The sequence below is a fragment of the Paramisgurnus dabryanus genome, chromosome 1 (assembly GCF_030506205.2).
Source record: "Paramisgurnus dabryanus chromosome 1, PD_genome_1.1, whole genome shotgun sequence".
Classification (NCBI taxonomy): Eukaryota; Metazoa; Chordata; class Actinopteri; order Cypriniformes; family Cobitidae; genus Paramisgurnus; species Paramisgurnus dabryanus.
Genome location: NC_133337.1, coordinates 41,641,778 through 41,713,866, shown reverse-complemented (window position 1 = coordinate 41,713,866; position 72,089 = coordinate 41,641,778). Strand labels below are relative to the sequence as shown.

The 72,089-nt window shown below is 38.0% G+C and overlaps 3 protein-coding genes across 5 annotated transcripts; 1 reads left to right on the top strand and 2 right to left on the bottom strand.

Annotated features, from left to right (window-relative positions):
* Positions 1-30,184: 30,184 nt before the first annotated feature.
* LOC135744614 (uncharacterized) lies at positions 30,185-37,038 on the bottom strand. Of its 2 annotated transcripts, XM_073815021.1 has the most exons (4): positions 36,965-37,038; positions 36,828-36,883; positions 31,251-36,752; positions 30,185-30,512 (listed from the first exon to the last, which is right to left on the bottom strand). In XM_073815021.1, exons 1-4 carry the CDS (start codon positions 36,982-36,984, stop codon positions 30,253-30,255), a joined length of 5,838 nt encoding a protein of 1,945 aa, XP_073671122.1. In that variant the 5' UTR covers positions 36,985-37,038; the 3' UTR covers positions 30,185-30,252. The 2 variants fall into 2 exon arrangements, with proteins under 2 accessions (XP_073671122.1, XP_065118914.2); XM_065262842.2 differs by having other exon boundaries at positions 30,185-36,752.
* Positions 37,039-42,576: 5,538 nt separating this feature from the next.
* On the bottom strand, positions 42,577-69,283 carry glrx3 (glutaredoxin 3). The gene is made up of 11 exons (XM_065262690.2): positions 69,184-69,283; positions 68,145-68,253; positions 57,837-57,911; positions 56,533-56,734; positions 51,358-51,530; positions 49,267-49,328; positions 48,183-48,240; positions 45,271-45,323; positions 44,735-44,774; positions 43,885-43,977; positions 42,577-42,837 (listed from the first exon to the last, which is right to left on the bottom strand). The coding sequence occupies exons 1-11, from the start codon at positions 69,258-69,260 to the stop codon at positions 42,787-42,789; spliced, it is 993 nt and encodes a 330-aa protein (XP_065118762.1). The 5' UTR covers positions 69,261-69,283; the 3' UTR covers positions 42,577-42,786.
* A 417-nt stretch (positions 69,284-69,700) lies between these two features.
* On the top strand, positions 69,701-71,796 carry LOC135744434 (uncharacterized). 2 transcript variants are annotated; one of them, XM_065262564.2, is made up of 4 exons: positions 69,701-70,098; positions 70,387-70,524; positions 70,748-70,813; positions 71,203-71,796. In XM_065262564.2, the coding sequence occupies exons 1-4, from the start codon at positions 70,027-70,029 to the stop codon at positions 71,230-71,232; spliced, it is 306 nt and encodes a 101-aa protein (XP_065118636.1). In that variant the 5' UTR covers positions 69,701-70,026; the 3' UTR covers positions 71,233-71,796. The 2 variants fall into 2 exon arrangements, with proteins under 2 accessions (XP_065118636.1, XP_065118637.1); XM_065262565.2 differs by having other exon boundaries at positions 69,702-70,098; positions 70,751-70,813.
* The last annotated feature ends 293 nt before the right edge of the window (positions 71,797-72,089 follow it).

The window sequence follows — 72,089 nt, the reverse complement described above, 5'->3', positions numbered from 1 at the left end:
CCCCCCTCCACATAATGGCCATGGATTTTCTGACGCTGGGCCGCCCTCAGGACCGTTATCAAAACATCCTGGTCATCACCGATCTGTTTACTAAATACGCCTGGGCAGTTCCAACGCTTGATCAGACAGCCAATACCACCGCCACAGCCTTATGGCGCCATGTTTTTCAGACGTTTGGATGCCCCGAGTTCCTGCACTCCGACCAAGGGGCGAATTTTGAGTCCAAGGTGATCCGTGAGTTGTGCCAGTTGTATGGATGCACGAAGACCCACACAACGTCGTATCACCCCCAGGGAAATGGAGCCTGCGAGAGGTTTAATCAGACCCTATTGGGGTTACTGGGGACCTTGGACCAACAGCAGCAGAGAGATTGGGTGAGTGCTCTACCGAACCTTTTGCAAGCATATAATAACAGTGTTCATAGCACGACGGGGTATGCCCCTACTTACCTGATGTTCGGCAGGCACGTGCGAATGCCCACTGACCTGGTCTTGGGGGTGGCAGCGGACCAGGAAGAAGTGAGTGTAACGGAGTGGGTGGGGCGCCATCACCAGCGCTTACACTTCGCATATGAACAGGTGTCGAGGAGAATACAGACGGCAGGAGAAAGGAACAAACGGCTGTATGATCGGACTGCCCGAGATGCCCCCCTGTTACCAGGTGAGAGAGTCCTGGCGAGAGATAACCGGCGGCAGGGAAAGGGGAAGCTGAGCGACCGCTGGGAGGCGATCCCGTATGTGGTCTGCAAGCAGCAGAGGCCGGGACAACCGGTGTATACCATCCGACCCGAGGGAAAACCTGGCCCCGAACGTGTGGTACACCGTAATATGCTTCGCCCTTGTCCGAACTACCCCGAGGCCGTGACAGAAGGGCCCGCCGAGCCAGTACCGGAGGCCCCCTGGTTGGAAGGATGGGCTGTGGTACCAGGGAGACCCATGGTAGCGCTACCCCCGGCCGCCCAGAGACAGCCAGAGGTGGCACCAGAGCCAGTTGAACCCCCAGTGGCCCAGAGGCAACCAGAGGTGGCACCAGAGCCCGTCGAGCCCCCAGCGGCCCAGATGCAGCCTGAGCTGGCACCTGAGCCGGTTGAGCCCCCGGCGGCCCGGATACAACCAGAGGCAGTACCTGGGCTAGCCGAGCCCGATTCACCCGTAAGGCGCTCCCAACGAGAGAGTCGAGGACGCCCCCCTGCCCGGTACGGGGAGTGGACAACGCCGAGGCATTCTAGGGACTAGAATGTATTGGTGGGGGAGGATGTCACAGGAGTGACGATCTTTGAGGCGGAACCAAAAATTGGGAAGTTTTGGTTCCGCCCGGATGTTTCCGCCCGGACCGGAAAGAGCAAACACCGGACATCCGGTGGCGTCGCGAACGCGGAAATCAGCTAAACTACACACAGCTGGGAGCGATTAAGGAGAGCGCCGGGTGATTGGAGGAGAACAGCACCCAGGGAGTATAAAAGGACAAGGCAAAACACAGTCTGGGCTGATGTTATCCACCGATGTGTTGGTGTGTGTTGTAGTGCCGAGTTGAGCTCGCCTAAATACGCTATATTCGGATTATTGTACTGCTCTCTCTCCCCGTATGGATTATAGATCGATGGAAAGGAGGACATCGAAGACCTTAAAGGTGAAGTACTAGTCGGACTCTGACATTGTTTGAGGGAAACGGAAGGAGAGGAAAACTTACCACTGTGAGTACATATCTGTGGGAAAAGTGGTGTTTGTGGCTGGAGAGCGCCCTGTCTAGCTGCCTGAGTTACTGTTGACAGGAAAACAACCTAGGACGAAGAAAGATAGAGATTGTGAGTAAACAAAACCTTGAAGTGAATGTTGATATACATATCGGATTGATTCATTGTTTGAGTGTTCTTAAGAGAGCGATCGAGTGGCCCTACCCCTGGACCAGCGTGGTGGGTGAGCCGAAGGTTTCTGTGGGAAAGCAGCTACAGCAATAACCGCAAACAAACGCTAGGCCATCTACCATCTCCCTATTTCTCGCCCAGAGCGACGTGGAAGAGGACGGGTGTCTATTGTGTGCACTGAGCGTGGTGGGGTGAGTCTTTGGAACTTTTCACTTGAAGTGGTGCTGTGTAATGCCGTGTATTGCAGTGTGAGTGCTGTGTCTTGTGTGACGAAATCCCGTTCCCAGTCACTCGTCCCGGGACGGTGAAGAGGAAAGAACGGCGCTAGAGAAACCTGTATAATACTGCTGTAGTGTGTTTTCAGTTCCACAGAATTACAGAGTGGCGGCGAAGAACTGGGCGAGTAGCAGTGTGTGTGAGTACTGTACCTATTATTGTCAACTTACCTGTGTTTTGTTATCATCACAGAGTAGAGGCAGGAGAGATCCGCCGGCCCGAGGTCTCGACGAAAGGGCGCCCCGGTCCAGTTTCGATTGACCAACGGGTCTCGAGGAACGGGCAGCGTTCGACCCGGTGTGCCGGCGTGGTTCTCGCCCCTCTGTTCATCAACGAGTTCGCCGAGAGGGTCCTGGCCCCCGGCGTCCCAGTACAAACCATTGCTTCACCGCCGCATTGCAGAAACTAGCCAGCGTAAGCCGCGACCCCTGTAAATCTCTATGTATCTTGTTACGTCTGCTGATTGACAGGAAAGCGAGTGAGTTGTGAGAACTGTGGAGAGAAAGAGAGAGCCAACGTGAACACAGAGAGATTGAGCTTTGGAGAGAGCCATACCTACCTGGAAGCTGTAATCAGCGCAGAGGTGAGCGACGTCTTTGAGAACGATTCATTGTGTCCTTGTATCCTAGCAGCCATCTGTGGAGAGAAAGAGAGCCAACGTGAACACAGCGAGATTGAGCTTTGGAGAGAGCCATACCTACCTGAAAGCTGTAATCAGCGCAGAGGTGAGCGACGTCTTTGAGAACGATTCATTGTGTCCTTGTATCCTAGCAGCCATCTGTGGAGAGAAAGAGAGCCAACGTGAACACTGAGAGATTGAGCTTTGGAGAGAGCCATACCTACCTGACAGCTGTAATCAGCACAGAGGTGAGCGACGTCTTGAGAACGATTCATTGTGTCCTTGTATCCTAGCAGCCATCTGTGGAGAGAAAGAGAGCCAACGTGAACACTGAGAGATTGAGCTTTGGAGAGAGCCATACCTACCTGACAGCTGTAATCAGCACAGAGCCATCTGTGGAGAGAAAGAGAGCCAACGTGAACACTGAGAGATTGAGCTTTGGAGAGAGCCATACCTACCTGACAGCTGTAATCAGCACAGAGGTGAGCGACGTCTTGAGAACGATTCATTGTGTCCTTGTATCCTAGCAGCTATCTGTGGAGAGAAAGAGAGAGCCAACGTGAACACTGAGAGATTGAGCTTTGGAGAGAGCCATACCTACCTGCCAGCTGTAATCAGCGCAGAGGTGAGCGACGCCTTGAGAACGATTCATTGTGTCCCTGTATTCTAGCAGCCACCTGTGGAGAGAAAGAGAGAACCAACGTGAGCATCGAGATATTGAACTGTGGAAGGAGAATAGGGAAGGCGAGTGAATCAACGAGCAAGGACCTGTGGAAAGTAGGGGTGCACCGCAGTGCCCCGAGTCAAGGTACGACAACAGAGAAAGACCCATACCAGCACTCATCGTGTTTTTATTCTGCCTCCAGGAAGGAAGAGGAGCGCGCCACGAGTAGAGGGAAACCGAGGCAGAAGCCCGTTCCCCCCACGTACGACCCCCCAATTTTAGTCCTTCATCTGGCCGTGGCCCCCTGGAGGGCAGAACTGGAATTAGTTTTAACTTTCCCTTTCCCCAGTCCCCCCCCCTATATTTTAATTATTTAATTCAATAAAAAGAACATTTTATATTTACTTGTGCTCGTTGTTGTCTGGTCATTGGGTTGGTTTTGGGGACCTCCTCGAGGTGGAAGTTTAGAAGGGGCGTGGTTTTTACAACTAGTAGCCAGCCCCTGGCCGGTGACACTTGCAAAAATTGCGGGAACTTGCAAAAATTTTGCAGCTTTTCAGTGATGTTCACGTCACATAATCACTTCATAACTTTCCCATGGCGCTTGTGTGAAGTTAATGCAACATTTTTCAACTTTCTTCTAAGATAGTTGTGATTTGTGCTACGAAAATGCAGGGGTTATGAAGTCATGCAAGCCCCGCACAGTGTTTCCCAAAGGATTTTACGAGACGCGATGATGAGGTCACACTCTAATTAGCATATATGTTGGATCAAGTGTTGGCATCTGAAATGTGTTTTACTTCTACTTTTTGATCTGTCACATTATATTGCATTTTAAGACAACTAAATGGCACTTTTGATCTGTTCTGATGTCAGACATAAAACGAGTAAACTTTAAAATAGTGACTAAACACGACCCAGTAACACATCGTGTTTAATCCAACTGTTGCTAAAATCCTAAACGTGACATCATCTGACAAAATCACCATACATTTAGATTGAAGCCTTACTGCTGTTGCTCTTCTCATCAATGTCTTGTTGTGTTATGAGCATATTTTGCGCACGGAAATTAGCATTTTTTTCTGCAAAAGTGCGGCGTATTTGAAAAAATGCAGCCCCCGTATAAATATGTGAACTTTGTCGGATTATGCGTTTTTCTGGAGGGACTGACTAATACACACTTAAGGGGATCGCACACCAGCCGCGCCTAGGAGAACCTCGGAGGTATTGTAAACCGGAAGTGCACATTAAATAGCGCGAGCTTCGTTAGATAGCGTCTACTTCAAAATGTAAAATATACGTTAGCAGCCACTGTTAATCATTAATGATGTGGGACAAATATGATGTTATTTAATGTTAAACTATGTGATTGGCGCTGTGTGGCGCGACAGGGATTTCAGCAACTTCCTGAGTCACAGCTGGGCAGCGCGGACAGGCGCCACCTGGTGGCGCCGGTGTGCATATAATCATAGAAAACAATGTGTTAGATTTTTTTTAGAACGGCCCTGCACGGCGCTGAGCTGTGCGGCCGGTGTGCGATCCCCTTTACAGACCAAAGGAAATGTAAAAACGTGAACCGGACAATGGGTGCTCTTTAAAATCTATTCGGTAAATTATTTTTACTGTATGTAGTACGTTAACAACATGTGACTCTTTATCTAAAACAATTATTTGAATATATTTGTAATGTAAGCATAATAACGAAGTATGTATGGTCCTCCGGTCTATCCATTAAGGGGTCCTTGGCCTGCAAAAGGTTAAAGACCTCTGCTCTAGACCCATGCATTGGACCTTGTGTTCATGGTCACCTGGGCAGAAAATTGTGACATGGGTTAATTTTGTTACCTAAATCGGAGAGAGAGAGAGAGAGAGAGAGAGAGAGAGAGAGAGAGAGAGAGAGGAAGAGTGTGGAGGGAGAGGAAGAGAGAGAGAAACAGAAAAGTACTTCCTTTGTGTTTCTGAAAAATTTGACGTGCACACAACAATATTGTCGAAAATTTCCACATTTCCACGGATCCACAAAATCGACTCCAACCCTTTATTAAGTGTGACAGGCCAGTAGTTTGCGATGTAACTTTGTATAGAAACACTAGACATCTGTGCACACTGTATACAAATGCTCCACTGTGCAATAAACAAAAATAATCAAGACAGCGAAAGCATCAAGCAGTTTTGTTTCGATGGATGATGAGGTAGAGTTATCGGACTATAAAGCAATATTATGTTATAAACTTTGTTGGGGAATTGACGTCAACGTCAGTTCAGATTTGTGTTTTTTTTTTTGTTACATGGGGAAAAAAATGCGTAGTTTTCAAAAACTGAACTTTCTTCAAATGTTTGCTTTTTTACCATTGTTGTGTAAATGAACCCATAAATCAACCCTTAAATAGCGGAACCCATAAATCAATGTTTCAATGTTGCTGGATGAAAACTTTTAAGACACTGATGTTAAAAATGGTTATTCTATACAGTGGGTACATCTGATCTCACAAGAATTCATACGTATTTTTCAAGTTGGTTAATTGTGAATTTGCACAAGGTTAATTGTACAAAAACATACAATTATCACAAAAAACAATAACGAAACCCACCCATAACTTAAATAAAAAACATCGCAGGGATAAAAACAAACTGGTCGTTCAAATGTGGTCTTACGAACTAATACGCCACCATGTGAAATATTTACAAATTGCCATGTGATAGCGTTGGTATGTAAGGCAGGAAGTCATTTCTTTCTTTCTATGATTTTAATGTTCCACGTGGCCAGGACAAAAGAGCATTTGATCTACGAGGCTCAAACATACATGCAAATAAATGACAGATACTGTTTGCAACATTTAACCAAGTAACTGTGATGAGCTATAACCATAGTTGACCAGAAAAGGTGTATACTGTAAAAAGAGAAGCTGAGAAATGTCATAAAAATGTTGCTGTCAGCCCAAGGTCGCCTACAGAAATGGCAGAGTGCTGTTGACAGTATATGTTATTAGCCATAAAGGCCAGTCCTGATAAAAAAATATATATAGTTTGTAATGGATTTTCAAAGGGAGGTGTTAGTCAGAAGCTCTTCTATCTGCTAACCCAAATGCATTTTCAAGAAAGAGCATAAAAAAGAAAGACACACATAAAAGTTATGTTCTTCAGCCTCCTCTTAACTTTAAAACTCATGTTTTCCATCTTAAGGTTTTGGATTTGATCTCTCATCAGTTTTAAATTGAATGCCACCAAACAGAAGAAGCCCCAGGAGGAATCTTTTCATACATTCTTAAAAATGCTGGGTTGTTTTAATCCATGATATGGATGTTTTCTAGGTTAACTTAACCTTATGGTTGGGGTTGTCCATATAACCATGGGCCAAATCCACCCAGCATTCTCTAAAAGTGTATAAAAACAGAAAATGTAACATGAATTCTGAATCCTCCCTATTTATCTTTAGAAACATTCCTGCTCTTAATTCAGCAAGAATTGCAGTTTACTTCTGTAATGTGACAAACTCTCTATTGTGAAACTGGATTGTCAAAAAAAAAAAAAAAAAGGACAGGAATCGACTCAATTCATATTCCATAAAGCCAAGTTTTCACAAAAAGTCAACACATGTTGAGTGAATTGTTTTGCTGGGAGATATTCACTAAGCATGACAACTTGCCCCAGTCTCTCCTTTAAAGACATGTTTGGTAACTAAATTGAACTAAATATAAATATTGCTTTCGTATTAAGGTCAGTTGTGACATCTCTCCAATGTATTTCTTGTCAAAGAGCTGAGCATCAGAATATATTAAAAAGAAAGTCAAGACTGTAGTCTTTCAAAAGACTTCCTGTCTGCTGCAGAGAGAGAGAGAATAAAAGACTTTACATAACCCTACATGCTGTGTACTTCTCCTGCATGAAATAACTAATCCGAATAATATGTAAGGAATAATTGCCGTCAAGCCTTGAATTATTCGAAAATAAGAAATGTGCATTATTTTAAAATAATTCAAAAGACCAGAGGCAATTATTTCGCTTATACCACGGTTACCACAGACATTGCTCCGGTGGTTATTTTAAGACATTTGACAGGTTATAGGTGTGCGGTTTAAAAAAATAACGCTTACCCGTGGAACATTTCTCAACCTATCAGAATAGAGCATTTAAGCCCTGTGGTATAACATGAAATAACCCCCTTCAGGGTGATAACAGCTGGCTGCCTACTGTATACATAATCCCTTACATAAAAACCGGCTGCCGGTGCATTATCCCGCTTATTACATGGCTATTGACCTCATAATAAGGTAAGGAGAATTAAATATTCATTTTAAATATTTTATTTGCTTATTTTTACAAATACAAAAATGTGAAGACAAATATCACAAACACATAATTTGGTTTAATCATTTGTAAATATATTTTCATATGTTATTAACTCTTTCACCACCATTGATAAATTAACCTGTCAATTAAAAGAAATCGCTTTCCTGCCAATGACGAGTTTTTCCGGCAAACCATGTTTCCGCTATTGTCCACCAGGTGGTGCTCTTACAAAACTTATAAAACCCAATAAGTCAAAATTAGGTATTTTTGAATAAACCTACACATATTTGAGATGTAATAAAAAGAGAACAAGTGAAGGTAGGATGTTATTTAATTTTATATATTGTATGTATATATATTTAAAGAAGAACATTTTCTGAAAGGCATTAAACTTATGCATGACCTGGCTGGCAATTTTTTTTATAAAAAATGCTGGTGGGGAAATAGTTAAAAGACATACTTATATTTTTTGTGTATTATAAAACTGTACTTGTCAAAATTATTTGCGGCATCCAGGTTACATGTGTTATTACTTTTAAAAATCGATGATGAGCTGAATTATTTGTATGGACACCCAAGGTGGTAATGCATTACTACAGGCAGGTGTGTATTATTTTCAAATAATTCAAAGGACCCAAGTCAATTACATTTGACAGGTTAGGTTTTGGGTTTTACAGAAAAATAATCAACAACCGTGGAACATTTCTCAACCAATCAGAACAAAGCATTCAACAGACCCGTAGTATAACTGTGAATAACAAACCTGCAATGTCACAACTGGCCAATCAGAATAAAGCATTTTAGAGTGCCGTAAAATAAAGAGTTTTATCATTACCCTTTCAGTGAGTTAAGTTTGTTTTACAGTAAAACAGATGTAATTCAGTCTTACATGAGTATTTACCTCCCTCTCTCTCTCTCTTGGAAATAAACCGGATTTCTCCGCTCACACAAAACTGTAGGCTTTTCTAAAGCTTTACATTTATTCGTTTAAAAGATCCTTTTATCAAAGCCACTTGTAAATGAGAAAACATTTAACAATCTGTCAAAGGCAAGCTTTGTGGTATTATATTTGCTATCTTTAACCTAATAAAAAGTCTTATTACCACATATCTTGATGTTTGACTCACAATGGTAATGCACAATATATTAGTGGAAATAGTAGAAGACTTTTAACTTTTCCCAATATTTAATTTAAATAATTTATGTTTAAGTTTTAAATTAACTACTTTTTTACATAAAATAACCTAAAAATAACCAAACTCTCTTATAAACACTGTCCAGACCGTGCAGTATGCATACTCTGGATATGTTATATACCATGTTATTATTGTACTGTATCATGTAATGATAATGTCATTACGTTTGTTTACCTATAACATTACACCTAACAACAACTGTGAGAATAATTTACTTAAGTGTTGTTAACCAAGTACAATTGAGGCATGAGTAATACATTTCTTGGTATTTATTTTGAAGTTTCTGAATTTGGTCATTTCTTTGCTCTTGTAGCTTCGTGGCCTAGAAAAGTGAGTAGTAAGACTTAATGAGTAGTAAGACCATCAGGGCATTTTTATCAATCTGTTGTTTTGCATCATACATACTAATTTATGCCTACTAAGCAGTATGGCAGTGTGTTTTTTAGATGCAGGCTAAGTTCTTTGATGGATTTATCACATAACTGAGCAGACAATTAACAATTAAATAACAATTTAAGACAAAGTGCACTCAAAAAATAATTCAGGGGATCAGAATTTAAGACTTTTTTTAAAGATGCCAAATACATTTTTGGTGTCCTCAGAGTACATATGTGAAATTCTAGCTCAAAATACCATAGATAATTTATTATAGCATGTTAAAATTGCCACTTTGTAGGTGTGAGCAAAAATGTGTTGTTTTGGGCGTGTCCTTTTAAATGCAAATGACTTCATCTCTGTACTAAATAGCAGTGTCAAGGTTGGATAATGCAAATTAAGGGGCAGTATTATTCTCTTCTGACATCACAAGGGGTGCCAAACTTCAATCACCTATTTTTTCACATGCTTGCAGAGAATGTTTTGCCAAAACCAAGTTACATTTTCTAGGTTGATAAAGCACTGGGACCCAGTTATAGTACTTAACATGGAAAAAGTAAGATTTGCATGATGTGTTTTCTTTAAAACATTATTTAAGTTGTAGTAACTCAATATCTTTTTAAGTTAAAGTTACAGCCTGCTTTGTATGGGAGAGTAAATGTAGAAATATGGAGTTATTTTATGAATTTTTAATCAAGAAGAAAACCCAAGAAGAGTTTTTAATATTTAATGTTCTGTACTTTTGGTATTTAAAAGAGTTTCTGTTATCCTGTTGATTTTTAGGAGGTTACCATTGTGCTGAGAATAGAGAATTTGCTTAAGTTGATAACAGACTCACTGAGCATTATCTTACATGCTGTTTCAAACTTCAATCAGAATGCATTCTGCAAAAAATAATAAGATGGGTGTTGTTAAATAAAAACAAGTTAGAATATTTTAAGTAGTTTTGTGAAAATCAGTGTCCACAAATTTAAAATAATGTGGAAAAAACTATTATATAACTATTATATAACTATTTTTATGAGTATTTCGCTCACTTGTTTCAGTACATCCAACTCAATATAGTTTGTTGATTAAACTTTTTTCAGAAGTAGTTCTCTAAACTTAAGTAGTTCTTGTAATTCTTAAAAATATATTTTTGTATCTGAGTTCAAGCAATATTTTTAAAGTGACAATAAAATAACATCTGTCTCTGTGCTGTTGCCAAAGATTTGAACAGGGTCCGCTAATCCAGATTCCTGCCTTCATTATCACAAAAGTTCATCACCGTTCAGTCACACCTCCATCTGGACTGACAATCACAAAAAGCCACTCAAGTTATTATCACACAAAATGTTTCATTTCTCACTTTTATGATCTTCTCCAATGAGACATCTGCTCTACTCTACAGAACACATGGTCAAATATGAAAGAATATCAAATATGAGATTAAATACTGTGTAAAGCAATAATTGATTTAACAGCGACACCAGCAAGCTTCAGACAAAGGACGCGTCTCTCCCCCCAAATGTTTGTTAAAAGTTATAAATCAGATCTCAGCTCAACCAACCCCCTTTTGGATAAAATCTTTAATAAACTTTAATTAATTAACATCATTGTTCAAATGCATATTTTTTATTAAAATAACATGAATTAAATATTCAAGGACATAAATAAATGAAACAAAAGACCTTAGCAAGAAAAGTTTCAAGGTAAGAATCTTTGCAATGTAAAAGGAAAATTAATAAACTTTTTTATTAAATTTTTTTAAAAGGGGTGCAACATCCAATTAAACTTTAAAACGCACACATAACTTTACAAACCTTTTTTTCTAAACCAAACCCTCACATGCAGGAAATGATCTGCAATAATAGATTTTTAAATAAACATGGGACCCAAAAATGTCCCCACAAGGTCATAAATTACTGGTTTATTATATTTTTGGGGACATTATGGGTTTATCCGGTACACACACATATATGCCCCAATTCATGAAACAACATCACAGCAATGTCATAGAAGAACCTTTATTGGTTCCACAAGAACCATTTAGTCAAAACTTTTTCTTTATACATTTTAATAATCTGAGGAACTTTTTTCACTTTAAAGAACCTTCTGTGAAGCAGAAAGGTTCTTCAGATGTTAAATGTGCTTTGAAGAACCATTTAGACAGAAAAGATTCTTCAATGGCATCGTGAAGCACCTTTATTAAGGGTGTATCTCATTCATACAGCAAATCAAACCCAGGAGAGTTTTTACTAAAGTTTACTGTCCAGTTCTTTACATGACTGCATTTGACCATGTATTCGCAAAAAAACCTTCTTTGTATAAAATATGTACATCTAAAATAACCCAAGTTTACGATTTTAATGAAGCATTTACTGCGTGTGTTTTACTTTTAGGCCAATCAAACAAAATGATTGGATTGAATTGAAAATTAAATCAAATCTCTGTTTCTGTTGTACTGTTCAAGACTATAAGGGCAGAATTCTCATTACCTGAAGAAATGAAATAAATATTTTCATTGATTTCTTCCTGCTCTGTGTGCATGAGGTTTACAAAATGTTCTTGTGATTCCCGTAGAGATTTAATGGAACGGTGGAATTAATAAATAACTGGTTATTTTTCCTTTCTTTTCTTTTCGCTGTTCTCTCGATAGGAAAATCCAATATATTAAATCATGTGTCGCATAACTCAAGATGAACTTTTGCTAGGGCTTGAGTTTTAATCAGAAATGAGTTGAAAACTTTAGATTAATCCCTTTTAAAAAGTTTGAAAACGTTTGTGAGTACGCTCTAAATAGTTACGATTTCTTTTTTTAATTAAAAAAGCAATTAGAATGGAAGATTACAAAATTTTTGATGTTTAGCTTTCTTGAAGGTTCGGCATAATTGCTGATTTACCTAAAGGATCAAATATTTTTACGATCACGAAGAAACACTTTGTTCTTGTTTGTTCAGCATTCAGTTTTCAGAGAAAGAAAAGTTTATGTAGTGAAAATTTCACATACGCATGACAACGCTGTCAAAAAGACAACCTGATCTCACACATTTCCGTGGTATAGTTACTGAATATTTTTCTAATTTATTTTTCATGTCATTGTCACAGATCTCTGCATTTTTCCGTGTCCATACCACAGACTTTATTTTCCGTGTCAGTTTCATGTATTGGTCACTCAATTGTTTTTCCTATTTTTAAACCATTGTTGCTTGGATTTGAGGTTAGATTTGGGGTTTGGGTTAGGATGTCACTTTAACTACTGGTTTATACTTTTTTCCCGGATTTTTAAACAATTGTCGCCTGACGTAAGGGTTAGAGTTGGGTTTGGATGTCATTTTATGTAACATAAAGTCGTTCTTACCCCAAACCCAAGCAACAAATGGTAAGAAAGTAGGAAAAACAATTACACAATTTACAAAGAGCAACATGATCTCACGGCAAGTCATGTTAAAGTCTATAGTTTATTGGTGTCCATGGCACGAAATTCAGCTTTTTGAGTCTTTTTCATGACACTCGCACAAATTTCTATAAATAGTTTCTTGTGTTCGTGGCACAACTTTTTTGGTGTTATTTTATGTATTGTTTTCTCTTTTTTTTCCCCTATTTTTAAATCATTGTACCTTGGGATTGGGGTTAGATTTGGGGTTTGGGTTAGGATGTACTTTTATGTATTGGTTTCTACGTGTTTTATTTTTTCGCTTTAAAACTATTCTCACATTAGGGGTTTGGGTTAGGATGTCTTAAAATGTAACAAGAAAGTGATTCTAACCCCAAAGAAAATAGGCAAAAACTATGAGAAAACAATACATAAAATGAAATGAAAAAGAAAGTCGTGCAACGCACACGAAAAACTATTTATAGAAATGTGTGTCACAAAAAAGATATTCATGCTCAAGGCACGAAAAAACTGAATTTCATGCCTTGGACACAAATAAATTGATCAAATTTTGCATGACTATAGCACGACTTTCCGTGAGATCAGTCTGACACGGAGACAACAAGACACCATTTTCAAAAACCTGAAAAATTGGGCCGCTGTCATGTAAACGCACAGACAAACCGCATAAAAATGTTACTGAAATACTGCACTTATGTGTACATTTGGATCTACTACATTTGCCATGTTTTCATTGTCATGTGACCAATGACCTACTGTGTGTCTCACTTACAACAACCATGAAAATAATTGACTTAGGTGTTGTTAAACAAGTATAACTTAAACAAGTGAGCAAGCAGTCTTTTGAAGAATTACATTAGCTACATTGGCTTTGTTTGATGTTATTTATATGAGCACATCAATCATTGCTGGAAGATGTTCAGAAGAGCGTTTATGGTTTCTGGGTTAATTGCGAGCCAGCACCCTAAATCACTGATGTTCATCTCTTGCCTGCTTTTCCAAACAGCAGGTTTGTTTTGTTTCACGTCAGTGAGGCCCTGTGTTGAATCAATGACAGTGATTTTCCTCTCTCTTTATCAGTCTCTCCGCTTGTTTGACTCCCAGCCTTTGGTCTGATTTTGTGTGCTGCATACTGAGTTCCTTCCATAATGAGAGGCTAATGGATGCCAAAGAGGGTCCAAAACTTTTCCCAGGAGGTGAATAGAAAATTTAACAAGTCTTATTCAGCGTTATTATAATTCTACTGCTATCGCAGAAAATGTCGAAACATGGTAACATCTGACATTTTTCATTACTTAATAAAAAAAACTTTATGTTGCATTGCATATATAATAAAACATTGTTTGGCAGTTGTATTCTTATACATTTTTGACCAATAACACATGACATTGTGTCCCACATCCGTATATACAGTATGAGATGAGTCACCTGTGAAGCAGAGCTATCTTTTCTTTCTGCATTTTGGCAGCTTCATGCGAGCAATGTTCCACATGCATGTTGTCATATAGTGGTCTGGAGAAACTTTAGATTGACTTTAAATGCTGAATTTTTCACTGATCTAAACCAATGTTTCCCAATCCTGGTCCTTGAGTACCCTATCCCAGAAAGTGTATTCTTATCTAACACACCTGATTTTACTCATCAGCTTGTTAGTGAGACATGGACTGTGATGTGTCCAAAATGGCTCCCTATCTCCCAAAAAGTGCACTATATTTGTGAACAACTTTATTCCCTACATTCACTCACTACTTTTTACCCACAATGCACTCTGACTTTGAGGGTACATTCGATAAAGGCCCTGTCTCAAATGGTACACTCCCTGGTACACACTTCCTCAGAGTCCACAATTTGATCATGCATCATGTAGTGCAAACCTTAGAGACCCCTGCTGCGAGTCCACAGGGGCACACCAGAGTCATATTTTGGGACAACGGTCCTGTCCCAAATGGCGCACTTTATGTGGCTTTCTGGTCTCATGGCCTTAAATGGCACATGCTCGCTTAGTTTACGAGTTTGCAATGCAGCAGGCTTCACACACTTTACCAACCCAGAAGAGAAATCAGACGAAGGAAGGGAGAAGTTCACACTGATGGGTCCCAAAATATGACTATGGTGCGTCTTAGTGGACTCGCGTCAAGGGTCCCTAAGGTCTGCACTACATGATGTCATCAGAATTTAGACTTTGAGGAAGTCCGACAATCCAGAGTGTGCCATTTGGGATAGGGCCAGAGAGCGTCATGCCGGAAATAGGAAAAAAGTAGTGTGAACTACTCCCATGCATCATCTGGTTGCTCTTTCACAAGACTTCGCCGAAGACTGCATCAAGGGTGCAAAGGGGGTGCTGATGAGCACATTTCAGAGTGTAAAAATTACAGATGGGACACCATATGGACTCGTAGACTAAGCAAGCACCACGCAAATTAAGGCCAAAACATACAAAAAATACAAAAAAACTAATGAACAACAAATGTAAACCTTTTAATTAAAATATAATACATTATTTATTTTATTTAATAAAAATAACATAATAGTAAATAAATATGACAATCAGTTGTTTTGTACTCTTTATTTTTAACTAATACAATAAACATGACACATGTGACAAACAGTAAGAGAGTAAACTTTACCGTTTCACAGTACAATCCCTAAAGCCACAAAGGGATAAGGGTTTATGACGAATCTTTGTGACAGCTCTCTTGCTCACTTATTACTTCTTCACCAAATAGTGGACTCAAATGTCCTTCTCTATTTAGGGAATAGTGAACGAGTGAACGGTTTCAGACACGGCCAAGTTAACCATTCTGGAAGGAGGCAGATGACTTAAATCAGGTATTTTAAATAAGGAGACATCTAAAACTTTCTGGGAGGGGGTACTGGGGACCAGGATTGGGAAACACTGATCTAAACAATGTGCCGTTTGATCAATAATCATTTTTGGTTTTGGGCCATCTTGTGCACCACATGTGGACTTCCAGGCATAAAAATCCATTTATTTTAGCACATTAAATAAAATATTAAAGAAAGTGCAGACAAATAATGTTAGACCTTTTAAAGAATGATGAAAGAAATTATTTTAACCAGCTGGCCTTAATGTCAAATGATTTGCTTGAAAAGTGTTTTTATTCATCATTTATGCTACTTGGTTTTATTATGTTGTTATCTAGCGCAATGACATTCACACATTTTAAGTGTGGTTTAAGTGTGAACACACTTTAGAGTTGCTGTTATATATTTACAAAAATATATTTCATGTCATTATGAATCTGGAAGGTTTAAGATCAGATCATTACTAATCATGTTTCTAACTTGACAACGTAACATCATGATCAGCACCATCTGGATGTATGGATATTACAATCCTTACTTTCCAGTTATCCAATCCAGTAGATGCAGTCCATGTTGAAACAGTTAGTCAGTTAGTTATGCATTGCTGACACAATCTGCATGACCTCTGATATTTTAATGACAAGGTGCAAAAATACCTCCAGCTGCTTAGACACGGTGCAGCCCATAAGCCGAACACCTTACAGCCAAGAGGTCGAAAAATCATTGCGCTCCTGTGTTCTCATGTCAAAGACAAAATCTATAAAAGACGCCTTATCCCTACAGCAGCATCGTCCTCGTTTTTCATAATCGAAACTAGATTTAAAGAATTATTGTAAGAAAGCTTTGTGTCAGATATTAAACCATTAATCCACAGTGATGTGTCACATTGCACCATGCTAAGTATTTTACAAGGTGGCTAATTCATATAAAGAGGTTGTACATTTTGGGACGATTTGCCTTGCTGTGACGTTGGGGTGGGCTTTCGTTATTGTTTTTTATAATAATCATATGTTTTTGCACGATTAACTTGGTATGAGTTTATACGAATTAGTCAATTCTTATGAGATCAGGGTGGCTAATCTTAATGGACTTATGTCAGGTGCCCACCCCATTCACATAATGGATACATAAGAGCAAGAGGATACATTCAATGTGCACAGTTCTCAAATTTAGTACAGTAAATCTGTTCCAAAACCTAGTAAGCTTTCTACCTAGACAGTATTTTAAGACACACTAAATAGTTCAAATGTAAATTTAAAGTGTTATGGATAATTCATTATGTTTGTAACTAGTTAACATTATGCTACATACACACCAAACGCGGGGCATCGCGTTACTCGCTCTAAATTACTCGCGGGATTAAATTTTGTGTCATGCGAATTTGTCGCTCGAGTTGAATATTTATAACTTGGGTGAAGTTGAAGTGAAGTTTGAGCCGAATAGCGCATGTTTTCGTGGCAAATGCGCCGCCCATATCGCGTCATTCGCATCGCCCCATGCCAGAACGCGTCTGATCGTGTCTTTGCATTGACTTTCTATGTAATCTACTCGTGCAAATCGTTGAACTCGCCTCTGGTGTGAACCCACAGTAAGTCACATGCTTACGTCAAATCCTATAGCAGAAGCAGCTGAGAGTCTCCACACCTTATTCACATCCAAATGAGTCACTTCTGAGGTTTCAGATCTGCTAGGGTGCTGCCAATGTAGGCGTCAGACATCAGAGCAGCTCAGTATATTTTGGAAGCGGGTTAGCGAGCAACTAATTATGATTTTCAAATCTCTGGTTCTCAAATAATGGAACTGATAACAAGCCCCTGAAATCATGCAAGCAGCAGAAACAGCAGGGGTACCAGCGGGGACGCTAAAAAGATGCCACAAAAAAACACTTGCTTCTTCTAATATACAAGCCGTGATTAAATCATAATCATGATTTACTGTATGAATAAAAATGTAAAAAGGCCGAAGGCTGCAGCACAATAAGTCTAAAAAAAAAAAAAAAAACCATTATAACCAAAACACGGTGTGTAATTAGATTTCATTGTGTTTGAAAACGATTATTTTTAAAACATGCCAATGACAATGGTCTTTTGAAAGCCAAATTTAATTTCATTCTTTAAACACAATCAGTACTAATGAGCTGCAATCAATGGTTTTCCATTTCTTCCAAATACTCTGATTCATTCAGATTCTTATTGGATTGAGCACTAGGATAAGGAATATTTCATCTAAAAATTAGAAACACTCACAGCACAAATAATTTATATTACAATGCCATCATGTTATCTTTTTATATGGGGTTAACATGACAAAGCTTCTATAGCACATACTGGATGGGGCGGTTTCCCAGACAGGGATTAGACTAGTCCTAGACTACACTGCAAAAAAAAAAGATTTTCAAGAAAAAGAATTCTTAGTATTTTTGTCTTGTTTTCTGTAAAAATATCAAAAAATTATTTAATTAAGATGCTTTTTCTTGAAAAAAAGCAAAATGATCCAAGAAAAGAAGTCTAGATTTTAGACCGAAAATATCAAATTTAAGTGATTTTGTGCATAAAACAAGCAAAAAAATCTGCCAATGGGGTAAGCAAAAAATCTTGAACATTTTTCTTAAACACTAAATTCAAGAAAAAAATTCAAGAAAAATTAGCTTACCCCATTGGCAGATTTTTTTGCTTGTTTTATGCACAAAATCACTTAAATTTGATATTTTTGGTCTAAAAACTAGACTTATTTTCTTGGGTCGTTTTGCTCATCAAAAAAAGCATCTTAATTTAAGAATTTTTAGATATTTTTACTGAAAACAAGACAAAAATACTAAGAATTTTTTTCTTGAAAATCATTTTTTGCAGTGTGGATTTACATTTTCATGTTATTATAACCTAAAGATGCTATGTGAAAGTTTGTAACAGAAAATAATGGTTTTCATCTTGTCACTTTCTTGGTATAGAAAACATATTTTTACCAAAATTAGTCCAAATGGATTTACTGCGTTTTGAAACCAAACTCTTCAAATACAAACCTTATGGTAAAGTGTTACCAGTACGGTTATAATGCTCCTAAATTATTCACACAAAATACTAAGATCAATACATATCCAAAAAAAACTCTATTTTAAATCAATAACCGCCTAATTTCCATAAATGACAATACCTAATATAAGTCAATAATAAATCCCATATACATAGAAAGAGATGTATGTGTTCTAATGAGAATGTCAGGTGAATGAAATAAGTCTGTCACAGCATTACACCAGCTGCAAATAATGCATAAGTGTTTTATTGTTAATATAAAAAGAACATTACTTTGAAGTAAATCCTCCCTAGAGTATGTGTGCAAATATAGCTGCTTTTTATAACTAGGGCTGTCAAAATCACTAACAATAACCTCTATCCCTCAATACCTGACACCTTCAGGGTCTCTTCTCAATCACGTCTCTTTCTCCTCTCCTCCTCGGAGTGAATATTGAACCCTATCTGTTAAGGAAGTCTCTTTCAAACACATAGGCGCTCCTGTCTGCGGTCTCACGTGCCTCAAATCTCCACTCTGAATTCTGAACAACAGCATCCTTTTTGAAGCATCAGGTCCGTTGCACCTGATGCCCATGCAGATAACCTGCTGTCCAACACGCAAGCTCGATAAGACGTCTCAAAAGGAGGGCGTGCATGGGAGCGTAACATGAATTGATTTGTACGGAGGAAAATATTGTGATGACATCACTGTCCCATCAATCAACACTTGGCCTGCACCAAACCCCATCACGTGAGGCCAGACGGGAAACCGTAGGGCAAAGGGGGATTTGGGACTCTCAGCGATGGTTTGCATTCTCAGTTGGGGTCTATACACTGAAGCACAGATGTGTGATGAAATCCTACAGGGAATGAAAGAGTGCAAGCCACAGTTATTTTCTATTCATTGACATGCCGCTGTTGAACCAGCATGCAACCCTGAGAGCGTGCCGTGCACTGGAACGACAATGTGGAGTAAATCTCTCCGGAAATGCTCTGAAAATTCAACCCATACAGATGTAAAAATACATAAAACAGCACATATTGGCTGTAAAATAAATTAGCGGATAAATACTGTTTGAAATGCAGTGGGAAATTGATCACCCGCAAATTAAAAACTCGCTTTCTGTCTACAGCAGCCGGCAAACCATGCAATTAAATTTCTTTTGTGAAACACAAAGAATCCAAAAAAGAGACAAAAAAGTCATACTTCCACAGTCCATATGATTACTGTGTTATATTCAGTCTTTATACAAGTCATGTTTTCGAGTGTGCTGAAAATCTTTCCCATGAGATTTGAAAATTGCATATGTTCCAGAGATCACCAGACAACACGAATACATTTTGACAACTTTTATTTTTGGGTCAACCATCACTTAAACTATTACACTGTCAGCTTCTTATTCAGTATTACCATCAAAGCTACTAAAAAATACTGAATAAACAATTTTAAATCTTCAGATGGAGAAATGAAAAATGAACGCTGTCTGGAGTGAATTCAGTCTCACATATAACTTTCACTTCATATGAATGAGCAAAAAACTTTCGATTTAAAATGGGAAGAAACTTAACTTATAAATAGTTCTTCTATGGTTTTGTGAAGCAGCCTTATTTTCAAAAGTCTAGTCTCACAAGTGGACAATGTGTAAATGGAGTCTAAAACGTTTTGTGCTCATCCATTTTTGACCAGAGTCACAGTACATTCACACAGGGCGCCAGCGTTAACGCTTCTCATTTACTTTGAATGGGTGATGTCATGCGTTGCCGAATTGAATCGTGGATCCGTCTGCATCATGTCACTGCCATTGCTGGCAGCAGAAGTTGAACATTTCTCAACTTTTCAAGTGCCAACGCATGCGTCAGCCAATCAGATCACCTTATGCAAATAACCTAGTGCAGAGCCATCCAATTAAATTTATGCAAAAAACAGAGAACAGAGGAGCATGTGTTGCGGCCACTGTGATTGGCTGTTGACCATGCTTCAAACATGTCCTGCGTTAGGCTATCATTGATAAAACTACCACCTCTTTCATTGCAGTTTTATTTTGCGAGCGTGTAAAAGTTGCACAAGCTTATTTCATCAGATTGCTCTGAAATATCAGAAAAAGCTCTTACATGTACACGCACAAAATTTTCAACAACACAAGCAGCGGCCTATGACATGATTTCTTACAAATTAGCATTTTTATCAGACTCTTATGTTCAGGTTCACTTTAATGGTAACAAAAAGGTTATAAGTTAGTAATTAAAATGCCTTTACAAATGTCTCTTTAGTTATTTCATTGGTATTTAACAAATCTGACTGTCTTTGCTGCAAAAATTTACCACTTTAAAAGAGTCTCCAGTTACTCTGTATGGTCCTTTCTGAATAAATGTAAAAAGTTAAAAATTTGGTCAATATCCTAATATATATTTAAAAAATATTGCATCTCTTGTACACATGGTCTACCAATGATAAGTAAGATGTACCTGTGTTCTAAAAAACTTTCCGAAACTTGTACGACCCCTGACAAAGTGCATTCGGCATAGAAATACTCTGTAACACGTCCAACTGCTTTTTTGACACTTTGCCATCATTAATTCTTCCTCAAAGTACTGAAAAATCATCATGGCGTTTAATGGATCTGCCAACTAATCAATTTAAACCGCTCATGTTTAAACAACTCACCCACAGACATACCTGTCAACTCTCCCGTTTTTGCCGGGAGTCTCTCATATTTTACCATTCTTTTCTGCCATCATCCCGTTTAAATAATTTCTCATATTTCTCTTGTACTTTTAGTCGTTCTATAAACAAATCCTTCTGACTGTATTTGATGTTTTCTACATTCACCTTCGATAAAGCAGGCGGTAGTATATATGTAAGATATCACTCAAACCAAACCCACCAATGAAACAAGAAGAAAAAAGCTTCCCGAGGATATAGGTGTAGGATGAAGTGTCGTGCGCAAAGGTACCGCCTGCCAGCGTTCACAAACTCGCACATTTGATGTGTGGCAGGGTATGCATTGTTTTGGTAACTTTACATGAAGAGAAAAAATGCTGTTTGTGCTTTTCTGCTTAACTCAGGAGGTGTGCAACGTCTGCAACCTATGTTGTGTATAATAAGTCATTTGCTTATGCAAGAGAGTCATACAAACAATAATAAAAAGTATACACTGCAAAAAATTTCTGCTTTTCTGATTTTCTTACTTAGTATTTGTGTCTTGTTTCCAGTATAAATCTAAAAAAAAAATAAAAAAATGTTCATAATAATTGAATAAAGATGCATTTTCTTGATGAGCAAAATGACCTAAGAAAATAAGTTTTATCAAAGTTAAGTGAAGTGATTAAAACACGCAAAACAATCTCCTAAATTATACAAACATTTTTTCTTGAATTAAGTGTTTAAAAGTAAACTCATTTCAAGATTTTTTCTTACCCCATTGGCAGTTTTTTGTGCTTGTTTAAGCACAAATTCACTTACATTTGATATTAAAAATAAAGTTATTTTCTCAGGTCATTTTGGCTAATCAGAAAATACATAATAATTTAAGAATTGTTAGATGCTTATACTGAAAACAAGACCAAAATATTAAGTATGAAAGTCATTTTTTTTTCATGTGCTCACGTGAAACTTTCATGTGCTCACGCGAAACTTTTATGTGCTAACGCGAAACCTTCATGTGCAGAAAGTTTTTTTAAGTTTAGTTTCTGCGCACGCGATAACTTCACATGAGCACGCGATAACTTCACGTGAGCACGCGATAACTTCACGTGAGCACGCGAAACTAAACTTTAAAAAAATTTTGCACATGAAGGTTTTGCGTGAGCACATGAAAGTTTCACGTGAGCATATGCAACTAAACTTTAGATTTTTTTACTCCAATGTCACCTTAGGGGCTCGGTACCTACCCCATTGGCAGATTTTATTTTATTTTTTGCTTGTTTTATGCACAAAATTATTTTTATATTTTTGGTCTAAAAACTAGACTTATTTTCTTGGGTCGTTTTGCTCATCAAGAAAAAGCATCTTAATTTAAGAATTTTTAGATATTTTTACTGAAAACACGACAAAAATACTAAGAATCTTTTTTCTCAAAAATAATTTTTTGCAGTATATACCTTGTATCACTGTTTGTATGGCTCTCTTGCAGCAGTTACTTGTTATATACACAACATAGGTCGCAGGCGTTGCATTCCTTAACACCTTCTGAGTTAAGCAGTAAAGCACAAACAGCAATGTTTCCCAACACGCAAAGTTATATAAAAAAATGCACACCCCGCCACACGCATCAGCCCGCAAATCCAAATGTGTGAGTTTGTGTACGCTGGCCGGTGGACTTGCGCGTGACTGTTGTAGATTTACGCACGGCTCATAATGCTCCACCCATCCCCAGGTGAAGTGCATTCGGCACAGAAATACTCTGTAACATGCCAACTTGCTTTTTTGACACTTTGCCTATAGCATGAGGAATCTAACTCTTAAACTGTGTTAATAAATCAGAATGCATGAAATACTGATAACCCCCCCTTTCATAACAGGTGTAAACAGGGCCTTAAAAAAGAAATGCTGAAAACAAAATATAGCAATGGGAACCACCAGGCCACAAAGCTATTGTGTATAATAAATGAAATGCACTTAGATATTCAGTTACTGTCCCAAAACAGCTTTTACAAAGAATAACCTTACAAATCCCCATTGTGCCTAATAATGCCCTCATTTTTTTTCTTTTTGGGGTTTATAAAAACCTCTTTGCCATCGTGATTTAACTTCAATAGGTTTATTTAGATTGTCTATTATAAATAATAACGTGCCATAAAATCTTTTTTATGCCAGAGTACACTAAGGTAGCACACAGCGCACTTAACACTTCTAATCCATTATGAAGAGAGGTCATTCTCTTAAAAGCAAGGTACATTCATTTGCTTTTAACTGAATGATGTTCGCAGATTTCTGCAGGGAAAGATCAAGAAAATGACTTTATTTGAATCAGAACAACAGACTCAGATCAACTCATCTCATCATATAAAGAATTAAAGAAGATAACATCTGATTAGATAAGACAAAGGCTCTTGTTCGGGAATCAGAAACTATAGGAAACAAATGGGCCAAAATAATCCAATCAAAAAGAAAAAGAGAAAGGAATAAAAGAATTGTTGGCTTTTATTGGCTTGGATTTATCCGGATCCAATACAACACCTTATATAGCAAACTTGTAGATCCCTATACGAATAAATCCAAAAAACTACATGAAGACATTTACCACAATTGTTCTCTCGTGTACATATATTAAAATGTTAAATATCCAAACAACTTATCAGTGACTTTAAAAAACATATACATTAGATCAGGTGTGGGCATTTCTGGTCCTGGAGGGCCACTGTCCTGCAAAGTTTACCTCCAACCCTAATCAAAATCTTATCAAGGCTGCAGGATGACTTGGAAAAGACTTTCAGGTGAGTTTGATTAGGGTTAAAGCTCAACTTTGCAGGACAGTGGCCCTCCAGGACCAGGAATGCCCACCCCTGCATTAGTTGCCCCTTGCAGTTCAGAAATTAGCACTCACTGTGTCTCTACTGCACCCTTCAGGTCAGCTGTGGTACTGCAGATCGTTTTCAGTAAAGTCTCTGGCGCCATACAGTGGACTCACACGAGAACAGTTATTTGATTTCTACAAGAGAACAGAAATCAACAAAGCTTTATTTGCTCTTTTTCTCCAGTGGGTTTCTGTATTTCCAATTTAATATCTGCTAAACGGTTGCTTTAAAAATCCATCTCTATCCCGCTGAAAAGCAATTCCAGCGTCCTCCAAAGACAAAATATAAAAGCAGAGAAATGATTGAAATGTAAACAGCAGAGACTCCACTGAGACACTGATCACATGAATTACAAAAAGAGAGCATTAAAAACCTTGAGTATCAGCTGGAAACAAACACATTTGACTGTGCATATTAAGAAATAATCATTATTGCAAAATAAACACATGAGCACGTATGCAAAGATGAGAGGGGTGCTTCATCACTTAGCTACTTTTAGATAAGCAGATACTGATTTGAGATTAAAATATTTCATTTAAAGAGATAACACACTAAGAAATAAAGGTACAAAGCTGTTGGGACAGAAAAGGTCCTAATATGTATACTGTAAAAGTAAGGTGTTTGCCAGTAACTTACTGTAAAAATAATTTTATGTTATTTACTGGCAACAAATGAACATTTAACATTCACAAGTCTTTATATCTAAACTGAAATAACAGCCTCATGCAAAGCATTATGGGATCCAAAATCTGAATAAAAAAAAGAAAAAAGGTTGATGAGGATTTCTGGTTGCAGAATGCCTTGCATGAGGCTCTTATTTTATAGTTGTATTCTATAAAATCAAAGACAGATGTAGGTACAGATTGTATCAAGGTACTAATGTGAACTTTTGATGTATGTACTTTCTGAAATGGTACCGCCCCAATGAAAGCTTTTCTACCTTTATTTCTGAGAGTGCAGGAATTGGTCGCTACGAGGCAATTACATACATTTTAGCAATTATTATACAAATAAAAAGAGTGTAGCGATTTATTAGCAACCCATGTTGCTAATATACATAACTATATTATCAGTGGTGTAAAAAGACCTTATATAATGAACTGTATTGTTTTTATCCACATACACCGCGGGTCTCCTTACATAGAAGTCGCCGTCATGTTTCTACAGTAGCCCTAAAACAGTGGTCACCAATCCTGGTCCTGGAGGGCCGATGTCTCTGCAGAGTTTAGCTCAACCCTAATCAAACACACCTGAAACACCTTAATTAGCTGCTTCAGGTGTGTTTTTTTAGGGTTGGAGCTAAACTCTGCAGAAACACCAGCCCTCCAGGAACAGGATTGGTGACCACTGCCCTAAAAGGACAAACTGCTCCATGGAGAGCGTTTCTTCCCTACGTTGTCCCAAATGGCACAGTCTGGCCTTGATGTCATCAAAGGAAGTCCAAATGTAGTGCAGACCTTAGGGACCCTTGATGCGAGTCCAAAAGGGTGCACTGGAGTCAATATTTTGGTACAGACTCGAGCGTGATGTCGGAAATAGGAAGAGAAGTTGCCCATCAGTGTGAACACCTCCCTTCCGTCATCTGATTGCTCTTTCGCAAGGACTTCTAGGTTGTTCAGTTCATCTTTATTTATTTCCCGAAGGCAATTTGGTTGCAGCAAACAGGCATACACATAAAACACTGTCACACATACATACACAAGAAATAGTTTAAAACACACATGATTTCATACATTTACCTAGAGTTTAAAAACTTTACAGCTGAAGGTATAAATGAATTTTTAAACCTATTTGTTTTACTGAGCAGAGTTCTATACCGGCTACCAGATGGCAGAAGCTTGAACTCCTCAAACAAGGGGTGAAAAACATCCAACATAATGTCCTGTGCTTTACCCAACATCTGTCTTTGATATAGCTGAGCCATAGTCATTTGCTTCCTCCCTGTTATTTTGTTTCCCTGATTCACCATCTTCTCAATACGATTTCTATTTTTCACATTCAGAGAATTTAACCAGCACAGTAGTGAAAAAGACAAAACCGACTCCACATAGGATCTATAGAACATACACAACAGTGTTTTATCCACATTAAATGACCTTAATTTTCGCAGACAATACAATCTCTGCAGAGTTTAGCTCCAACCCTAATCAAACACACCTGAAACACCTTAATTAGCTGCTTCAGGTGTGTTTTTTTAGGGTTGGAGCTAAACTCTGCAGAAACACCGGCCCTCCAGGACCAGGATTGGTGACCACTGCCCTAAAAGGACAAACTGCTCTATGGAGAGCGTTTCTTCCCTACGTTGTCCCAAATGGCACAGTCTGGTCTTGATGTCATCAAAGGAAGTCCAAATGTAGTGCAGACCTTAGGGACCCTTGATGCGAGTCCAAGAGGGTGCACTGGAGTCAATATTTTGGGACAGACTCGAGCGTGATGTCGGAAATAGGAAGAGAAGTTGCCCATTAGGGTGAACACCTCCCTTCCGTCGTCTGATTGCTCTTTCGCAAGGACTTCTAGGTTGGTAAAGTGTGTGAAGCCTGCTGCAGTGCGGGCTTCGCCAAAGACCGCATTAAGGATGCAAAGGGGGCACTGATGAGCACACTTCAGAGCGTAAAAATTACAGATGGGACACCCTACGGACTCGTAGACTAAGCAAGCACACACAATTCAAGACCAAAAGTCCACGGCTGTTTCTCAATACCAAGAATGCAAAGAATAGACTTCCGTTCTCGTGGAGATCGGTCTTGTGAGAATTGAGTTGTGTGCTGTCTTCTTGTTGGTCACCTGACCTCCGCCATTGTTTTGCCGCAATGACTTTTGGGGCGTAAAGTGATTTCAGCATGCAAGTCTGCACTCGATGCGTCCTCGATATCAAGAACACATCCGGGTATTTTCATGCACCCTCTGTACTTGCATTCTTGAGAATAGGAATTGATCTTCGACGGTTATTGATCACGTACAGCGAGGACACAAGATCGCTGAAGAACGCATATTGAGAAACAGCCCACATAAAGTGCGTCATTTGGGACAGGGCATCAGACGACAACATGTTTGTCCTGTGGCGGCTACAATATGCGTTTTATAATTGAGGGGTAAGCTGTCGGTTGCAATTAGAAATCTCATCACTAGATGCAGCTAAAATTTACACACACCACATTTAAAGTGAAAAAAGTAAAAATATTTCAACATTTTCAACTTAAAATTTTCACGTAAAGTGAGAAAATTTAAGTTAAAAAACTTCACATTTTTAGGAATTACCAATTACAATATTTTTTTAAAGTTAATCCAACTTTTAACTTTTAGGGGTGGTTTCCCAGACAGTGATTAGCTTAAGCCCGGACTAGGCCTTAATTTTTTACTGCACTTTTTTTACTTGGTAAGGTGAAAAAAGTCACATATTATCTTAAAGCTTGATCAGGTAAAAGGCTTGTAACTTTTCATTGAATAAACAAGTCAGATTTTGGTGGATAACAAGACCAACAATACTGTACAGTCAGAATTTTTTTTTAAAATAATGATCCCTGGATGTCACCGGGGCAGTACACTTTTAAAAGTATTTTGGCACTTAACAAGTTTATTTTAGTACCCCGTCCACATTGGTAAGGTATACATATTTGTACCTCAAACTTAAGGTACATATTAGGACCTTTTAAAAGGTACTGCCACAGTGACAGCAGGAAACCATTTTTTCTCACATTGTAGGCGGTCACTGTTGCTTTCTCTGAAAGCTGTTACAACATAAATTATTTTAGGTGATTTTTATATAGTAAGGATCATCTAATACAAAGGTTCTCAACTCACCTACCTGCATGTTTTAGTATTCCTGAAGACCTTGATTACCTTGCTCAGGTGTGTTTGATGAGGGCTGGAGCTAAACTCTGAAGGAAAGTGGATCTCGAGGGCCAGTGTTAAGAACCTCTGATATAATCGTAATAGTCAACTACAACCAAGCAGTCTCTTCACCAATGAGAAGAAAATCACATGTATTATACTTTCCCTTGGCCAGTGACATTAATCCAGACCATCAGTTATAGAACACATTAGCTTCATTTAAAAAAATGATATTGGGTCCTGTTGCCATTTTCCTTGAATCTAATAAACCATGAACACTGAAAAGCAATCACAATACACTCCCATATCCTTGGACTCAGAGGCGATCTCTCTCACTCTCTCATCTGACTAAATGAGACAAATTGAGGAACAAAACTCTTGTAGCTGTATCCACACGCCTCACTGCTAAGTTTAACACATGAACAAATCTTTGAGTAGTCAGGTATGATTACAGTCATAAGCCCGTCTTCAAGGCCGGCCAAATAACTTCCTTTAAAGATCAAAGCCAATGAGCTGCTGATAGGTTTGTGGAGCTCATTATGATATCTATAAGTCGCCTGACCTCATTTTGGGGGCTCATCTCTGCCCTGTTAAACCCACCGAATGTCAATCATAGAGCTGAACTCATGTAACATTGTCCCCTGGTTTCATAGACAACGCTTAAGGCTAGTCCTAGACTAATATAGAATAACCTAGACAGATCTTAAAATATCCCTGTGCCATTGATTTGTCTCAAGATACACCAGTAAGGTCCTTTTCTAAGGAATGTTTATAAAAGATGCTTTAACAACTTAATTTCACCAAGGCCTAGTCCTGGCTTTAGCTAAGCCTTGTCTGTGAAACCAGGCCTGTGTGTCTTAAAGGTAATTTAATTAAAACAAGGGGAACACCTTGACAAACAGATAATTAATTTTAGCACCATCTTTACCAAGAAGAAAATTGAAGTATTGATCTGTTCTGGCACCGTGATTACTGCGTTAAGCCTTTGAACAGTGGTGTTTATGCAAGTGATCCCAAAGTCCTACTGGATGCACAAGGCTGGAGAAAGATGCTGATGTAACACTGCAGTCTTATATATTCACTATCAAAATGCCTCATCTAATTCACAACCATTGCAAAATATATCATTACTATTTGCAAGGTATCTTGCTTAACAATGGCTTTAATTTTTAACTTCATTTTTGTAACATACACTTAAATTAATCCAGAAATTGTTTATACCCAACTCAACAAGGGGTTAAAACAATCCAGCATAGGTTAAATTACAAACGAAGGTGCTGGGCATGTCCCCTTTTGACCCAATGTTTGGTTAAAAAAAACAGCATTTAATAGTGTAGCATGCACCCTAAGTGTAGATAATGCATCAGAAAAATTGCTTATTCACTCTCAACTAAAATATCTTAGGAAAACTTTACCTTACAAATTTTGGTTTGAAGAGTATAGTTTTTCTTAATCCAATACAAGGCAAAATTTAAGTTAACATTGAACAATGAATGGAAAAGGGCCTGGTGAACATTTGCAGAGTAACTGCACTCTCCTGGCCTTTCTGAAGAATATTACACCACATTTCATATCTTAACTTTAATGAGGCTCACTAAAGATGCTCAGAGCAAAGAGTGGGCAAGGTCACAGCCACCTTGCACGCCTGTTCTGCAGCAAATCTCCAACCGTCTCTTCCTCTTGCCCCAAAGAGCTCATTCTCTTAAAGATTTGCCTTTCAGAGTCATTGGACACTCACACGAAGTAAAACTGAATGAGGAAGATTTAACACTAGGCTCAGCACAGCACATAAATGCTAGAGGAAGCTTGAACAGAAACTGTGCAACACCAGGGAGAATGCATGTTAAGTGGAGAAAAGCAGACCATGAATGCAGAAAGACAAATCCACATGAAAAGAATTCAAAAGATAGTCAGAAAAAAAAATTAACTTAGGTGGACTCTGAGATGGAACTAAAGGGCAAAGATGTAAAAACACTAGGTTTGTAGTGTCCAGAAAGAAGCAAGCTTACAGAAAGTTAAAACTATACAATGTCTCATTATCCAACATGATCTTACAAAGAGTAAGAGCATTAATTGTCTGAACTATGAAGTTACATTAGTTCACGTTGCATTAATGTAGTCAGAAAAAAACTTTTTTAAATCAGTAGATTCTCTTAACTGAGTGGAACATGCCCAATCCAAGGCTGAAACCCCTTTACCCAATTTGTTTCAAATAGAGTAAACAGAACAGTATAACCTGTCACCTTAGGAAAAACTGATTTAAGGATTGACTCCTGTCAAGTCACCTATTGTAATCATAGCATAAAAAGGGAACCAAGAGTAGAGAAAACCCAAGACAAAAATATTTTCAAAACATTTATTCAATACTCTGAACACAGGTTTGAACATTGCAACATGCACAAAAAGGCTTTCAGCCCTTGACAGCATAATATTGGCTAAAGGAGCCCTGTGATGGCTTAGGAAGAGGATAATTCTGGCCATAGGAGGAACCATAGCTACTTGAGACTGATGTAAAGCCACTGGACACTGAGCCACTAGACATTCCTTGACCTCCAACACTTGCACCATAAGTGTCACCGAGAGCTTGGGGTGGAGCAGAAGACATACCTCCTGAAGCTGTTTGGGCAGTTGATCCGCGAGAAGCAAACAGACTAGGTGACACTTGGCTACCTGCAGAGCTAGAAACTGGGCTGGAAGAGACTGGACTACTTTGGCTAGAGGAACCATAGCGACTGTAAAGCACTGATGATAAGCCACTGGGCATTCCTTGACCTCCAACACTAGCACCATATTTAACAGGGTCAGTGAGGGGTTGAGCTTGGGATGAAACGGACACACCTTGGGCAGTTGAGCCTGGAGTCATGGATCCTATGGGCTGTTTAAGTGAAGCAACTAGACTAGGTGACATTTGGCTACCTGCAGAGCCAGAAACTGGGCTGGAAGAGACTGGACCACTTTGGCTAGAGAAACCATAGCGACTGTAAAGCACTGATGATAAGCCACTGGGCATTCCTTGACCTCCAACACTAGCACCATATTTAACAGGGTCAGTGAGGGGTTGAGCTTGGGATGAAACGGACACACCTTGGGCAGTTGAGCCTGGAGTCATGGATCCTATGGGCTGTTGAAGTGAAGCAAACAGACTAGGTGACATTTGGCTACCTGCAGAGCCAGAAACTGGGCTGGAAGAGACTGGACCACTTTGGCTAGAGGAACCATAGCGACTGTAAAGCACTGATGATAAGCCACTGGGCATTCCTTGACCTCCAACACTAGCACCATATTTAACAGGGTCAGTGAGGGGTTGAGCTTGGGATGAAACGGACACACCTTGGGCAGTTGAGCCTGGAGTCATGGATCCTATGGGCTGTTTAAGTGAAGCAACTAGACTAGGTGACACTTGGCTACCTGCAGAGCCAGAAACTGGACCACTTTGGCTAGAGGAACTATAGCGACTGTAAAGCACTGATGATAAGCCACTGGGCATTCCTTGACCTCCAACACTAGCACCATATTTAACAGGGTCAGTGAGGGGTTGAGCTTGGGATGAAACTGACACACCTTGGGCAGTTGAGCCTGGAGTCATGGATCCTATGGGCTGTTTAAGTGAAGCAACTAGACTAGGTGACATTTGGCTACCTGCAGAGCCAGAAACTGGGCTGGAAGAGACTGGACCACTTTGGCTAGAGGAACTATAGCGACTGTAAAGCACTGATGATAAGCCACTGGGCATTCCTTGACCTCCAACACTAGCACCATATTTAACAGGGTCAGTGAGGGGTTGAGCTTGGGATGAAACTGACACACCTTGGGCAGTTGAGCCTGGAGTCATGGATCCTATGGGCTGTTTAAGTGAAGCAACTAGACTAGGTGACACTTGGCTACCTGCAGAGCCAGAAACTGGGCTGGAAGAGACTGGACCACTTTGGCTAGAGAAACCATAGCGACTGTAAAGCACTGATGATAAGCCACTGGGCATTCCTTGACCTCCAACACTAGCACCATATTTAACAGGGTCAGTGAGGGGTTGAGCTTGGGATGAAACGGACACACCTTGGGCAGTTGAGCCTGGAGTCATGGATCCTATGGGCTGTTTAAGTGAAGCAACTAGACTAGGTGACACTTGGCTACCTGCAGAGCCAGAAACTGGACCACTTTGGCTAGAGGAACTATAGCGACTGTAAAGCACTGATGATAAGCCACTGGGCATTCCTTGACCTCCAACACTAGCACCATATTTAACAGGGTCAGTGAGGGGTTGAGCTTGGGATGAAACTGACACACCTTGGGCAGTTGAGCCTGGAGTCATGGATCCTATGGGCTGTTTAAGTGAAGCAACTAGACTAGGTGACATTTGGCTACCTGCAGAGCCAGAAACTGGGCTGGAAGAGACTGGACCACTTTGGCTAGAGAAACCATAGCGACTGTAAAGCACTGATGATAAGCCACTGGGCATTCCTTGACCTCCAACACTAGCACCATATTTAACAGGGTCAGTGAGGGGTTGAGCTTGGGATGAAACGGACACACCTTGGGCAGTTGAGCCTGGAGTCATGGATCCTATGGGCTGTTGAAGTGAAGCAAACAGACTAGGTGACATTTGGCTACCTGCAGAGCCAGAAACTGGGCTGGAAGAGACTGGACCACTTTGGCTAGAGGAACCATAGCGACTGTAAAGCACTGATGATAAGCCACTGGGCATTCCTTGACCTCCAACACTAGCACCATATTTAACAGGGTCAGTGAGGGGTTGAGCTTGGGATGAAACGGACACACCTTGGGCAGTTGAGCCTGGAGTCATGGATCCTATGGGCTGTTGAAGTGAAGCAAACAGACTAGGTGACATTTGGCTACCTGCAGAGCCAGAAACTGGGCTGGAAGAGACTGGACCACTTTGGCTAGAGGAACCATAGCGACTGTAAAGCACTGATAAGCCACTGGGCATTCCTTGACTTCCAGCACCATATTTAACAGGGTCAGTGAGAGGTTGAGCTTGGGATGAAACGGACACACCTTGGGCAGTTGAGCCTGGAGTCATGGATCCTATGGGCTGTTTAAGTGAAGCAACTAGACTAGGTGACACTTGGCTACCTGCAGAGCTAGAAACTGGACCACTTTGGCTAGAGGAACCATAGCGACTGTAAAGCACTGATAAGCCACTGGGCATTCCTTGACTTCCAGCACCATATTTAACAGGGTCAGTGAGAGGTTGAGCTTGGGATGAAACGGACACACCTTGGGCAGTTGAGCCTGGAGTCTTGGATACTGTGGGCACTTTAAGTGAAGCAAATAGACTAGGTGACACTTGGCTACCTGCAGAGCCAGAAACTTGGCTGGTAGAGACTGGACCACTTTGGCTAGAGGAACCATAGCGACTGTAAAGCACTGATGAGCCACTAGGCATTCCTTGACCTCCAACACTAGCACCATATTTAACAGGGTCAGAGAGGGGTTGAGCTTGGGATGAAACGGACACACCTTGGGCAGTTGAGCCAGGCAAACGCTTGTCCATTGAGGGTACAAGGGCATATTTACCAAGTGTGCCTTGTGTCAAGAAAGATCCATCAGAAAAGCCACTTCCTCCTGGTACAGAGAGATAACCACTTGACGTTAGAAGACGTTGGTCTTGGGAGAGTGAGGAGTGCTTGCTGGGAGAGCTCTGACCACTGGCAGATTGACTAGAAACACTAAGGGGAGAGGAACCAAACACACCAGAAGCAGGGGCCACGGCAGTGTACTGCTGAACAGTGCCACTGTAACTGCCACCTCCCTGTGTGGAAACAGGGAAGCTAGCACCTCCAGCTGAGGAAAACCTACTGGAAGCCTGAACACTTTGGGAAGACGAGCTGCTCTGCAAAACAGTCGCATCAGACGTTGAACTGCCAGAAGCCTTAGAGGTGGAAGGCTGCCAAAATCGATACGGCTGGCTTTGATACATAGTCCCAGCAGGGGGGGTTTGGCTGTAAACTGGTACTTTAGCATCCAGGGAAGGTGCAGGGCCAGATGGTCTTGAGGCAACTTGAGACTGAAGAGATGAACTGAAGGTAGACAGACTTCCTTTCTGTGGCAATACATAATGACTTGAAACAGTCTGTGCAGTTCCAACACCGCTCTGAAGGCTTAATGTAGAAGGGTCACGAGAGCTTTGAGCACTGGTAAACTGGCTAGGTGCACCTAATGGTGAGGAAACGAGTTTGGGATATGTAGAGGACCCAGGAACATATGAACTACCACTGTAACTACCCACTCCCTGTGTGGAAACTAGTGGACTAGGACCTCCAGCTGAGGAAGGAGAGAAGCTAATGGGAGTCTTAGCAGCTTTATCATACGGACATAAAACATTTTGAGGTGAAGCTATAGACGCACTTGAGAGCAAACTAGAGGCAACTTGACTAGGAAGTCCTACAGAGGATAAAGGCCTAGTAGGAGCTGGGGCACTTTGAGGGGAATAGCTGCTTTGTGACACAACTGTACCAGAGGTCTGACTTCCAGGGGAGAAACTAGCAGAAGGCAGCCATTTTTGAGGGACCTGAGGTGCTGCCAGGGATGCACTTGAATACAGCAAACCAGGGGCAACTTGACCAGGAAGTCCTACAGAGGATAAAGGCTTACTAGGAGCTGGGGCACTTTGAGGGGAATATCTGCTTTGTGACACAACTGTACCAGACGTCTGACTACCAGGGGAGAAACTAGAAGCAGAAGACAACCATTTTTGAGGGACCTGAGGTGCACTAGGAAGTCCTACAGATGATAAAGGCTTACTAGGAGCTGGGGCACTTTGAGGAGAATAGCTGCTTTGTGACACAACTGTACCAGAAGTCTGACTACTAGGGGAAAAACTATAAGCAGAAGGCAGCCATTTTTGAGGGGCCTGAGGTGCTGCCAGAGATGCACTAGGAAGTCCTACAGATAAAGGCTTACTAGGAGCTGGGACACTTTGAGGGGAATATCTGCTTTGTGACACAACTGTACCAGACGTCTGACTACCAGGGGAGAAACTAGAAGCAGAAGGCAGCCATTTTTGAGGGACCTGAGGTGCACTAGGAAGTCCTACAGATGATAAAGGCTTACTAGGAGCTGGGGCACTTTGAGAAGAATAGCTGCTTTGTGACACAACTGTACCAGACGTCTGACTACCAGGGGAGAAACTAGAAGCAGAAGACAACCATTTTTGAGGGACCTGAGGTGCACTAGGAAGTCCTACAGATGATAAAGGCTTACTAGGAGCTGGGGCACTTTGAGGAGAATAGCTGCTTTGTGACACAACTGTACCAGAAGTCTGACTACTAGGGGAAAAACTATAAGCAGAAGGCAGCCATTTTTGAGGGGCCTGAGGTGCTGCCAGAGATGCACTAGGAAGTCCTACAGATAAAGGCTTACTAGGAGCTGGGACACTTTGAGGGGAATATCTGCTTTGTGACACAACTGTACCAGACGTCTGACTACCAGGGGAGAAACTAGAAGCAGAAGACAACCATTTTTGAGGGGCCTGAGGTGCTGCCAGAGATGCACTAGGAAGTCCTACAGATAAAGGCTTACTAGGAGCTGGGACACTTTGAGGGGAATATCTGCTTTGTGACACAACTGTACCAGACGTCTGACTACCAGGGGAGAAACTAGAAGCAGAAGGCAGCCATTTTTGAGGGACCTGAGGTGCACTAGGAAGTCCTACAGATGATAAAGGCTTACTAGGAGCTGGGGCACTTTGAGAAGAATAGCTGCTTTGTGACACAACTGTACCAGACGTCTGACTACCAGGGGAGAAACTAGAAGCAGAAGACAACCATTTTTGAGGGACCTGAGGTGCACTAGGAAGTCCTACAGATGATAAAGGCTTACTAGGAGCTGGGGCACTTTGAGAAGAATAGCTGCTTTGTGACACAACTGTACCAGAAGTCTGACTACCAGGGGAGAAACTAGAAGCAGAAGGCAGCCATTTTTGAGGGACCTGAGGTGATGCCAGAGATACACTTCCATACTGGGGAGAACCAATAGCTACTTGACTGAGTCTGCCCTGGGACTGTACATATGATACACCAGGTTGACTACTAGATCCTTGTGCTAGGCCAGATGGACGGGAAGCTGCCAACTGATAACTAGAGCTACCTTGGGAACCTGAACTAAACAAGCTTTGGGAACCAGTGGGGTATCTAGAGACAGCTAGGGGTAAAGAACCAGGACGAGAATATGTAGGGGAAGACTGACTTTTACTGGGAGACTGTTGGTACAAACCACTTAAACTGGTACTGCCTCCCTGTGTAACTTGTGGTCTAGAACTACCCTGAGAAGTCAAAGTAAACAACCGGCTTGAAATCCCTCCCATGAGAGGGCCAGAGCTGCTCTGAGAACTCGGGCTTTTACTACCAGACTGGCTAAGAACAGTGGGTGAATAACTAAGTGGAGAGAAGCCTGGGGCATACTGACTAAAGCTACTTTGAGATAAGCCACTTCCTCCCGTTGAAGAAACAAGTTGAATAGACCCGCCAGTGTTCAGTCCAGTGCTGTCCTTAGAGGTGGAGTCATATTGATGGTAACCTGTGCCACTAACAGACTGGCCAGCCATAACATTTGAAGTAGAGGAGCCTTGGACATGAAACAATGTAGAATAACTGCCTGGTTGGGACAGATTTTGGGGTGCGGTCAGAGACGTAGAAACAGAGCCACTTGATGCACTTTGGGCTTGAGACAAAGATGCATAGCCACTAGGAGCACCCCCTTTAACAAACTGTAGATAAGAGAATAGAGATCTGCTGGGACCTGTGCCATTTCCTCCAAGCACATTAGAGTCAACTTCTTCATGAGGAATATTCCTAATCACTGAAGCATTCAACATAGAAGACTGGACTTCTGGAGGTGAAGAAGTCTTAAGGAAATGCAAGCTACGTGGATGAACACTTTGAAGATCCAAACCTACAGAACAAAGAAAACAAGGAATTATTAAGAGGCACTTAAGAGCCTTGTTTTAAATTCAAGTTTGATACTCACTTTCACGTCCAACAGCATGTTTCCAGAAAGTCAGAAAAAATATCAGCAAGTGGAACCTGTAAGCAAAAAAAGTTGCATAATGAAGACAACACCCCTAAACAAAACCCCAAAAAGGATTAAAGAGAATAAATAATTACCTTTTCCACCGCACATCCATAGCAGAAATCCTGTTACCAAATCTATTCTATCAAAAAAGGGGGGATGCAGCAACTTAAAGTGTAGTAACTACAAATCCATGTATACTCTCAAACTCAATCAGTTGTCTTTTATAGGCCTTATCTGTCCAATCAGATCACTTGAGCAATTATAGAAAATACTGCTCACATGTGAAGACTTAATTGGTAATTGATAATTGCATTTACCAAAGTAATTAAGTAGATTCACCTGTCTCAATTATTGTCAGACTTCCCAATGTGATCACACCTCAATCCAGTAGATGGCGGTAATGCACAAAGATTGTAAACTGCCAATAAAATTCACTGAAGAAGAAGAATTATTGTCAGCCAATAGTATCAGAAGCTTTGGTTATAGTTGAAATAAACTCTTATTACTTTTAAAGATACCGTTTTTGCCATTTTGGCCAATTCATTTAAATTTATATTAAAATTAAAGTTTAATTAAACAGGCTTTATATTTCAACTTATTAGTTAAATTTTGTCTCTAAACTTATCAAATTCAGTTATAAAAACTTGCTTAACTTTATTGATAACTTTTAAAATAGAAATTTTAATATAGAAAGTTGATTTGAAATTGAAATGACTGAATAAACTTAATAATGTAATAAATGTAAAACATCTTCCAGTGTATAGATAGGCTGTTGACAGTCTTTTCTGGCACTTTAAGCTGTGCATTCAAAATAGATGGGGTATGCTTAAAAACTTCAATGTTAACACAACTATTCTCATTTTTTACCTTAATATCACTTTTGTTGTATGCCGTGGCCTTTAGGTTTCTTAAAACTTAGGATATTAAAGATGTATTCATATAATGCCTATGAATACCATATTTAAAAGATTAAAATATCTGTACAAAAAACACAAGTCACACAGTGAGAAAATGAATCTGATTTTGTTATTCATTTAATATTTGGTATTAAAAAGGTATTCTTTTTACCCAGTCCTTAGAAAGGACTGTCAACTGACAGAGATTACTTTATAGTATACTACACTATTCAAGTGTAGTGGATCAAAAAAGGTTCATCAAAGTTGTCCCAAGACAAGAATGGTTATTGTTCAAAACACAAAAACAACTTTTATGAGTGGTTTTGATCCACTTTAAATTTTGACTAGTGTATTAGGGACTACACTGAAAAAAATAACTTTCTTACATAAAAGTTTTGTCTCGTTTTCAGCACAAATACCAAATCTTAAATCAAGATGCATTTTCCTAATGAGCAAAATGCCTTAAGAAAAAAAGTCTCGTTTATTAGAGAAAATTATTATCAAATTTTTTAAAGAGATATTTCACTAAAAAATCTGTCATCATTTACATACAAACCTGTATAAATTTCTTTGTTCTGATGAACACAAAGGAAGATATTTTAAAATGAATGGGTTCCACAAACAGTTTGGTTCTCTTTTTTTTTCTTTTGTGTCCATCAGAAAAAAATAAATTTATATGGGTTTGCAACAACATGAGAGTTAATAAATGATGCCAGAATTTTCTTTTTTGGGTAAACTATCCCTTTAAGTGAACTTAAAATAAATCTGCCAATGGGGTAAGAAAAGAATCGTAATTTTTTTTACTTTTTTCTTAAACACTTAATTTAAGACAGAAATAGAGAAACACGTGGCGGATTTTTTAAAATTTTATTAAATTATTTCAATTAAATTTCTTTTCTTTGGTAATTTGTTTATGAAGAAAATGCTTCTATTTTTAGATATTTGTACGAAAAACAAAACAAAAACACCAAGAAAGTCATTTTTTGAAGCCTAAAAATTACAATGCAAGATGAAAGCAAAAACAGACTTGAAAGACATCATACTAGAAAAAATGTAGGAAACAAGCTGCCCAAAACAATTAAACAAAATTAAATATTCATTCTGCTGTTTAGATGTCATCATAGAAAACATTTCACGGCAAAATGCACAGAATGACACGGGTAAAATCCCAACCCATGAAATATTTGTAGTGTTGTGTGAAACATTTTTCCACTGCACATAGCAACAAACCTGCATTAGTGCTTGTATGAGTGAACCTGTGGTATGTATTGATTATGCATGAGTATAAAGATGTGAAACCATATGTTTTAGCTTATGCATGAATGGATATTTGAGTTATGCTATTGTGGGTGGATGTGTTGAAATGTCAAGAAGGTTTCCTCTACAGTTATCATAGGAGGGCAACAATTACCCAGAGCCACAGGTGTGTATGGAATGTGTACATAAGTGAGAAAGATAATGGGAGCTCTCGGCTCAAAGCCAGATGAGGCGTGGGGTTGACTTTCCCAACCAAACACTGCTGTTTAATATGTATGGGTCTTTTAATCACAACAAATTCTCTCCGTCCCAGAGGGCTTGAAGGAATCCTTCAGTCTGAAGAGCTGAAAGATCACATTCATTAAAACTGATGGACAGGATTGTGAATATTTTCATCATCTGCATTAAAAAGGTCACATAACCACAGGGGCGAAAATCTCATCTAAATGTTGGGGGGGACAATAAACATAAAATTTTTCAAGAACAATTTTTGAAGGGGACACCAATAATACAGGCAAAATTGTACTTGCAAGGAAATGGGTACAGATAGAAAACGTTTCTCTTTCTCTATGAACGGACGCAAATTTAATTTTAATACATATGAATGCAGAGGTGAAAAGAGTAATACAATTTTCTACTTAAGTAATAGTAAAGTTACTTTAATAATATTTTACTTAAGTAAAAGTAAAGTTACTGGTCTAAAAATCTACTCAAGTAAAAAGTCATTTTAATTTTAAGAGTTACTTTTTTACAGCGGGGAGAGGTTTCTAGTATAGTTCACAAAGGAAGGATATATACATCTCAAACTATGTTTTTAATTGTAAACATCTCTACAATTAAAGTGCAATAACAAATGTTAATAAAATAAAAAGCTTTTTATAACTAAGAAACATTTATGGAATTATTTAATGATTTTTACAGGTGAGTTATGCACTTTTGAAGCAAAAATAATATGAGGTCAGCAGCTAGTAAATACAATCATTATATGAAGGTTGTAATTGATGTATTGCTGGTAACATACATTGTTATTAAACTATATACATAAATGAACATATAATGAGATGAGTGCCATGGCTATACACTATACATCCTTTACACGTTTATTAGCTCCCAGACCTGTGTACCTGATGTCTTTCAATCTATCTCTCTCGCGCTCTCTCTCTCTCTGCAATGTCTAATGATCTGCGCATTCTCGAGGACGTTCTCAAGTTGTTTGACTTGACGCGAAGCTGCTAGACCTCGGAAGATAATGCGCATGTATTAAAAATGCATCGTGCAAATTAGCGGTTAAACACGGTCGGCAATTCTCAAACTCCGTACTCAAGAGCATGAACCCTACCTGAATGAAACAATCGCTTTGCGTCAATGGCCAGGGGTTTCTTTCGTAAGAATTGAATTGAGGGTCTGCATTAGCCTGCGCCTGTCTCGTCCCTCTCCATGGTTCTTTTTGCGCGTTCCCCCGCCCATCAATCAATCATCCGACCGTGGCGCGTCTTTATCACCTTACTTTTTTATTTATTTTTACTCAGTAACGGATATGATTTAACATGTAGCGAAGTAACCAACAATACTTTAAACATACTTAAGTAAAAGTAAAGTACAGATTTTAAAAACTACTCAAAGTAAAAGTACACAAAAAACTCAGTTACAGCAAGGTGAGTAAATGTAATTTGTTACTTTCAGCTCTGCCTCACCTCTGCATGAATGCATAAAAATGTTTTCTTGATCGTTTATCTGCTTCTGTTCTCAGAAAACGAAATATGTTCATGTTTATATGTCAAAATAGTCCAGTTTTAAAACATATGAGGATAAACTGATAAGTGATGGGAAACGTTGTATTGTATATAGCTTATTAACGCGTCGGCTCCGTACACTTCTCTACCACCGGAATGTGTGGTGGTGAGGTAAAAGGGGCGTGGGCAGTGGACCAAACCACTGTGAGGCAAGGGAGGGGGAATCCAAATATTTAAAACGTTTTTTTGTTGTTGCTCCGTTTGCATTTGTATTGTTTCACTTCTTACACAACTAGTTTAAGTATTATAAATCATTAAATTATTTTCAATACACATATTCTAATGATAATTTAGGGGGGACAACCCTCAGATAGGGGGGGTCCTGTCCCCCCCGACCCCCCCGGGATTTCCGCCCATGCATAACCAGAATAAACATAAGACGGCAAAAACAGCACTCACTTTACATTTAGCAATTAATAAATTACCTTTTTAATCACTGCATAAATCAACATTGGTTTTATATGGCAAATAATTTGATTGACAGTACTGTTAAAGGAGACATATCATAAAAAATCTGACTTTCTTACTTAGTATTTTTGTCTTGTTTTCAGTAAAAATATCTAAAAATTCTTAATTTAAAATGTATTTTCTTGATGGGCAAAAGGAAAATAAGTCTAGTTTTTAGACAAAAAAAAAATATAAACTTTTAAGTAAATTAGTGCTTAAAACAAGCAAAAAAATCTGCCAATGGAATAAGAAAAAGTTTCTTGAAATAAGTTTACTTTTTTCATAAACACTTATTTCAGGAAAAAAAATATTTTTCTATTGGCAAAACTTAAAACTTGTTTTAAGCACAAATTAAGCTTCAATTTTATATATATTTTTTTTCTAAAAACTAGACTTATTTTTCTAGGTTATTCTGCTCATCAAGTACACTGCAGTACTTTTTTGTCTTGTACTCAGTACAAATATCTAAACATTCTTAAATTAAGATGCTTTTTTGATGAGCAAAAAGACCCAAGAAAATAAGTCTAGTTTTTAGACCAAAAATATCAAAGTTAAGTGATTTTGTGCATAAAACAAGCAAAAAAATCGTGAAATTTTTTCTTAAACAATAAATTCAAGAAAAATTTGCTTAACCCATTGGCAGATTTTTTTGCTCGTTTTATGCACAAAATCACTTAAATTTGATATGTTTGGTCTAAAAACTAGACTTATTTTCTTGGGTCATTTTGCTCATCAAGAAAAAGCAACTTAATTTATGATTTTTTTTAAATATTTTTTACTGAAAACAAGACAAAAATACTAGTAAGTCAGTCCCCAGTGCTTCAACCTAGAACGTGAAAAAAAACAACCCAGTAACTTAGTTTTGGTAAACCATTCAAGCATTTGAAAAAAATAGGTAATTAAAATTTGGTTCCCCTTGTGATGTTAGAAGGGGATAAACCGTCCCTTAATCTGCACTATCCAACCACAGCACTAGCATTTAGATCAGTTCATTTGCATTAAACAGGACCTACAAAGTGACAATTTTAACATGTTATAATTAATTGTCTATATGATATTTTGGGCTAAAACTTCAAATACGTACTTTGGGGACATCAACGTTTTTTTTTTTTGACATCTTAGAAAAAGTCTTATGAAACGTCCCCTTTAAAAGGAAAATATTGATTAGGCAATTACCATTAGGTAACAAACATTAACACATCTGTTTGTGGGGATCCAATCGGGTGATCATCCTCTCAATATCATGTGACCACCTGTAATTGGATCAGTTCAGACGAATGTTACGAGCAGGGTTTCAAAATACATAAAACATAAGGTGAAGAAACAGATTTTATTGGATTTATAGCAAAGGTTTAACAATATATTGATGAGTTTTTGACACACTGCTTCTACAAAGGGTCAACTTAAATGGAAAAAGACAGACTGAAGTCCTCTGCTCCTGAGGTTATGTGTGTGTGTGTGTGTGTGCAGTTGCAGATATTTCAGTGATTTGATCCTCATGTTCATCCATACTGGAACGCTTCAGTTCTCCCCCTTCAACACAGACACCAGTTCACCGTTCTCCTTCAGCTCCTGTTTAACAACATAAACATCTCTTATCTGTCATGCAACAACGTATACATCTGGAGGCATCGTTTACATAAGTAATAATTGACAAATTATTCGAAAGTAATGTACACCCAAAGTGTTAATGCGGCACGATGCTAAGTGGAGTATGCATTATTACTGTATCAAATAATTTAAAGGACCACAGTTAATTATTCCACTTATACCACGTCACCACAGACATTGCTCATTGGTGGTTATTTTTAAAACATTTGACAGGTTAGGTGTGCATTTATCGAAAAATAATGTACACCCGTTGCACCTTTCACAGAATAAAATATAAATGTATGCATTTGCCAAATGCTTTTATCCAAAGAGACTTACATTCACTAAACATTTTATACCTGGAAATCAAATCCACAACCTTAGCGCTGATAACGCAATGCTCTACTAAATTAACTAGCATACAAGATTGTAACTTGTGCAAATCATTTTATATTGAAGTAAGTATATTGAATAAAGTGACAAAAGACAATTTATAAAATGAGTGCAGATTTAACTTGCTAGAAAAAAAATATATATATATAGGTCTGTTACATTACTTTAAATATGGTACTATAACAAATAGTAATATAGAAAAAATTCTTATCTATACGGTTTGTTTTTAACCATTCAGGTGTTAAGTTTAGTAGCTTAAGCTGCCCTCTCCTGGAACAAAATCAGTACTGCAATGGACACAATATTTCCCAAATACTATTCTAGACAATTTAACACACACTTGAAGTTAAAAGTGCGGCTGCTGGAATTATATCTGACAGATGGGGATGCTATTCAATACAGCTATATCTAAAATCACATTTGATAGGGTGAGACTGTACACAAGAATTTTAATACAAACCAAGAAAGCTATAAAGATAATGTTAGAAAATGATCCAAATATATACCATTGAGGTACAGGTATGTATACATTTGGGACCAATATGTACAGTTCAGGTTGTAATATGCAGTCTTTGGCTTTATGGCTTTATTGATTTGGGCTTAAATTGTGAGAGTGTACTGACAGACAGGTGTCACCTTTATTATGTCCAATCCTCCAATCAGATCTCCTTTAACATATAGCTGTGGGTATGTCGGCCAGTTGGAGTAAGTCTTTAATCCTTGTCTAACCTGTAGAGACAAAAAATGTCTAATAGCATACAAAAATGTACACAAAGGCAATGCATGAAACAACTTGATCATATGAGTTGAAAAGCATTTTGCATCCATTTATTTTTCATGACGTTTAAAGTTTCATTCTTGATGACTGAACATGCATGCACTCCTTGCTCCAAAATGATCTTAGACCCAAGGCAAAACTTATAACTATAATACTGTATACTTAATTGTTGCATTCTGCGGTCACGTGTTCAATGCAATGTAAAGTCAAGCCTGATGTAATCCTCAAAAACTCTTTCAAGGTCATTAAAGACAAATTCCCTTCAGGGAAGTCACAGCACTCGCCGGTCATGTTTGCAAAGCCTCCGGGCATTTATTTCAGTCATGCATGACTAAAGTCCTATCTACTTGAATGTTTAAGATCAAATTCTGCAAAAAAAAATCTTTTTGGAGGTCGATTCAGCTACAGCGCACAGGTTGGCAAACGCTTCACGTGACTCTGTACAGAGCTCCGCCCCCAGGAAAATCATCAGTCTTTATTGATTAATGATTGGTTCTTTAACCTTTAAGATCATCAGAACGGCAATACTGAGCATTGCTTTGTCCCCAATGATAGCATTATAGCAGTGCCCAATAACTTTGTTATATGTCAAAGTGGCATTTATTGTACAATAATCACCAGTTTACTGGTTATATTATACATTTACACACTTGCTAAGAAAGCATGCTAAGAATATAAATATAAACTTTAGACTGAAAGAAAGTTCACCTCTTCATCTTCCAGTATGTCAAATGTTTCATATTCAACCCTGAAAAATGAATAAAGAAACATTAGTGACACGGCAGGGCTCCAGACTGCCCCCAAATGGTGGCATTTTGCCCCTAAAATTTGAGAGTGTGCCACTGAATTTTACATCCAGTCGCACATGTGCAACCAGTAAATTTGACCTTTTTTTCAAAAAGTGCACAATAAAATGTGACACTGAATTTGAAACAGCACATTGTAATTTCTGCATCTATCATTAAAGTATTTATTAGTAATACAGTGGAAATTAGTAGAAATGTGAATATTTGGTTAGCATGTTGATTTACGCTGTGTGCCCCTAAATTTTCTGGTTGCGCCCCTAAAATTTTCAGTTGGGGGCCACTGTGCTCCACTGTGAAAAAAGTTAGTCTGGAGCCCTGGACACGGCATGCACTCATTGGCTTTAAACAACTCACAAATGATATGAACTTCCTCCTGTCTTAGTTCAATATGTTACGGTGTGTGATTACAAAAAAGTTAAATGAAATAAAATCGCTCACCCCGTGCTCTTCATTATTTCAAGGATCTGACGGCTGAATCCACATTTGGCAGTCTAAGTATTCAGAAAAACACAAATTAAGAAAGTAAAACACATTTTTCTCATCTTGAAAGGCTACTGTAAAGAGCTCAGCTCAGCTCAGCATATGAAACGCAACCGGATCCTCTGGGCCCAAACCAGCACAGAAGCAAACTCACATTCAGAAACTTACAACTGTAACTATCTATAAATGATATTCTGAAGTGTGTCTGAATAACTAGGAATGAAGTGGTAACAGAAAGAAAGAGCGAGCGAGTGAGGAGATGAGAGATATCTCAGGGAAAAGACTTTAAACTACGGCAAAGAACGTGTTTCATGTGTGAGTGTTAAAGATCAATAAAGTTATGAGGAGAGAGGTGAGGGGTCTTTCTCCTCCATTAGGGGGAGAGAGAGAGAGAGAGAGAGAGAGAGAGAGAGAGAGAGCAGAGCTGGAGTTGCCCGGCATTGATTTCCAGTCTGACTTTGCTCCTGCATCCTTTCACTTACTGTACGTTAAAGAAAAATGTCACAGAAAAATGAAAACTCTGTCATGATTTAGTCGACCCTGGGTCATTCAAAACCCCTCTGACTGACTTTTGCAGTTTAAATGCAAAAGGCAAAACTTTTAACAGCCCACCTATCAGGCTTTAAAAGTATTAACATTTACATTAACCACAGGGAATAAAACATAATAAAATGATATAATTAAATGAAATTACACCTGCATATTGAAAAAAAAACATACTATATGCGATAATATAATTTCCTCAAGTTCACAAAATCCATTTAAATGATGTTAAAAAAAAAATAACGTAACACAAAATAGTGACTGCACACTCACTTGCAAAATAATTTTATTCTCACCAACGTTTCGGCATATAGTCTTCATCAAGGTAAAAAAAGATCATATTTTTAAAGTGCACCCATTTCATTACAAAAAACAAACCTATTTTGTGTATTTGTTAATGTGTTTGCGTGGTTTATGGTTCAAACAACACATTATTTTCCACATATTGTAAATTTTTGTTGCTCCAGATTTCACTCTCTTCCTGAAACGCACAGATTTGGAAAGCGCCGTGTCCCTGATTGGCCAGCTAATCTGTACGTTGTGATTGGCCTGAATACCTCTGACGTCAGTCGGAAACGTGACGCTCCTTACCATGTTTAAAAGATTCGGTTTCTAACAGGAGTTAAGTAACATGCTAGGTCTGAAGCGGGAGGAATTAAGATAATGTCGGTCTTGTCTACATCACCAATCCTAGGAAGTAAACTGTTGCCTACAATCCGTGTGTTTGTTGTAGTCCAAGAAAATAGTATGTTAACATGTACTAATATACACTTACACACCAAAGGAAATGTAAAAAATGTGTGTTAGACAATAAGTGCTCTTAAATGTGTTTTACATTCCTTTTGGAAAGAGAAAACATCACTTCTGAAAGAAAACAACCATGTTTTATTGTTGCAGCACAAACAATAAATCTGAAATTATAATAAAAAAAACTAAAAATATAAATAAAATATGAAGTGTTCCTGTATAGCTCAGTGGTAGAATTGCGAACCTTATGATTTAAAATGCATCTTGTAATGCACTGTAAGTAAATTTGGATAAAAATGTTTGCCAAATGCATAAATGTAAATGTCAACAACTCTCAAGTAAACAAAAACCCCTGAAATAAAAAGTTACTTTTTTACCCGTCTTATTTCACATGACTTGCTTCCTTAGTATTAATTTCATTTAGTTATAACAAACCCCATTGCTATATGCATTATGCACTATAGACATGTATGCCATTTCTCTGTTATTTGGATATACAGTATCTTGTGCCCCTACATTAAAGGAACACGTCGACTTTTTGGGATTTTAGCTTATTCACCGAGTAACATAAGCGCAAACTAGGGATGGGCATTCGATTAAATTTTTTAGTCGATTGTCGGGAGAATTAACGATCGACTATCGATTAATCATTAATATTTTTATCATAAAAAATTATTTAACTTTTATAATTCAAAAAAGTTGAATACAAAAATACAGCGTGTTTTCCTCCATGAGACCTTTATTACAAGATCAACTTGTGGCAAACAGTTAAACTACATTTAGTTAGACAAACGGAACATATATGCGCTTGAATATGCGGTGCTCTTAAGCAGCAGAGCCTGCAGCTGCGAGCTGCATTCTTAAACAGAGACTTCATTTGTTCCAAAAGATCATGACCTCTTCATGATTATTTTTTTGAAATCAAAACGGAAGGTCACAGATAACGGAGTATGGTGTCAAATATTGCACCCTGGTGGTAAAATGTTGAATTGCTGCCACACAGTGAAATTCATTTAATTGCTTCAAGACACACGCTACGCTAGGCAATGCAACCTGCATTAGATAAAAAAAGTATTCGATTAATCAATAACAAATTAACGTCATCGACTAAATTCTTAACGATCAATTATCGATTGTCGATTAATCATGCCCATCCCTAGCGCAAACATACCCTTTTCATCTCCCTGCGTCCCATTACTCTGTTTGATGCACCCACCGCTAGCCTAACTTAGCACTCCGCCCAAGTAGCAGTGCATCGTCCTCTGAGAATATATTTCCCAGTATGCTAGCTGGAGCTATTTACTTGCAGTCTTTGTGCTAAGCTAGGCTAGTGGTGGGTGCACATCAGACAGAGTTACGGCATGCACGGAGATGAAAAATGTATGTATGGACTTATCTAACTCTGGGGAATACGGTGAATAAGCTTAAATCTCAAAAAGTCGGCGTGTTCCTTTAAATATTGATTTGTTGCTGGCAATTTTTTTTTATTGGAATACATAGCTATGTCTAATGCCAGAATCAAGTGCTTTGTCATAAATGAGTAAAATAAACAAATAAATAAATAAGTAAAGTTTACTCACCTCTTTGTTGCCCTTCATGAAGAGCATGACGGGTGATTTATTGATGAGTGATTTTAGCCTGTTAAGAGAAAAACTATTAAAAACCAATTCAAGTCCAAACCAGAGCAGATGAAGAGTTTGGTTCCAAAACGTGATAAATCAGTATTGTATTTGGTCAGTATTAAATAGTAAATTCTTAATTTTTACGCAAAATCCAATATCCGGCGTGTTATTCTGTCCTCTTTTCTCCCTTTATTGCAAACCGCGATAAATGTCAGTCCTCCTTCTCTGCAGAATGCAAAAAATCTGCTCAACAAATCACAGCGCACCAATTAATGCATTGTAAACAATAATGGTGATGCTTTGAATACACACAGAATCCTAGTTTTCCTCATCTACTTTGTACTTGGCATTGATAAACCTGGATTTCTATGGCAGGGAAGAAGCGTAAGCCATCAAAATCAAATAATTTACGTGAGTGGCACTCGGGCGAAGGAAAAATGCCGGCTGTTGCTGTTCTCACACGACAGAATCAAGCTTCTGTCATGCTAACACATTGACTCCAGGGGATCTTATAAAAAACTTTACATTATTTTACACAAAGTCAAAAAAAAAAAATCAAGCAGCATCAAAACATTTTATAGCTGATCGCTGTCAAAAAAAGTTCAGCGACGACGTCCCAAGGATGACAGCAGCGATCACAGTGTTCTTAATATAACAAAGTTAGTGTTTTGATTAATGCCATCAATGTTTATTTGTTTTAATCAGTGTATACCACTAGTCAACTAAATGAATATAACATGGCAAAGATGAATGAACATTTATTCAATAGATTTTGGAAAAAAAAACTTTTTTTGAATTTATTGCATTTTGCAGAAAATAATAATCAGTTTTTATAATAAATCTTTGAAAATCAAATTATGGATTTGAATTTTTAATTCTAAAGATGCTACGTGAAAGTTTGTAACAGAAAATAGTGGTTTTCATCTTGTCACTTTTTTGGTATAGAAAACACGTTTTTACCCAAATTAGTCAAAATGGATTTATTTTGTTTTGGAACCAAACTCTTGCGATAATGTTTGGGTGCGTGTGCATCTGTCTGTACCTGTGTTCCAGCGAGACGGTTTTGGGGAAAGTATTCTCAATCTCACCAGACTCAACAAGCTCCTGTGGAGTACATAAAACATCTCTGAATCCCACTACCGTTTAACAGCACACACGCAAACACAGACTCGCCTTTCATGAGTACCAGCTCCCTGCTGAGATGGTTTACCTCGCTGTTAAGGTAAATTCACTATCTTAATGAGGAAGAGCCAGCAGGACTCGTGAGAAGAGAGAAAAGAAACAGGTCTTGTCTCGCCCTCCTCTCTCAGCAGGGATGCTCGGTTTGGTTTAAACAGTATGAGCTCGCTGGGAATGTACAGCAACGAAGCTAATAACAGCTAGCCGGGAACACACAAATCATCTGACATTCGAACGGTTAATGTTCATACACAAGATACACTGTAAAAAACAACCTATAGAATTTACTCAAAAAAATTGTTGTAACAATTTGCACTCACTTTGTTTGAGTAAATTATATCCTATATATTTGATTAAAAAGTACCTAAATTTAATTACTATGATAAAGTAAAAAAAATTAGGTAAGGTCTACCTATTTTTTCATAACTAATTACTTATAAAAAAATGAATAACATTAACCCTATTGGTATTAAGGCACAGATCTATTAAATTATTATTAATAATGATAAGCCATTAAGAAACATTACATATTACTTATTCAGAGAGGGTTGAATAAGAAAATAGTCATGCACAAGATTGCATAAATTGCTTGCTTTATTGACCAAATAACATTCTGTAAACATTTAAAACTAATTATTGGACGTATAATAACCCCAATACATTTCAAGTGAAATACAACATATCATAGTTTTACATAAAGCTTCTTGAACATATTATTTCATAAAACAAAATAAACCAAGGCTTCATGAGAAAAAACCATTAAAAGCAAGATTCCTAAATACTGTTCTTCACGTTATCATTAGAAAATTAAAGAAGACAATAATATGAGAGGAAAAACTGATCTCATTTACCTCAGTAGACTAGCATGCTATATCGATACAAACAAACATTTCAACTTCATTTAAAACTTATTAAGTGCAAAAATACAACTTCATATTATGCTATAACTCACAGTACACGTGCATAAAACATTGAACACTAACAAGAAGTACTTACATTCAATTTTAAGTGATTCAACTTCATATACAAGTCTCATATATAACATATGAACTCCGAAATACTTTTTTGAACAGACATTAAAAAGCGAAAGGCAACGTTAAGTATATATCCGTAAATGATAATAATAATAATAATAATAAAATGGCTTCATAAATGGATCCCTTCTAAAACAAAACTCAATATATTAACAGATAAATGCAAGAAAACTTTTACAGTAATTATCTAGCATCGACAGCTTTACCGTTGTTTGTTTGTCTGCTCGACGCCCTCCCGTCTGTATCGTACATCAACCGTCCGCTGCTCTCTCTCGTCACGTGGCTTGCTCAAGTTCAACCACTCATATTGAGCAGCTCCGCTGTTCACGAGATTCAGACATGTAAATAATAATAATGGAAGTTAATATTTTAATCATAAATATGGATATTTATTCGTATTCGCAGGTGCAAGAACTGGGCGATGTTTCATTCAAAGCTAACCTGACTGACATATTCTAACCTATCAATCTGTCAACAACAGAGACAGAGAAGCACGCAAATGACTAAACTTCTGGTAGATTTTACAGTTAACCAACTTAACATTTCTATTCATGATGATATCAACAAGTTAAATAAAAACTTACCTGTCAATAAACCGCAGTTCTCCCGCCGATATGATATGAAAAAATGGTGACTCGAGTCCCGCCTGGATGTTGATTCATGCGCACTTTGCGGTGCTAAGGCCAATATTTTGGGGTATATGTTACTTATTTTTTTAGTATTGCAGTTATTACTGTTAAAAATTGGATAGTGAAGGTAGAATATACCCATTATTTTTTATTTTACTTGCTAGCTTATATACTTAATTAAATTATAACTAATTTTCATGGGTTAAATTTAACACCCTCCAGAGTAATTTTTTACAGTGTAAATGCAGAGCATCTGTGTTGAAAAAAACAATAATAGCGATATCTTCACACCTTTATAATGTCCAATCCTCCGATGAGGTCGCCGTTGACGTAGACTTGCGGATAAGTGGGCCAGTTGGAGTAAGTCTTGAGTCCCTGTCGGACGTCTTCATCCGAGAGAATGTCAAAGCTGCTGAACTGTATGTTGTGCTCCTTCAGGATCTGAACAATCTGACGACTAAAGCCTATAAACAACACAACAAATAATCAAACATGACTTTATTTAAAAACAGCTGTGCCTAAGTTTAAAGGGGACATTTTACAAGACTTTAAGATCTCAAAAATATCTTTGGTGTCCCCAGAGTACGTATGAGAAGTTTTAGCTCAAAATATCATAAAGATAATTTATATAACATGTTAAAATTGACACTTTGTAGGTGTGAGGAAAAATGTGCTATTTTTGGGTGTGTCCTGTTCAATGCAAATGACCTGATCTTTGCACTAAATGGCACTGCAGTGATTGGATAATGCAGATTAAAGGGTGGTATTATACCCTTCTGACATCACAAGGGGATAACATTTTTAATGACCTATTTTTTCACATGCTTGCAGATAATAATTTAACAAAACTAAGTTATTGGGTTGATCTTTTTCTAGGTTGATAGAAGCACTAGGGACCCAATAATAGCCCTTAAACATGGAAAAAGCCAGCTTTTTGTGATATGTCCCCTTTAATATTTTGGGGTGTGTCAGATCTCTGATTGATCCATTTCTGTTTGAGGTATAGCAATCAGGCCCGGGGAATATATTGAATATTAAATTTTATCAAGAAAATTGTTTAGACCAGAGGACTCAAACCTTTTTGTGAGCATGGGCTACCACAATAGATAAGATAAAACAATCTGGAGGACAACTTTCTTGATATAGTCTACTCAAAACTTTTTTTGGTTTACTTCTTGATTTTATTTTATTTAACTTGTTAATATGTTTTATTGTTTAAAATGCTAACATACATAAAAGAAGCCAAGCTAATGTGAAAAATGTAAAAATTAAATATTAAAATTGAGGCTTTCAATAGAATGTGCTTTGGCGGGCAACTCACAGACTCTGTGCGGGCAACCTGTTGGAGATGTTGGAGACCTCTGGTTTAGACGACATAAAATATTGTGAATATCGAATAAATGTGTGACATGTGCTGGCAAAATGAGTCGGAATGAGCACATTTCCAAAAATGAGTTATTTATATTTTGACATTCTCTATTAAAAAAAACTTCAATCCCTGTATGATTTGTTGGAATCTGACAAAAAAAAAAAAAAAAAAAACGAAACGGCTACACCTGTTTAAAGTTGATGAGTCAATTTTTAGTCTTGTCACTCTTGATAACTCTTTTAACATCAAGCGAGTGCACTTTATTTTCTAATTCCTACATGTTTTAAAACCCAAACCAACTTGTTAGACATGCATGTGTATGGACATGCATCTTTGTATTAGATTAAGCATTTAGGATCTTAAACCTCTCAAAATGAGAGCACAGGTCACATATTTGTTTTAATAAAACATTATGTGGTCACTAGATCTAGCTCTTATTTTTTTATGATTTTATTTAAATTTCCTAACCAAATCATGAATTTTTAAACAGGACAAAAGAAAATCTTTTTTTTTCACTATTCTTGAGCAAAGGCAAAATATCGAGCGGCGTCAAAAGCTGAAAATATACAGAGTAGGGATCTTAACAATTAATCGTTATTTGATTAGTTGTCGATAATAATTAAATCGATAAAGCGATGGTCGAATAAGCAAGTTCATGCACGTGTGTGCGCCACCTGCGCAAAACACATACAGCAGGAGAAAAAAAAGTAAAGTGTTTGCACAGAAGTTAAAATAGCCATGATCACAACGATGCTCGATTCCGTTGACTTCCTACTAAGGAACGCGCACTGAATGACCAAGGAGGAAAACAAATTGTTGAATGAATAAAATTTTTTTTTTTTTGCGCACAAAAGTTTTTTGTCGCCTCATATTATTATTAAATTACTGATAGACCTTCACATGGACCTTTTTGTCGATGCCTTTCATTCTTTTCTGAGCTTGATTGTGAAAAAAAAACTGAAGTCTACGGGACAGTCATAAGCCTTACGGTTTTCATCAAAAATATCTGAAGATTTTGGGGTGAACTAACCCTTTAAACATTTTACAATTTTCATATGAGATGAATACAAGCCAACAATGTGGGAACTTAAGATGAAAGAAATCTTGGGATATTAGATGATGTATTAGATGGGAGGAGATGAAGATAACAAGGCGCATGAGAAACAGCTTGCAAGAAGAGAGAGAGAAAGAGAGAGAGAGAGAGAGAGAAAGAGATGTATAAGGTGATGTGTATGAGCCCGTGTAGCCCCTGCAGTAAAACACCCATTTTCATCTTGTGCTGCTCATGAGGGAATTCATTATAAAACAGCTCCAGGCAGATCACTTGTGCGTATGCATTTGCTGGTATATTAGCTCGACTCTATCATAGCGGGCAAACACACGGGCAGCTGCTTTCTCTGGCTCCGGGCAAACTCCAGCAGACACGCTGCATTGATTGCCGAGTTCTTTCCCAACTCTATGCCTGCACCTAGAGGGGGCGAATTCGGCTCGCTCCGCCCGACTCCGCTTCAGGAGAGGGGCCGTGCCAGAGCATCGTACCTTTTGAAGGACAGCCCACTCAGAGCGCGAGAAAAAAAAAGACCCGAATTTAAATACGGACCCTTAACCTTATAAATAGTTGCTTTAGAGATAGCGTTAGCCAAACACTTGATCATTTGGCCCTGCGCTTTTATTGAAACTAGAAAGTGTGGAAAACCCAAAGCACGCCACCGACAGGCTTGACTCTCTCTCGATGCATCATTTCCTGATTTGGATATCAGCCAAGTGAATGAAAACATCTAAACGTTTCTAATATCTCTGACCCACTGACGCCTGGTACGGCTTCAAAATAGCACGAGCAACAGGTTTTGGGCTTAAGAGACTAAACAGCGTAAATTTTCTATTAATAAAGCAGCGCTGGAGGAGCTGGCAGCTGTTGAAAGCTGAACATCACGTTTGAGAAGAGAATTCAATATCGTTTGTATTTTGATCTCGGTCTTCCCCAGACCCCGTCTTCAATTCTGAAGACCTCTCTCTTTAGACAGCCAAAACGTCAAACGCTTTATGCCTCGGTCCATGTGGAAATATGCACTTTGAACTAAAAAGCAGCTTGCTCTGAAAGGAAACAAGAAATTAAAGCGAGGATGTTTTGAACCAATGCATCTCTGACTGTAGGAAAGAAACTGAACCAAAGCAAATGAAATCAGTGAGATCTTATGATGAAAACATGAAGTATAAAGGAAAACCAAAAAAATCTCTCACACATATACTTGCACAGATTTTTTTATGCACACAAACCCTTAATTTCTCATTCCTCTACTATAAATATTTATTTGGAATTATACAAATAATTAAAATGAATATTGCATATTACATATTATTGAAAATACACAAATAATGTATCTTGAAGTTTGCTATGAATGTACTTATATGCACAAATAAAAAAAATAATAATTTCTTGTAGAAACCATGCAAATCAATAAACCATCTATGCAGAAAACTGCGTTTACACAGGATTTGAAGATTTGACAGGTTTCTCACAGGCAGCCAGTGACATCACTACCAGGCATAAGTGGCGGCATGTGAATTCTCTTCCAAGGGGCGGGACTTCAAAATATGTGTTCAGTGCATCATGTAAACCTATTTGCATCATATGTCATGTCAAAATAAGTGCCTGCGGCACATGTTGCGAAAGGGTTTATGATAAAAGAGATGCTCACGTTTACAAAATACTCGCAAGACACTAACTTAACACTAAACTCTGATTACACATGAGACTAAGCGAGTATCTGGCAAACGTGTGCGTCTCTTTTATCATAAACCTTTTGGCACACATTTTGGCATGACAAGTCACACACAGGGTTCCCACACCTTAGTTAACCTCAAATTCAAGGACCTTTCAAGGACCTTTCAAGGACTTTCCAGGTCCAACACCCTCAAATTCAAGGACTAAATGTGGGGACACATTTCAAGTGAAAGCAAGGTTACATTGTGTTATCTTTTAAGATACATTGTTACAGTTCCCTTTTGAGGGAACTTGCTTTTTTTATTATCGTTATCGGTCTGATGGATTATTTTGGCTTGTTGAACCACTTCATTTGCTCATTTCTGGGCATGTGGAGTTTTGATTGGTGCTTTCTGTGACGTAGCATGAAGATGACGCGTATTGCGCGCTTAATAAGAGTATGCTAGTCTAGCGCGAAGACAAGATGTCCACGGTCTGGGAGTTTTTCGTTGTGAATAAAGAAGACATCAAACTTGCGATTTGCAACAGCTGCAAATGTGAGGTAATGCGAGGGGGCAGTAAATCAAAAAACTTCAATACTTCTAATCTAATAAGCCATCTGAAGTTTCACCATCCCAAAATATATAAAGACTATCAGACGAAAATCACTGCCAAACAAACACCGTTACCAAAGAGCCAGTACAACAAACACTTGACAGCACGAGGAAATTTAGCAAATACAGTACTAAAGCAAAAGCGATCACATGCAAAGTTGAAATTGAAATCAAAGTTGGAAATGAAAATTCTAAAGGGTTTAAAATAAAACCAGATATCCACTGTATTTGTTTGTCTTTTGTCTTTGCAATCCTGCTCAGAAAATGAATATGTATATTTATCGGCCTATATATCGGTCATCGCCCCCCAAATATAAAGAGTTTTCGGTTATCGCTATCAGCCAAAATTTCCATATCGGTGCATCCCTAGTTAAAAAATCATGCTTTTAAAAAAAATTATAATTTATGCACGTCATGTTCGGGGAAAAAAGTGATTCGGGTCATTTCGAGTCGGGTACATTTCTTTGGGCCTAAAAAGACCTCTAGTTTACATAAAAGGCACTCTGCCAATTTGATGGCATTTTCTAGGGCCAACATGCTGGGTGAAAGGGGTTTAAGCTATTTCTGTAAAGATATAACGGACAAAAGTTGTATGTGCAATAGGAAAAAATGTCCACATGGTGGCATCTATGACTATCATTTAAAGCTATTTTTACAAACCAGACATACTGTATATTACTCTCTCTCTCTCTCTCACAATGATGTTGAATAAATACTCTTAATAGCCCCTAACCTTCACATGCTCAAATAAACACAACGACAAGTAAACGTGTATTTACCGCAGCGAGGTTCCTGGGGCGTTCCCTTAATAAAGACCATGCAAGGCGCGGCGTTGATCAGCTTCTTCAGTCTCTCATTGAGATCCTCTTTAGGGACGTCCCCCACCCCTGCAGCTCCGCCCCCACCGGACCCCAACCTCTGCACCTTATTGGTCAGCTCAGGGGCATGTGCACCATCCAACCTGTCAATCTTCTCACCGCCCTAAGGGTTGTTGGTAAACAAATAAAAAACACAAGTGTGAGGAGTGATAGATTGAGGAAAAAAACAGCATTAATTTTTTAGGATGCTTGTCAGTTTGTTTAGATTGTTTGCAGGGAGAGAGAGGGAAAACGGGCCGCAGGCACTTTTGGTTCTTTGACACGATACGTTAAGAGAGAGAAAGTCTTGCCAAGCCGCATGTTTGTTTAACCTCCGATTATTTCTCAGTTGCTCGTTTCTAACGCAAGGAGATTTTAGAGCTCGGATTAATCAAACTTTCCCAACAGGCTCGGGTTTTTCCAACCTCTCCTCTGACAAATAAACAGCTACGCAAAACAATATCAAACCACTTCTAACATAAATAAAAGCTGTGGATACTGAAAAAACTAAATGTAATGTCAATCATCATGTTTTATGAACTCACAAAGGGGCAATAGCTTTAAATAAAGTTAAACGTTATTGTCTTTTTTGGTTTGCAAATAAAATCCATCAGGAATTCATCAGAGTTAGGAGTGCTTTTTATAGACGGTTTCACGGTAACAACATAAACAAGTGGCTTTTGTGGAAAACACGTCATTTCCGGTAAACTCCGCTAAGAATAAATAACAACAAAGTTCTTTCAAAATAGTTTATTTATATAACGAGCAAAATAAACAACACGTAGATTACCTAGGAAACCAAAACATTTGTTATTTTCGATGAGGTATTTGTTCAAGAGACCATTAAACTCCATTAAAATACCTTTTAAAATACCTTTACAGTGTTATTTCAGCTACTGAGCATGTGCATAGGTTGGCAACTGCCCCAGAGCCCCTCCCCTAGAGAATAATTAGTCTTTATCGATTGATGATTGGTTCATTTAACTGTAAGGCGGGACTTCCATCACCATATTAAGCAATGCATTGTCCCCAGTTCATAGTTATAGCAGTCCCACATCTTGTTATATCCAATATCTTTGCATATTCCAATAGAAAAACTATGAACAAAGAAATTATTGGTCGTGATAATCCTATTAGTGGCTGAACCAACCTTCCACAAATGTCAGCTTAAACGTGAAGTCAAACAGGTCTAATGAAATGCCATGGAGTTGTGTGTGAAGTTTTACCTTGAAGAAGAGGAAGGTGGGAACTGAAGCGATCTCATATTTCTCCGAAACCTCAGGGACTGCCTCTGCCTCCAGCTAGAGAGAGAGAGAGAGAGAGAGAGAGAGAGAGAGAGAGAGACTTTTGACTTTTAAGGTCTCTTTATTACAAAAAAACAAAAAAACTACAAAAACATTAAAACAGCGTCAAGATGATAAAAACCAAATCAAATATAAATGTGTAAAACCTCAACAGAATCAACCTCACAAATGCATTGATTAATTTCCCATTTTTCTTTGAAGCTCAACATGTCATCAATCAATTTATAATAACTATACTCAATATTGATGCGGGATTTTATTAATCCCTTTAATATTGTAATAACATCAATTGATCCCTTCTCAATCAGCTTATTTTTTCTTGACAACCATATAGCTATCTTTGCTTGCCCAAACATGAAGTTTAATAAAACATGACTCTTCATTTTACTTCTGCAATATTTGGGTCCAAAAATAAAAAGTTCGGGTGCAAATAATTCCCCCAGGGTTTGACAACACTCTTTCAATATATCATATAGTGGCTGTAATCTCACACAATTAAAAAATAAATGAAAAACAGTCTCTGACATTCCACAAAAAGGACAGCCCTCCCCAACCTGTGGATCCAGGTGTGCTCTGTGTCTGTTTGTGGCTATTATACCATGCACAAGCCTCCATTGTAGGTCCCCAGTTCTTTTCTCAATAGGAGGCTTGTACAGGGTCCGCCAGCAGCCCTTAGGGGAGGTACCTGGTCCAAAACAGTCTTGCCATTTAGACTCTTTCACATTCTGGAGCTGAAGAAGATGTGACACCTTTACACACAGTACATAAATGTTTTTCTTGCCATCATTTCTAAAATCTTCCAACTGAGGGGTACAAAACGAAAGCAGTCCATTCTCCATCTCTTCCCATGTTTCTGTATCAGCTGAAAGGTTCAAGTCCGGAAAAGCAGAAATTTCCTCCTCTCCAACCTGTGTCTCCAATAAGCCTCTATAGTCAGATGGTAAAAACTCTATGATTTGAGTCAACAGTCTTTCTGCTACTCGAACTGATCTCATTCTCAATTTCCGTGCCAAATTTTCAGCCGAAATCCACCCTTGCTCAGAAACAAGATGTTTTAATTTTGTAATACCAGCAGTCCACATCATTTTCCTTAAAGATTCTGATTTGAAAACATTTAAGTCCAATGCTGTATTAAAAAACAATGGCTCCTCTCTCAGCCATAGTCCCCTCACACCTTCTGGTTTCCGAGAAAACTTAAACAGTGTCCATGTTTTCAACATTGATCTGTAAAAAGGTGTCAATCCTGTCAGGTTTAGTTTTTCAATGTCCATAAGAAATAAATGACGATCTAGTCCGATATTGCCTGCTCTCCTTAAAAGAGCACAGGCTATCCCAGCCCAGCTTACGTCTTCCCCATATAGGAGTCTCTGCGCCGTCTGAAGTCTAAAAGCTCTGATCCTGGATTTAATATCGACCAGACCTTGTCCTCCTTCTTGTATTGGCAAATAAAGCACTGGTGCCTTCAACCAGTGTTGTCCCGACCAGAAAAAGTTTACCATGCTTTGTTGAATTGTCTTTACCAACTCATCCGGAGGCTCTAGAATCATCATTTTATGCCATAATGTCGAAGCAACCAGGTTGTTACAGACCAGGGTTCTCCCCCTAAAGGACAACTGGGGTAGCAACCAGTTCCAGTGAGACAACCGAGCACACACTTTTTCCACAAGTCCCTCCCAATTTTTCTTTTTATATTCCTCTGTCCCTAAAAGGACACCTAAATACTTAAAACCCGCTTTCCCCCACTTCAAGTCACCCGGTAATGATGGACTAATAACATCTTGACCACACCACAAAGCTTCACTTTTTTGCCAATTAATTTTGGCTGAAGATGCTTTCCCATAACATTGTAAAGCCATTTTAACACTTTCAACATCATTTTGGTTTCTAATTACAACAGTCACATCATCTGCGTATGCAGAGAGCTTAATAGGATGTTTAAAAACGAAAGCATTATCCTGTATACCTGTTAATTGTCTTCTTAGTCGACATAGTAAAGGTTCTATGGCTATAGTGTAAAGTTGGCCTGATATTGGACATCCTTGGCGAATGCCTCTATTTAACTTTACAGGAACACTAAGGCCACCAGCTATTTTAATCATACATGTTGCCCCGGTATATAGCATTTTAATTTTGGAAATGAAATTGTCTCCAAAACCAAAAGCTTTCAGAGTATCGAAAAGAAAAAAATGATCAACTCTATCGAAAGCTTTTTCTTGATCTAATGACAAGAAACCTGTATTCATATTATTCTGAGAAGCAAAATCAAAAGCATCCCGCACCAAATGCAAATTATCTAGTATTGATCTATTTTTTATGCAATATGACTGGTCTTCATGTATTATTGTGTCCAGTACACCATTTACTCTATTTGCTAGACATTTTGAAAAGATTTTGTAGTCGGACCCTAAAATTGCTACGGGTCTCCAGCTCTTAAGGGATGTCAAATCACCTTTTTTGGGGAGTAGCGTTAAGACTGCTCGCTGACAGCTCAAAGGAAGAACTCTTTCCTTTATACATTGCTGGATTACCTCAAAATAGTCATTACCAATAACACTCCAAAAATTCTTAAAAAATTCAGCAGGTAACCCATCCAATCCTGGCGTACGTCCTGAGGAAAGTCCCATAACAGCATCAGTAATTTCCTCAAAATTCAGTTCAGAGTCTAAGAGTTTTTTATGTTTTGATGTCAAACTCGGAAGGTCTTGCAACAGTTCGTTTCTGCACTGTTCATCTAAAATGTCAGCAGCATATAAATTAGAATAAAACTCCACAGCCATTTTACGCATCACAATTGGGTCTGTTGTAACACATCCATTATTGTCTTTTAAAATATGCATCTGTTTTTCTTGACTTTTTTTCCGCTCCAAGTTAAAAAAAAAAGAGGAAGGTCCATCCATATCTCTTATTGTTTGGAAGCGACTTCTAATCAGTGCTCCTTTAACCTTTTCATTTAAAAAGGAGCTCAACTGATTTTTCTTTTCAGTCCATAAGTCTTGTAAATTCCCAACCTCATTACCATTCATTTTCTTTTCAATGTCTATAATCTCATTTTCCAACCACTCTAAAGTTTTTTTCATAGCTATGGAGGAATAAGATGTATATTGTTGACAAAACTCTCTTATTTGTACCTTGCCAACTATGGAGGACCTCAAGAGTCATGCAAAATGTAATAAAGAACTTCAATATTTAATAACTACCTGGACAATAAAAATAGCAATTAATAGATTTGTTTAAAAATTCATTAATTAATCTATAAATAAATAGACAAAGTTACAAAAAAAATCATTATGTAACATTTTATTAGGCAATAAAAAATAAGATTATAAAAATAACATAGAAATGAAATATTAATCCATTAATAAATAATTCAAATTAATATAACAATTTATAAAAACAACATAAAATACTCAATAAGTTCATCATTTTAAATTGCATTTATAAATTCTTAATTAAATAATGGAATTTCAAATTGTATTTCAAAAAGCGATTTAAAAAGAGAAATAAATAACTGGATTTATAAATTGAATTACAAATACAGGTTTAAATTAGGCATTTAAAAGGGCATTTCCGTTTGACTTTTCTGTTTTCATTTCCCCGTTGGTTCTCCTTATTCTTTTCGCTATTGGATTTGCTTTTCGTTTTAGCCTCTCTATTTAGCTTTTCCGTGACTCTTTGGGTCCTCATCTGAGATCTATAAATCTGCGCATGAAGTACAATCAGAGCCAATAAGCGAGCCTGTTACATCCACCTGGCCATAGCTAATTTGCATTTCTCATTTGAACATTTGCAAGGACCCAAAGAGTCACGGAAAAGTTAAATAGAGAGGCTAAAACGAAAAGCAAATCCAATAGCGAAAAGAATAAGGAGAATCATTGGGAAAATGAAAACAGAAAAGTTAAACGGAAATGCCCTTTTAAATGCCTAATTTAAACCTGTATTTGTAATTCAATTTATAAATCCAGTTATTTATTTCTCTTTTTAAATCGCTTTTTGAAATACATTTTGAAATTCCATTATTTAATTAAGAATTTATAAATGCAATTTAAAATGATGAACTTATTGAGTGTTTTATGTTGTTTTTATAAATTGTTATATTAATTTGAACTATTTATTAATGGATTAATACACTAGTCAACATTTGAAGTGGATCAAAACCTTTACTAAAAGTTGTCTTAAAACCAATACCCAATACCCGTTCTTGTCTTAGGATGACTTTGATAAATGTTTTTGATCCACTTCAAATGTTGACTAGTATATTTCATTTCTACGTTATTTTTATAATCTCACTTTTTATTGCCTAATAAAATCTTACGTAAATGATTTTTTTATAACTTTGTCTATTTATTTATAGATTAATTAATGAATTTTTAAACAAATCTATTAATTGCTATTTTTATTGTCCAGGTAGTTATTAAATATTGAATTTCTTTATTACATTTTGCATGACTCTTGTGGTCCTCCATAGCCAACATCCCACCATTGAATTATATTTTTATACATACATTTTTCAGTTTTCCAGGCTTCCCAAAAACATTTAAAATTTTCACAAAATTGTTTATCACTTAAAAGCTTAACATTAAAATGCCAATAATAGCTCATATGTTTTCTTTCAGCTAAAATGAGTTCAACTGTTATAAGTTTGTGATCAGAAAAAACTGTTGGAATAATGGTTGCTTTAACAACCTTATTTCTCATATTATGTGATACATAAAGCCTATCCAACCGTGCACCAGAAATGCTTCCATTGCTGACTTTAACCCATGTATATTGTTGTACTGATGTGTTATACTCTCTCCATACATCTGAGAAATTAAAATTCTTTATAATATTAGACAAAAACATAGCTGACTTTGCATGAGGTTCTTCTCCATTTCTATCTTTTGTAAAATCCAAAGTACAATTCCAGTCTCCGCCTAATACAATCACATCATCTTGTTGTTGTTTTAAAAAGTCCTCTAATTTAACAAAAAACTGTGCTCTGTCTTCTCCTACATTAGGGGCATAAACGTTCACAAACAACACATGCAGATTTCTGATTTCAGCTCTTACAGCCAATAACCTCCCTGGTACGACTTCATGCTTTGATAAAACCTTTGTTTTAAGGACAGTGGAGAAAAGCACCGCTATTCCTGCACTTATATTTGTCCCATGACTAAGGACTTGATCTCCTTTCCACCATAGTCCCCAATCAGTCTCATTATCTTGATTACTGTGGGTTTCTTGTAGAAATATGACATTCAACTCTTTCAATCGTATTATTTCTGATACACAACTATTCTTCCTCCCATCCCTCATTCCATTTACATTAATTGATCCCACCCTTAAGATCTCCATTAGTAAAAGGAAAAAGAAAAGGAAGAAACAGAGTGGAAAGGAAGATTTAGAGTTCATTAATTCGTTTTTTCCCTTACTTTCACTATCTTTTTGCCTTGTCTAAGACCAGTAATATGCTTTTTTAACCGATATCGCTTTTGCTGCGAAAGTTCATCAAGGCTACTAGACTTCCTAGCCCATGCCACTGAAGCAATAAATCTTTCCAAATCAGGAAAATAATTACTTACTTCAACTCCTGCTTTCCCTTTAGTTTTATCAAGAAATGCATTAATTTCCTCAACAGTATACAAGTCCTTATCACTTCCTCTTGAACTGTTTGTCCACTGTTCATCATCTACTAATCCATCATCTGTACACTGGGATAGACTTTCCCTTTCATCACACATATATTCTTCAGAGTTTTCAACTTGTACATCATAACTTTCACACACATCTTCTGCACTACTCTGAACTTCACTTTTATCAATGTCATCATCTGTTACATCTCCAGATTTTTCAAAAGTAGAACTACATCCAGCTTGTTCCACGCTTACATCATGTAAATTAATCTCACTCACCTCTTGTATCTTGCCCTCCTCTATAGGCTCCTTATATTGCTCCTCAGTTCGCTGTGCTTCACCGTCACTCGTTTGCTGATCATTAATGTCACCATTAGAAGCACGTTGGTCATCTTTATGTGGACATGCGATGCGTTTATGGCCATATTCTCCACATTCGTAACACTTAAGGCTCTCCGTGCTAGCATAAACCATGTATGAGTTTTCCCCGTGATTGATACGGAAAGAAATCTCTAAAGTGCGGTCTTGTGAGTTCAAAATCATGAGGACTTGGCGTCTAAAAGAAAGGACATGTTTAAGGGCATTGTTTTTACATCCAAGCGGAATCATTCTTACGTGACTTGCAATCTTCCCAAATCTTTGCAGTTCCTTCGTAATAGCCTCATTGGATATAAACGGTGGAACATTTGAAATTATGATTTTCGTTGCCGGCGCGGATAGCGGGGTTACCGGCACAAATGTATCCTTTACCCATATTCCGTTCACAGTCAACTGATTGACAAGAGAATCGGATTTTAAAAACACGACGACAGCTTTGTTCATCCGCGAAGCCGAAATTATATTTTCAAAGCCCACTTGTTCTCCTATAACTAGAAGCAACTCTTCTACTGTCACTCCAGGCTCTGGGGCACACTTGCACCCATTCCTGCGTGACAGAGTTGGCGTTCCCTGCACTGGAACAGACGCCATTACGGCGTCTGTAAACGCGCAATGAACAATGAACTTTTTCCTCCCACTATCCCTACAACTAACTAACTAACTAACAAAACAAAACAAAACAAAAAAACAAAAGGTTGGAAAACAGTTTGAAAAGACAAAGTTTCCACAAACTTTCTCGCCCGCACGCTCCCCTCACACACTCCACTGCAATCACGCGAGAGAGAGAGAGAGAGAGAGAGAGAGAGAGAGAGAGAGAGAGAGAGAGAACTACTGTACTAATGATTCTTTATAATCCACATTAAAAAAAACATCACACACACATCAACATGTCAAACAAAAAACACAAAATAAAACTTTATTTGGCCTTAAAAACAACAGTTAAGGCAGCAAAATAAAACTTTTGCAAAGAATATAAATTAAGTCAAGCAGCATCAGGGTTAACTACTACGCATCTAAACTCAAATCTGTTCGATGTCCGTGGTGCGTTAAATGGGTCCTAAAAATAACACGTTTTACATCGTTTCAGTCTGACACAGAAACCTCAGGGCAGAAACAGACACATAAACATCACTGAATGTCCTGCCACATTTATACACCAGATATTATAATCCATAAATCTCACACCACAGTGATGTTTATGGTCACACACTGGATCTTCTGTTGGTCAAGTATCACAGGAGCTACACGTAAAGGTGCAGCGTGTAAAGTTTAGGAGAATCAATTGACAGAAATACGATATAATATACATAACTACATTATCAGTGGTGTATAAAGACCTTACATAATGAACCTTTATGTTTTTATGTCCTTAGAATGAGCAATTTCTATCCACATACACTGCGTATCCCCTTACACGGAAGTCGCCATTTTGTGCCGCCATGTTTTCCCTGAAGGGACAAACTGCTCTACAGAGCGCATTTCGTCACTATGTGCCCACAGACAATGTCATCATGTTTTCCTGTTGTGGCTACCTTAGCTTCTCTGTGTGTTTCGAAAGTGAGGGGTAAGGGGTGGACTGATCCGTTGGTTGCCATTCGCAATCTCACAACTAGACGGCGCTAAAATAGCTTCTTCTATCAGGTTAAAGTAGATGATGATGAGTCTACAACTGCATCCCGATTCTTTTGAAGATGCGGACTTCGAAGGGGAGGAATTGGGACTCACAAACTTTTAACTTACTTTGATGCATATTCCACACATAAAAATTATAAGCTGCTGTCTGATTGGCTGGCTTTACAATCGAAAACTACGACCAGATACTGAACGTAGCCTTTTCTTTTTCCTAACCGGGTGCTTATTGTCCCTTGGTTCGGTTAGGCATATGTGAACACAGCAACCGAGCTCCGATCCACGAACGGGCTAAATACAATAATCCCGCAAAGCTACTATTGGTCAATCCTGACGAACAACTTTGTGCGGAATCATGGAAAATAAACAGATGCACACACAAATGTTGCCTTGTTAATGCGAACCGAACCAAGATGAAATTGCAACGTTGTAGCCATTTAACCCCCAGTTGCGGAAAAAGAGGTTTCCACACTGACGTCTGAATTTCACGTCTGAAATAAATACGGAATTTTATGGTAAAGCTGAATCATGAGAAGAAATGTGTTTCTTAAAAGACACCAAAGCTTATTCTAATCAAACGTAATTTACTTCATATGCTGTAGTTAATAAAAGCACAGTTGTTTATTAAAGGACTTCTTTGCTCAGTTGACTGTAGGATTAAAGGAGGCATTAACTCATGACAGAAGGTAAAATTGCTCCCTGCTGTTTTAGGGCCATGAAGAAGCCAAAGTCATTCACAGCCTGAAGCATTTCAATGTGCTCTACTGGGACCCAGAGCAGCTGGATGTGTAATACTGGAGCTACAAAACCGTTTCACCTCTGAGTTCGGTGCACATTGCAAAAAAAGTGAAAATTGCGACTTTCAGTGCAAAATGGTGTAATTAATGTAAAGGTGAAGTGTGTCATTCCTGCGGCATTATTGGCTACTGACAGATTTTCTCCAATATAATTTTTATTTGCCATTGGTCAGATAAAACTGGTCAGATAAAACTAGACTAGACTGCCTCAAACTTAAAGCACTGGATAACAGGCTGTTCAAACAAAGTGATATTTTACGAGCTCTAGTTTCTCCATTCACTGTAAACTGATGATAAACCGAAAGTCATTTATTCCCTATGAAAAGTCGCAAAGGGGGTGCATGAGCTGCCGACCGTCTGCGGATCCATATTTTTCTGACAAAAATTTGAACTTCTGCGACTGCACTGCATGCAATATGCTGACCTGAAGTGATGTATTTCATTGTATTCCAATCAAAACACTTTGCCAAGTAAAAATAATTTAATCCTTTTAAACTTTATCAGTTTTTATTCTTAAAAAAAAAAAAACGATTGATTACTAATAAGTTATACATTATTAATTAAAAAATGTATACATTATTATGTTCTCACCAAAAAAATATTTGTCTTTGTCATATATGGCATACATGGCTAAAATACTGCAGCAGTATAAGTGGCGGTACACATTTCGCATCTAAAATCACACGGAAAATGCAACCGTCGGTTGGTTCTTGTCACATGACCTGCGGTGCGCTTGCGGCAATCTGAAAAGTTTAAATGTTTTTAACTCGATGCGGTGCGGAAGCGCCTGGAAAAAACGAGGGCATCGTACCGCATGCGCATCGCTATCATTATGAGCGCACATACCGCGCGCCTACATTTGAAATAACGAACTTGAGCGAGCAAAAGACGCAAAATGTGAATCACCCCTAAAAGCATTGCTGTTGTTTTAAGGATCCCAACCAGCTCAACACAACAACATCTGCTCAACCAAAAAAAAGTCTTAGGCTATGCTTACATGACAGTGACGTAGTGAAAAACTGAAACCTTTTTCCTTTGCGTTTATGAAAAAGTCACGTACACACGACAATGTTGTCAAAAGATCCAAGTTTACACAGACCCGCAAAGGCGACTAAATACATGTGCATGACATCACTGTTATCACAGAATCGCGTTTACGTAGTTTAGACGGAGCCAACAAAGTGTCGTTATCACAAACTTGCACTTTAAAACGCATATTCAAAAGTTTGCACTTTCAGGACCCCAAAACGCACAACCAGACCACAAAATAACTGTCCTGTTTACGATTAAAATCAGTGTCTTGAAAACAGCCCCTGAAATTGCACACAAACCTCATAGCAAATGGCGTGTTTGAAAATTAATTGTATGCTACGAAGAAAGCAGAAATTACCAGGGCTCTAGATTGCCACCAAAATTTGAGAGTGTGCCACTGAATTTTACATCCAGATGCACATTTGTGACCAGTAAATTTGACTTTTTTTTTTCTGATGTGACAGTGAATTTGAAACAGCACATTGTACTTTCTGCATCTATCATCAAAGTATTTATTAGTAATACAGTGGATATTGTAGAAATGTGAATACTTGGCTAGCATGTTGATTTACGGTGTGTGCCCCTAAATTTCTTGGTTGTTCCCCTAAAATGTTCAGTTGGGGGCCACTGTGCTCCTTGTAAAAAAAGTTAGTCTGGAGCCCTGATTACACATTTCATATTTGAGTCATCGTAACATCTCAATTCTCCAGGTTTGTCTTTGAGTATTGACAACCTGAAAAAACAAAAATGTTTAGTTCTGTGATGGTCTATGGTCCACCTACCTTCACAAACATAGTGTGTTTGTGTTCCTTGGCCAACTCTGCCATCACATCGTTCATCTGCGAGCACTGCGGAGCCCATGGTGCGTGAAAATGAACAACGGTGAGGGACCTGATAAGAGAGTAAAAGATGATAACGTTTCAATAAACATGGTTCATGCACAGATTCGGTGGGGAGTAATCTTTAACCATCACCTGTGTGCACCACCCAACACATGAATAGATAATCAATGTCTGTCTGTACATGACGTTTGCTTTTCAAATGTCAGATAAACAGAATCGCCAGTATTTACTAAAGAAGAACATAATAGAAAGTGTGAAACACATATGACCACAAGGGAGGATGATGTGCCCTTGTGGTTGTTTACCTCTAGATAAATACTGTAATTATATACTTTGTATTTAACTTGTTTCTGTGGAGCACATAAGAAATGTGAAAGAGCATCTACGTAGCTTTTTTAAAACAAAAATGTATTGTGACCACTGCGGTCAATGAGTAACTTATGTAATAACTTTCGTGCGCTGAACATAATGAGTGTTGTTGGAAAGACGCACGTATGAATACTTCAGAGAAAAATAGCAGAAGTGTGAGTTAATAATAACTTTTTTATGAACTATACCCTTAAATATCTAGAAAAGTAAATAAAAGAGTGTTAGTTTGAATCTTGCAAGGATTTTTTATCCAGAACTCTTGGATTTAATGCTTTGAATGAAACCATAAGCTGAATGACAACAATAATCAGCAGCAACAACATAAAAACCACCACATACAACTGATCTAAACTGTAATCCAGGGCAATATTAAGATAAACTAACCCATGATCCAATCATCTAAATAATTAAATTAATCATTCACGTGTCCAGTATGTGTTCATAACATTTGTGTGTACGTTATCTGCACAGGCCACCGGCTTACTCCTTGTGTCCTGTCATTTAAAATACTTAAAAACAACGTTTCATATTCGCGCATATTTGCTCATTCGTTTCCAAAGCTGCTCAGTTTAGGTGGTATTTCTGTATAAATGAGGGTAACAGCACCTACTTGCTATTATTTTTCAGTAATTCCTGAAATTGCTGCAGTGATGTTGCATCCGTGAAGTTCGCCATGCTGCCAGACATTACTAACTGATAACAGATCGCTTCATCGCGTCACTGCTGCAGACATTACTAAACGATCGACGAAATTAATGTCATCTAACACATTGCTGTTGGCTAAAATGAATGTTTATGATATATTATAGTTTATGATATGATATATTAAATGTTAAATTAAATGTTGTGTTTATATAAATGAAGAAATTTTTCATCATACTTTATATCTTGCACATTTCTGTCACAAACAAACCGAATTACATATTAAAAATTATTAATAAAACTGAATATTTGACCGCGTTTACTTAAATAATATACAGTTTATTTACAATAAACGTTTAACTTTCGTGGCACGTTCATTCGCGCTCAATTCTATCTCGTCCAATAATAGGACTTTATTCGATGTATTCCCGCCTCCACTAGTCCATACTGCCAATTGATTGGCTAAAATAACTGCCTGTCATGTGTCTTGAATAGTACAGGAAATATAATGCGGAATTTAAAGCAGGGCACGAAAGAGTCGCGCGGGGGTGCTAGGACAGAAGATCAATGCTGGCTTTGTTTTGACTTTAAAAACGAGCATGTTAAACATTTCTGATTGTTTTCATTATAGCCTATTGTAGAACTTTAGCAAATTCCTGGATGGTCGATGGATGTAAATGCCTCTGACCAGCTAATACAATGTGTTTTTGATCATATGGGAGTTTAGGTGGATGTAGTAATTCATTAAGTGTTTTGAATTAAAAGTAATCTCTGGGGACATAATACTTGTTTTGCATGCGTAAAGAAAGCTATGGATTGCATAAATCCCATGCAGAAGAAGAGAAGACACAGTGAAGAGGTGGAACAATGGCTCAAACAGTCGGTATGGGCTTTATTTTGTTTACTATATCATAAATTAAACTTGTCAGATGTGTATATTTGTAGTTTCATTCACTAAAAATAGCTCATTTTGACTGTGTGACAAATGCATGTACTGTTGCCCTTTATCATTGAGTTATTATTAGTACAAATATAAACACCCAGCTGATCACCACTGAAAATAGATTCTATAAATCTCATCAGCTGACTGTTTTCAATGTCATCATGACAAATGCATTTGCTCTCATTGGCATTATCACATTACATAATCGAGTAATGTTGTGCTTCACAGAAACGGCTGTGCAATGGACTGGGAGGCTGTGGTCCAGTTGAATATAATGGAGTGATAGACACTCCAATGGATACGTGGGATCCCCCAAATCATGGCACTCAAAATGGACACGGTGCCAATGGCTACGTACCTGGCATGGTATACGATCTCTCACTCATGTGCCCGGTCAATCTCTCAGTGTATAGTGCAGTGATGAACATGCATATCTGATGCCCTTGTGTTAATAGAGCAAGTGGAATACAGGGGTTAAAGGTCACAGCCTATTTGGTTGTACTGTTTTATTGCACTGCATCTTTGACAGTTGTTTTCTTTGTTTTAACCCATAAAAAGTAAGAAATTATTAACCATTTTTGATTGACAGCAGGTTTTAGGAGCCTCAGGACGTGGTGCAGGACAAATTTGCCCCAGATGTATGGCAGGTGAACCTGTGAGTAATAAACCTTTTTGTCATATATGACAGATTTATCAGTGTTTCTTGTGTTGATTTTGCACACACAGAGAGAGAGCACAGCTTTGCATATATACTGTTCAACATTGATTTAAGCTTTTAGGTTTAGATCTATTAAACTTGCACTAAATTCATACTTAATGCAATTCAATATGTATTTATGACAAGACAGAAAAGCACATTTGAACAGATTTCACACATACCACAGTAACTTCCAGCTGATCTGAGCAATCTGTTTTCCTTGAACATGTGAATTGTCAGCATATATCAATCTGCAAAGGGTTAATAATCATTATACATACAATTCATTGGGTGTTGAGTGAAGCTGACCTCCATTACATCAATGTTTCTCTTATGTTCTCTTGCAGGGTCATATAAACCACATCATGAAGTATTGATCACCAGGGCCGATGGCTAATGCAGAAGGTGAATTGATTAATTAACTGGAAAGGAAAAAGGGCGACTCAGAAATGCAATCTGCACTTTAGCCCTATTCTGCAGTTTTTTGTATATTTTGTGCCTTTCGTGCATTTTACATCCGTCTTCTAGGAATATATTGTTTTGTAGAGATTTATATAGTTTACAGTACCATGAGCGCTCCAGGAACATGATGAGAAAGGTCAGCCTGATCTCACGGAAATTTGGATGTATTTTACGAGTTGACCAATTCGTATGAATTTGTATGAAGTGAATCATACAAAAACATGATTATTAGAAAAAACTAAGGATACACAGCCTCTATACCGTATCACAGAGGTAAAAGCAAATTGTACAAAAAAAATATGAATGTTATTGGACAAATTAGCCACCTCCGAAAATCAGATTGTGTTGGAAAGGTAATAAGTGATGTTTTGGATCATAATGAAATTAAGTGTGCGTACAACTTGAAGGGGTGGTTTCCCGGACAGGGATTAGCTTAAACCAGGACAGGCCTTAGTTTAATTATGAAATGTACATTTTTTTAACAAACATGCCTTACTAAAAACATTATTTTTGTGCAAAACAAAGGGAATTGATGTATTTTAAGTCAGTGCAAGTTGTTTTCAGTTTAGACAGCTCTTACATTTATTTTAGTCTAGGACTAGTATTCTTTGTCCGAGAAACCGCCTCAAAAAGTTGCTTTTTACAGGTCCAGTTTTAATTTCTTAAAAATTGCTCTTGTTTATCAAAGTCTTTTTGCAAAAATATTTGTATAGATTATTTTTCTAAGAATTGAAATAATGATGGAGTTTAGAGCACTAAATGCATTTCATAA

Excerpts from the sequence above, each read along its gene's own strand:
- glrx3 (XM_065262690.2), bottom strand. The coding sequence starts at position 69,260 with ATGTCTGGCAGCATGGCGAACTTCACGGATGCAACATCACTGCAGCAA. Across the intron at positions 68,254-69,183 it reads TTACTGAAAAATAATAGCAA|GTCCCTCACCGTTGTTCATT; the intron begins GTAGGTGCTGTT and ends CTCTCTTATCAG. Across the intron at positions 44,775-45,270 it reads GAAATAATGAAGAGCACGGG|GGTTGAATATGAAACATTTG; the intron begins GTGAGCGATTTT and ends TTCATTTTTCAG.
- LOC135744434 (XM_065262564.2), top strand. The coding sequence starts at position 70,027 with ATGGATTGCATAAATCCCATGCAGAAGAAGAGAAGACACAGTGAAGAG. Across the intron at positions 70,099-70,386 it reads AACAATGGCTCAAACAGTCG|AAACGGCTGTGCAATGGACT; the intron begins GTATGGGCTTTA and ends TGTGCTTCACAG. Across the intron at positions 70,814-71,202 it reads GATGTATGGCAGGTGAACCT|GGTCATATAAACCACATCAT; the intron begins GTGAGTAATAAA and ends GTTCTCTTGCAG.
- LOC135744614 (XM_065262842.2), bottom strand. The coding sequence starts at position 36,984 with ATGGATGTGCGGTGGAAAAG. Across the intron at positions 36,884-36,964 it reads ATGGATGTGCGGTGGAAAAG|GTTCCACTTGCTGATATTTT; the intron begins GTAATTATTTAT and ends TTTTGCTTACAG. Across the intron at positions 36,753-36,827 it reads ACATGCTGTTGGACGTGAAA|GTTTGGATCTTCAAAGTGTT; the intron begins GTGAGTATCAAA and ends TTTGTTCTGTAG.